The sequence below is a fragment of the Arctopsyche grandis genome, chromosome 11 (genome assembly GCF_051622035.1).
Source record: "Arctopsyche grandis isolate Sample6627 chromosome 11, ASM5162203v2, whole genome shotgun sequence".
Classification (NCBI taxonomy): domain Eukaryota; kingdom Metazoa; phylum Arthropoda; class Insecta; order Trichoptera; family Hydropsychidae; genus Arctopsyche; species Arctopsyche grandis.
The window spans coordinates 19,620,757-19,692,845 of record NC_135365.1 but is presented as its reverse complement, the minus strand read 5'-3'; the positions used below and the strand labels follow the sequence as shown (position 1 = coordinate 19,692,845).

Below are 72,089 nucleotides of genomic sequence, written 5' to 3'. Positions count from 1 at the left end.
TAAAACCATAACTAACAATGTCCGATAATAAATGGCCACGACAAGGCTCACCATGGTCGGACATTCCGCTGTTCGAATATCAAGGGTACAATGCCCAAGCAGACATTTAAAACACAAAAGCCTTTCGAAAATTATGGTAATTCTTTCAGTGCGTAGTACGCAGAGCGGTGCGTGACGCAACCTCTTTCACCATATTCGAGAAATTTTACTCCAAAAATTTATTCATTAAAGTGGGGGCTCGAAATGGGCATCGTTGAATTTATCATCAATTTTTGACTTAGTTTTTTACATAAACCGTCATAATTTTTCAGTAGCTTATAATACATCGAATCTCACGCGTTGCGTACATGCACATACAATATGAGATGATTTCAAAAAATTACGCCATCGCATTCTTTACGTTTAAATATAGTGGGTGCATCGTAAAGTATGCATTATGACGAATAAAAAAACAGTATTTTTGTCAAATTTCAAAACTGAAAATACGCTGAGTGGGAAAATATTTTTACGATCGCGGACTTCGCTTCGCTTATTATAAGCCGATTCGTTTCCACAAATAACAGGGGACGCCTAGGAGAAAATTAGTCGAGCAAAAAATCGAGTCTGGGATCTTAAGTATAATTATTCTTAATTGCACGGTCGTCCTTTTTGCCTTTGGGAGGAGTGAGAAAAAAATTAAAGGGTAATGGACTTAACAAAAAATTAAAAATTCCATGAAAAAAATGTCTATAACTCTTACAAACATAAAGGCAATATTTCTTATTTTTTTCGAATGAAATAAATTATGCAAAGACCTATTATTTGTTGTGTTAGGATTCTTTGAAATTCACAAAAGGATTTCGGCTATTGTTCCGGCAAATAAATAGTTTCTATTGAATACGCATGCTACAAGATCTTCAAATACCGTAAAGTGAATATAAACTGTTTTGTATTAAATAATTAATTGGAATTAAAAAGTCTCTTGATAAAATCGCACTCAAATTGATTTCATTAACATTTTAGATTTTAATTATTTCAAATGTAAATTTTTCTCTTTTTTTAATATTAAAAAGAAGCAGAATATATTATGGCCGAAATGGAAGTTGGACTCTTAATTGTTTTTATAGAGTGCTGACAGATTAAGTGACCGAGCTTGACATTAAAATGGAGCTCAGATTTTATCAATTCCGCCTAAAAAAATATGGTAGGTATGCAAATGTTGTAAATAAAAAAAAACTAGTAGAAAAATCGTGCTTCAATTAATTTACAAAGAAAACAATAAAAATGTTCATACTTTTACGAGTATGCACATAAATCATAAGACGGAATCGAAGTTCTAAAACGCCTAAATATTTTATATTTCTACAGATTTTATATAAAACAATGAACACCATTTACGAGCGAGATTATTTACAAAAAAAAAACAAAACAAATTGCGACACTTTTATGGTGTTTACACAATTATAGTGGGTGCATAAATTAATTTCGGCATTCGTAAAAGAGGGAAGGGGTAGTAAAATTTGACAAGCAAACATTCGAAACCGTCTCCTTGTGTTTACACGTACATATACATGTATGTATACTCCTATAGATTCGTGCATGGATGTATTATGTATAAGAACAGTGAACAGTTTCCTATGGAGGTTCATATATATATATATATACATACTACACATTTTTATGTTCGTTGAAGTTGGTTTTACGAGCGTTTTATGAGTGATGTTATAGTAATTGTAACACCCTGTTTCCTTAAATTGGTCAATCGAGATGAAATAAAACGTCATGATCGGCGCAAGTAAAGTGATACTAAAAAAACACACCGAAAAAAAATGAGACCGCGAATAAATAATAACAATCGCTGAATTTATGCGATATAAAAATATATCATAAATTTTATAATTAAAACAATTCGAAATACAGGTACCTCTTGAACTTACTCCACTGCATATACATATGTACATAAGATTTGTATTTATATTAAATTAATTGGTTCGTTATCGCACGTGCACTCGCCTTATACACAATTGGACTGTTTATAGACCAATTGTTTCTATAGCCGCCATTTTTCACGCATTTAACACCTATACATGTGACGTTTGTTGATGAACGCCCTGGGTACATTTCACCCTCTCTTTATTTGGATCTACCAAAACATGATTATATCCTCCCTCGTTCAAACGCCCCATTAGGTCTGTTCTCGTTGTGTGTAAATGTTCTCATGAATACGTACGATCTTAGATGTTGAATTCTATTTATATATAGGTAGGTATATTTTTTTAACAAATCCCATGGCCGACATCTTACTTACATTGGATACGCTTCCTAAAAACAATTTTAATTATACTCCATGGTAAACAAGCATGAAATTTTGCTTCCTTTCAAGCTGAAATAGTATTAAAACTCGATTTGGTACGATGTCATAAATTTATAATCTACAAAATTAATGATTTAAATTATTTTTATGAATAAAACAGTTTCCTGAATTTTATAATCCACCAAATTAAGTTTAAAACCAATAATTCTGCAGGTCCGTAAAACGATACTATTGATTTCGAAAAAGATAACGAAATTAAAACTTTTTATTCTCATACTATTCAATAGCTAATAAGTGTGAGATCATTAAAATATTAAATGAATATAAAAATCATAAATAATCTTTCAAATGTGACATTTAACAAATTTCACTTTCGTATTCCATTGCAAAATTTAGTATACATATGTATGTTGGTGAATTATTATTAATATTAAAAAATCTAATATGTAAAAAAATTAAATAGAATAATATTTGACTGTGCGTTTTATAGTTGTTTTATTACACAATTCAAAATAGGTGAAGAGCATTGTTAATTGCATAGATACTATAGAAATATCGTGAATTTAGTATATTTATTAGTATAATTTTTACATGAAAGTTAAGTTTTATTATCATAATTGAACTCGTTGAGCCCAGGTTGTGAAAATATGTAAATATTTATTCTAAGAAAACGATTTTTTTACTAAATTAATAAAATTATTTTCAAAACAAATGCTACATATATCAAGCTCATTGAAAATATGAAATTTTAATTCGTTTACACCATGAAACAAAATGCGTGCATCCCGAATATCATGATAACCGTCTTCACCTCCCCCTACAAAGTTTTCGGATTAATTAAGATGATTTTTAATTTATGATCGTGGCCGGTAACGAAATTATTCTTAATTATCCCCGCAATGGCCGCGGGTTTCCCTTCCTAAATAAATATAAATAATGGCGGCCGCCATACTTGATCGTTCCCCATGAAATGTTCAAATTATTCAAATGTTTTGTCGACGTTGTGCAGTGCATATGAAATAAACATAATAATATTATACATACATATGTATATTCAGACGGGTATCTTCAAAAGTTATTTTTAATTAAAATGTATGTACATCGAAATTATGACACCGACTTACGCACACCACATACGTCGAAAATCATAGCAGGATTGTGAAATAATACAAATGACGCATTTTCTCACAATAGTATGAGAAAACTTTAAATAAAAATAACCATTGTGATGGTAAAATGGTTAAAAAATTCATATTTTGGATTTTCTTTGGTCAATATCTACCGTCATTTACTATTTTCCTACTATTTCTTGACTCGGTAAATATCGTGCTGGACTTGGATATTGAGTGCAAATATTTACAGAACATATACAACAATCGAGGGGAAACATTTAAATAGTGCAAATAGATCATAAACAAACTGCATGTCTCAATTTACTACAGTCAATATGATTTATGACAAGTTCGAGACCGTGAACAATGAATTTTACACGAACTGAAAATATCTGGTGTAGTCATAATATTCGAAGCAGTAAATGTCAAAAAAATTCAATTTATCGACGAAATTATTCACGGCTTAATTAAATTTTTTTTATAGAACGCTATACGTACTTTGTAGTCGAATTTTGTCTCGGTGTGTAAATTCGTGAAAGCAGCTCAAAGCTGAAAAAAGGTTTTGCATTTTAAACAAAGGAGCGAAAGAAAGACGCTCTCCTAGATTGCTTCGTTCAAACAAAAACGTCATAGTCTTGTTTTTATAATCCCCCGGAGTCCTACGCCTCGCTTAAACGATCCAGAAATACCGAGAATCTCTTAAAATTTCCTCAAGTGTACTCTCCATCCAGGGAAATGATTTTGACCCGGACGGAAAGGGGACTTTCACCGTTCTGAGCTTTCGATTAAGTAAACGATCCGAAGAAGAAAAGTGTGTGGCCTTTGTCAAGGGAAAACGACCCGAAGTACAAAAGCGACGTTAATGTAAAGTGTTGCCTTTAACATTTTACACGACGCATTATATTGAAATAAAATTAATCACGAAGCCTTTGTAACGAAATTGTTTATGTAACTTCATTCAATTGAACGAAACGTGCTGATATTTATGGCACTCAAAAGTTAAACGAATAGATTGGATACAGAAGCTTGATTGCTACCTATGTTGAATATCATTTTCTTTTTTATAATGAAATGAATATATCAATAAAAAAACTTTACTACAGTATTTTTTCTAATCATAGTGTCTTCAAGATCGTGATAATATTTCTCCATTTTAAATGTTTAAGTGACAAATTTTAAAAATATCTTTTACATACCTAGCCCTGCCATAAGTTGTTACAAAGTAAAAAAGTTAAAATGTACTATTTAAGATAATTATTAAGATTACATACTAACGTATTTATTATTATTAATATATGAGCCGATATATTTGAGACTCGCTGAAGTCCAATTTTCAGTCCTAAAAACAGTATTTCTGTTTGACTTAATTCACAAATTGTTATCACTAGTCACCGGACCTAGAAGGTGCCGCGTATTGTTCAAAGGTTGTAAATTCATTGTTAAAGGTTTACGGAACCTTATTTACAAAGGATTTACAACAATGGAACATCGGATAGCACTGTGACTATCCTACCTCTAGTTATCACTGCTTTTAGTTCAGTATGTCCAAAATCTCGGAAAAGCAGAATCTTATCAGAAGTAAACGTCTTACTGGCCAGTAGTATTTTTAAATATTGTAAAACGAAAAACATTGTATTTAATGTTTTGCGAAATATTTCTCGAAATATAGATAAATGGACTCACGCCACTTTCAAATATAACGGCTCATATAACCAGCAGCATAGATCAGTGGTAAGCGTGAAATTAACAGGTTCAATCCCTGGCCCGGTGATGCTGGCCAGACCGTGAACACGTGACTACAAGTTGAATGCTTTCTATAAGAGTTTGTCAATTTATCTGATTTCATTCAAACGGTTCCAAAAAATTGGTAACCTTGTCTTATATCTCGCAAAATTCGAGTTTTAAGCATTTCGAATTTACTGATTTATAAAATGTTTTTCAAATTTATCTATAAACGTCTCTATGATGCTCTGTTAAATTGCTCTATAATTTGTTTATCAATGTTTATAATTGGACAGGAGAGTGCATTGGGGTTTACCTGTCACCTGGTATGAAAATATGTATAAAATAAAGAAAATAATCAAAAAATTGTCACTCTTAGGTAGTTGCCGTGTATTTCAAAACATACATTAAATTTAGCAATACATTATTTTGAAATTTTTAATACATAGCATATGTTATATTTTTATTCAAAAATACGACCAAAATGAAGAGTTTTCCTTGTGGTTGAGGGAAATCTTTATTTTGTCGTCGAATTGTGTATGTGTCGCTCTTTGTGAATATGACAATGTATGAATCGGGGAAAATTCGTTGAATCGTAGAATGGGAGAGGAGCAGGGGGAGAAAAAGCAATCGCGAAATTGTATGGATCGGTGTAAAAAGTACATATAAGTCTCTCTTTGGCAGTACGAAGTGTGTGCGACGACTCTTGTTTGCCAACAGCGACCGACCGTGTTTGCAAAAAGTCCAATTCTGACGTCAAATGAAAATGTTTACTCGGGTGTGTGTGGTGCAAAGTCATCCGGCTTTACGTTTCACCATAAAAATAGTCATACTACACGGAGAACTTTGATAACTTTGGCTCGGGCCGTTGCCTTGAGAAATTTATTTGGGAGCTTTCGTACTACGTATACCTACAAGTAGAAGCTTTTGACTTGAATACATTTGCCGTGCGAGAAGAGCTTTCGTTCGGTCAGCACTTGCGGACAAAATGGACCGAGGGACCTATCACTTTTCGAGCATAAATACACCGTAAACTCTCATCACAATGTAAAAGCCTACCATCTTCGTCAACTCCCCGTGTTTGAATATTTAAAACGAAAAAAGAGTACATGGGTATGGGAAAACGTGCATGTCGTACATGACGGCCACGTAATTCTATATACAGCATGTTTATTTGATTCGAACAAATCCGTGTAATAATTTTGAACCATTACACTTACTAATGACGGAATAAAACGTACCTTTTTATTATTCCTATTTCTACCACGCATCTTTAAACTTTCTATTAATAATACTTCCCGTCGTTTTTTGAATACGATTTAATTAAAAATAATTGCATTTTATACGACTGAAATTTGTGTAAGAGCTAACCATGAAATTTTCCTTATAATTAGCTTCGTAGATATACATACATTCATACATATTTACAATTTGAGTATTGCTATTTGTAATGAAATTGCCAAACCTGAAAAACTTTATAGGAAGCTGAAAATTTTTCCCATCTACACGCACACGTATACACAGTACGAATTTATGTAGTCATCTTTATTCGTAACTTGTCTCTGACTTTACTCTCTCTCTCTCCACCTTCGTACGTAGAGCGGGTACGTCCGCTCAGCCTGTGACAGTTTTTCTTCGTTCGTACTGCTTTTCTCCAGGTACTTTCTAGTACGATCACATTCTGAGTGTCTCGAGTTAAAATGTATACGGGAGATGCGCCTCCCAGCCGCTCTGGTGAAATTGAGTCCATTTCGTTTTGGGACTCGTAATAAGAATAATATAAGGAGATATGAAAAACAACATGTCGGGATTTTGTATATACAGACACGGTCTAAAAGGTGGATGCTCTCGGCTGAAAATGGCAAAAACTTTTTTCGTTTTCACGAAAGGAAAAATAAACAACGTGAAGTAGCTAGCTCACCGCTGTACCCAACGCGCGAAATATACCTCTTAAAAATAAAAGACACTCGACATTCTGTCTGAATTTTAATAAATTCAAACAAACTCCGTTTATGAAATTGTAATACAAAGTAAATAGTTTCAAATTTAATCACACATACCCTATTACAAATATACATTTAAACTTAACAACTTTGAGTTAAAAAAGACCATGCACATTTGGTAGTCGCTGGTTGTAAACGTCTGCAAATTGGAATTTGTATCCCCGTACATAATTAACACGACATTTAAACACTTTACATACATTTGAATCATGCAATTTCCCCGAATTAAATATAAAGAAGTCAAACGGGATTATGCATATTTATCTTTAAATTGCAACATTGTTGCAATTCGTACGTATTATTGAATATATAAAGTTGGCTCAAAAATATGTATGTAGATATATTGAGACATTTACTATAATTTGTAAAATTACCATAAACTCGTCAATTCTTTTACTTTTTTCGGTGGTTTTAAATGTGATTCGGTAATATGAGAATAAAATATATTATGTATATAATAGAAATATGTAGCATCGGTTACACAACAACATTTCACACGATTTACAGATCTATTACAGGCACCCGTATCTAATTAACATTCCCGTGGCAAATGATGAGCTTTACGTACTGAAATCGTAGCCATGACACGTTGCGCACATATAATACTCATAATTTTCAACTAAGCCCACACGCTCAAAAATGAACTTAAATGTATGCAAACTCTGTAGGAATGAGAGAAGAACGTTGACGCCCATGATGGTGTCACTTTTTTCTACATTTGAATATTTTATCGATAAAAACTGGTTCCTAGAAAACTAAAGCATGCCCATTCATATCACGAAATACATATATATTTTCGATATCGTTCATATTCATATTTTTGGACCGGAAAATAAACACTTTGTTTTGGCGTCTGTAGTTCGCATGAAAAATTTATACGAATATTTTATAGAACGCAAATGTTCAAAAGGACGAACCTAGTTGTGATCAAATAAAAATGCCGAATTTCCGATAAAGCGTGAATAAAAAGTTTACGAATTAAGATAAAGCGAGAAAAACGATTAAGATTACCAGATCCGTCTCGTGCCTAAAATTAAGATAAAGATCTTATACTTTGAGTAAATTTATTGACTTGTGAGATTGATATATTTTGATAATCATATCCAATTATTAGGCTTAGGAAAGAAAACATCTTTATTTACGAATAATCATCATGAATATTTATACTTTGTAGCATATGATTCTATTCAGGTTTTAAAATGGATGCCGGTTAAATTGCGTAACCAATTTTTCAATCTTTTCGTATTTGAAACGCTGTTTAAATAAAAAAAAGTAATTTAATGAAACTACCATCGATACGCTCGAATTGTTAAAAATCTATACTTTCGAACATTTCGTTTAGATTTATTACTTTACGCCCAAAAGGGATTGTAGGGAAAGTTTGTTGTCCTATTTTTTATGAGAAAATCATAAAAACTTAAATAAAAAAATAGTGCATTTCGAATTGAAGCATAACTGTAACTAATTAAAAAAATGGAAGTTTCTTTGCTAAAGAACATATGTATGTATTTTGATAAAGTCGAGTTTGTATTATATTATCGATTGTTCTTTAACAGTTCCGTAAATGCGCTTTGAACTAATTCCATTTTAGGACCGCCATTTAGAATTCAATAGTTTCGTTTAGTACAAATTACTAAAGCTGTATGTAAATTTTATGTAGGAATAAAATTAAACATTTTCCCATTAAGTTTTACTTCCCATCCCATTCAATGCACATGAGCTACATTTATAATGAACATTTTATAGAAAAATAAAAAAATATCCGATCAAAAAATAAACATCAATAACTTGAATATAAAATAATTGTATATTTATAAATGATTCGATGCGTTCACACAATCAAATAGGACCACCCAAATATAAAAGAAATAACTTCAATAAAACTGTTTAAAATTAATACGCAAAGACGATGCGAAGTTAACGCCATTCGGTTGAAGCATTCAATTAAATTTATATATTTTTGTGATAATATATTTTTTTCATTAAAAATATACAAGGTTTCCTTTGAGTTGTATAACGGTGAGGAAAATATTGATACAATCTTAATAGTCTACTTAAAGTCATGATTTTATTCGAGAATTTCCTATAACGCTAACGCTGTCGAAATTCACATGCACACATTGTTCTTTGAATATAAATCATACATTTAAAATCCACTAGCATTTCAAACACAAAAACTATCATTGAAATTAAACAACATATACATATACATAAACACATAAACAAATAATGTATTGTATACGAAATCGATTGACTTGATTAAGCTTATTTGTCGCGTAAGTATATGTGAATATATTTCAATATCATTTTCTTTTTATGATGAAAAATTCGTTGTTTTCAGCGGGGAGTAAAATTGTTTAGTTGTTCCACACCCCGTGGAGAAAACAAGAAAAGCGAATAAGCATCAAGATCATCACAATTTATATGCAAAGTGCGCTACGCTGTCTCTCTCGCTATACATATATTTATACACAGAAGAAGTGAAGAGACTCGTATAACTTTTGGGCTCGGATACAATGTTGCCAAGTAAACAAGATTATGAAGCTTTCTCGTCATCAGATATCTTCGACAGTACCCATAATTATGGGCGGAAATGCGTTATGTCGCTGTTCACTATCCCTAACTAGGTCAGAGAAGAGGATTTTCTCTCACCAGATTAAACCCGCATCCCCCCCCTCGGCTTGGGACGCAGATACGATAATAAATTTTATTCGAAATATTTACGAAAAGTTCCAATGAATAAAAACAACAACAAAACGAAGTATGTAAATGGTCGAACACCAAAGAAAATACAGAATTCAAAAATACATTGAAAAGCTTTTACTTTATTTCGTCAAAAATTAGATCGATAGGTCCACTCTCGATATTGGCAACTCAAATATAAAAAAAATCCCATTTTAAATATATGTAGCGTATATGTATGTAGATATGTAAATAAATCAAATACATAGATATGTATAATATCGGCATTCTATAAAAAAATATTAAATTTTTGGCCAAGTATTTGATCGTCCATTCATTGTATTTTAAAGAAAATTTTGCAGTCCATAAAATAAATAAAAAATGCCGTCAGTTAATTGTTGTATGAATTTTATTTCAAGCAGTATCAATTTTATTTCAAATTTTATATTTTCATTGAATTTTTAACAAAAATTTCAATTAAAATCTAACCTTTGACTGTTGAAATTGGAAACAAAGATTATTCGACGTTGATGGGTGAGGAATTTAAACGACACAGATTGTTTTCATCGATCCGGCGCTTCTCAAACAGAGGCGTGCAAACGCCGACGATTTTTAATTTAATCTGAAACAGTCGTCAATTCAAATACAAGCGCAATATGGACAACAGACAGACGCTTTATACGAAAAGTTTAACGCCCAAGTTCTAATAATTTTGCACCGCACGGTCTTTTGCGAGATTAATGCGGTCGCGTTTATGTTTTAATTTTGTGCAACAAATTAAACAACAAGAACAGTAGCTACAGACGCAATATGAGTGTATATATGTAATATAACAAAGCACAGTACGAAAATGTAACGTTTTCATAAATACAACTTGACAAATTACTTGTGGGCTTATATAAAGCATACGTATAAATGAAGCAGAAAAAAATTACGTTGTATTCGTCGTGTTTTCGGGGATTATTTCTAGATATATTAAACGCCCGACGTGGCTTCAGCCATTCAGAAAAAGACATTCCAAACTTTGGGCCGTTATGGTCGAGACTTTGGCAAGGGCTGTTGCAGATAAGCTCTAGCTAGCTAGCTACGTAGTAGACAGCTCAGAAAACCACATTTGCCCGAAAGCCGAAGAAGAAAACTTGGAACGAAACTAATCCAATCTGTACGAGCGAGCCGAAAAGTTTAACAAGCCGAACGACACGACTGTATTTCTTTTTAAAAAGTTTAAGAGACGACCAAAAGTAAAAGAAACCCGTGCTTGGCTGGTGGGAGTGTATCGCAGACCCCATCAAAACACGGATTAAAATAATAATAATAAAAAAATTCTCGTAGTTATATGCGATTACTTTTATATATATTGCCAAAGTTTAACGAAGCGCACGTGTACTAAAATATTTAATTAAAAATGACTAGATTATAAAAGCGATATACGTGCAGTCAATTAAGGGTTGAAAATTTAATAATAAGTAACTATGTTTGAAAATTGGTCTTTTTCATTTCATAAAAATAAACTTGATTGATGAGACACCGTAAATCAAGTCATGAGATCAATTAAGTTAATCGCCAACATTTCATATACAGAGTGTTTTATGAGGCAATAAAATAATTGACGATAAATTTAAATGCGTTGGTGGCCGCGACTGCGATTTAAAACATTTACACTGTTAAATTCAAAAAAAATATTTTACATATGTTATGTATTTGCTTAAAAATAAAAGAATTACTCGAAAACTCGAAATTAACGAAACGAAATAACATTTCCAAACAAAACCTTTGAGTGCTTTGACACTAAAAGAGAGTAGGTATTTATGTGTACTTTTAAATGTGTAGATATATTTTAAAATGAATATTTTAAAGTACAGTTATATGTATATATTATATTACAAATATATATATATATATATATATATATATATATATATATATATATATATATATATATATATATATATATATATATATATATATATATATATATATATATATATATATATATATATATATATATATATATATATATATATATATATATATATATATATATATATGTAAAAACGACTCATCTCATATTAAGAAATTAATGAAAATTGTAATCATATTATGTAAATATAATTTATCTAAGCGATATGTGTATATATATTTTTACATGCTGTTTTAGAACCAAGTAAGTACTTGAGCGGGCCAACCAATTGTTTCGGTTGAATAAATATTACTTAAGTACATATGTACGTACCTACATAGTCTACAATGCCTAAATTTGGACAATTTATAATATGATTGCGTACAAAATGTAGGAATAGGTATAACGCAACGCAGGTGGAATACGAAAATTGGCCGTAAATTAAATAGGTTTTTATTAGTGAACGAGGGGGCGGACGGTAGGCGGGTTTGAATGGTTCAGATTTTTCATACACGTCGGTGTATAGTACGTATAATACATACATATACGTCGAATACGACGAGCGGTTTCACGTTCACGTATTTCCGTCACGTAGTCCGTCTACGGCCGCCCTGATGGCCGGCGCATGGAATACCCGAGTGCGCCCCTGTACGGCCAAGGTGAAATTTATCGTCGGCAACATGATGAAAGAAATGGTAAATATTTTATCCGAAAGCCTCCGGTTGGCGGCCGCAGACGTAAAGCCCTCTCGAATGACACCCAGACTTGGGATTTTTTTTCGCCACTGAAAAAATCGTATATTCAAAAAAGTAAACTAACCCCGACGAAGCCGGAGATTAAGCGGAAGGATCGAAATGGCCGGGCAATGTTAGAAAAACATTTTGCGCGGAATTTATGAAGATAAAACCCACAGTTGGTAAAATTACACGAGCGTAGCCAACTAAGTTTGTAAGGCAAGAAAAATATTTTTTGAATATATAATGGAGGGTGAGCTCCTCAACCTTTTGCAAAATTAAAGCATTCGTTACGTTCGTTGTAAGATAATTGTTTGATATATGTGATAGTAAGTAATGAAATAATTATAAATATGTATATGAGTATCATCTATTTTGACAATAACATGTAATTTAAATTGTAAATACGTATATATATTTTTGTAATATTAAAATATTGAAAATGTTCATGTGATTATAATTCAAAATCATGGCAAAAAGATTTATAGCCGATTAAATATGATTTTTTAACCTTTTCCAGTCTGATTTTTTCCCCAAAACCAACCAGCAGCCCTGGTTAAAATTTGTGACATATTAAATGAGATAAATATAAGAACTTTGGTTCTTTTATCTCATTTAATAAGTCAAAAATTTAAAAATAAGTGGAAAAGGTTTACACCTTTAAAATAAAATTATCTCTATTATAATAATTACATTTTGATGTCATATACATACATGTTTTAAAAAATGCATTGATAATAATATTTGGTTTATAATGTTAAAAGTTTAAGAACATTCAAAATTATGTACGATTAATTAAATTATGGACATGTATAATATTATGTGAGTGCTTACGCACATATTTAATGCATATAAAAGTCATTAGCTGCGAGACATGATATGGGTTTATTTATCGTAGTGATACCGTATGCAAAAATATGAAGTCATTTAATGATTTAATTTAATCTTGAATAACATGCTTGATAATTTTATTAAAAATAATATATTTTTTAGTGTTCATCTAAGAGAAGTTGATTCTTATACCTTCAGAAACAGTGAATCAATACCATCTTCTGATTAGTTTCTGCTAGGAAATTTTAATTTATTTTGATTGAAACACGAAGCGAGAAAGAAGCGGACGAACAAACGGGGATTCATCCCATTTAGCAACAACCTGAAATTTGCTCGCTCGTGCATATGCATATTGCGCTGTACAGTTTGACTATCCAGGCCCGGGGCGAGGGGGCCCATTTACCGAGCGAGAGGGCGCTTTACGCCTCACAATAAAACGGAAAGAGACGCCTATAAAAAAAACGAAGTAAATTGACTCGCGCACGGGGAAAGGTCTTGAGAGACCATTGAGAAGCGCCCTTTCCCTGCATCCCACCTATTCCACCCCCTGTATAGATACATAAACATATAAATGTGAAATTATTCACTCACCTCTTCCGTTCCGGGTCGTGCGGGCAGAGTCCAGGGGCGGGTCGGTGGGTCGATTCGCCCTCATCTTTCATCCCCCATCCCTTCGCACCGTGGCAGTTCACCAAAGGCCGTTCTGCGCGAACAAGTCGACGCACACTGGCTTCTAGCCGTTCGCCTTTTCGGAAAATGTGTCGCGGGGGTCGATCGTTAGAGATATCTCTTGGAGATTTTCGAAAAGGCAAATGCAATGTTTCGCCGATATAAATAATGGCAAAAGCGACCATACAGCCCCCCTTATTTTACTATCGCGAGCCTTGAGTAAAACTCGCACATAAGGATACAATTCTAGATAACGACATCAAAACGCGACCACGATATTAAAATACTCATTCTAACGTATCGATTTGCATAAAACCCAAGAGGAATTCCAAAAGCGTTCTCACTTTTAGACGATGGCGTGTCGTACTAATCGCAATTTTGGACATAAATATAAATTCGGTGCACTTTAAGTTGAACGTATAAGGATATTTTGATAAGTGTATCGCATACTAGGGATGTATATTTTTTTGGATATGGCATAAAAAATTGCGGAAATTGAACGCATTCCATTTCCGAAATGTACGAGCGAGCTTGTGTGGGAATAAAATTACGTTTGGTGCTGCGGGAAATAGGATGGCGAATATATATGCAAAATATTCGAGCAAATCAGTTTATGCAGATGAGCTCAACCTGTTTCCTTGAGGGATAAACTACATTTGCATACTCCGCAAATTCCATTTTAACGTAACGTTACGTGTAGTTCTTTTTTTTTTGGGTCTCTTCCCCTACATCTTCCACTTTGCCTTCGTCTGCTTCCGAGTTATTTTCCAGCGTTTCGTACTTTTTTACGTTCCTATTTGGTTATGCAAACGTGCAATACGTCCGAAGGTTACTTTGAGTCGGAGCTTAGCGAGCTTTCTTCATTTAGTTTTTAATGGTTGAAAAACACGAAATTTTCAACCCCAAATATTATACTATCGAGCTCATAATTAATGAGAGAAATTTTTAAATTTTATAACAAAAGTTTTACAGTATAATCAAACGTATGCGAATAAAATTGGAATGTCGATCACCCTATGGTTAGGTAAGTAAGTACCCATACACTCGCAAGCTCATCACTTATTCTGAAACTTTTTTCGTGTAACCCAAGTATGTTGATTCGCCTTTTTACGGTGTTTACATTTAAAGATTGGCGAAAGAAATTCAATCTAAGTAATTGAAGAAGCTAGTACGAGAGCGGTCGTCGAATGCACCTAAAATATTGACGATGTCGTTGTAAAAATTTACATAATAACTCTATTTTATTTTTATATTTTCTCATTTCCATCTACATTAATAAAATATATAATGTAATCTCGTCGAAACAAATCCGCGATATTATTTACAACAAGCCATCGCCGTCTCGAAGAGATATCTCATTATGAAACTAATCTTGAATCACTTTGATTTATAATAAAAACATGCTTTCGATATTTTCAACACCTGAAACAAATTAACAAAAACCATATAAAATAATTCAATTACAATAACAGTGTATTAAAGGTGGTGTAAGTACACTAAATTTCACACTCAGAAACTTGGCAACATTTATGTATGCAATAACATCATGTTCATAGGCATTGAAACGACAATTAATTTCAGCGAACTAATTTGTACCAACGTAACACGCTATGTACGCGGCAATTACGACCCGACGTTAATTTAATACGAAAATCAATATATGTATAGTATTTTAAATTGAATTATAGCAGTATATACGTGAGCAGACTTCGTGGTCGTTAGGTGTAAGGTTTAATAGTAAATTGGACGGGAAATTTCCCCTTTTTTTAATTAAGAAAATAGATCGAAGTTGCCGTACTTTCATTTCGTTGTTCTGTTTGGTGGGAAAAGTTTGTGTGTCACTGTCAAATACTATATATTCATTTGATAGCAAACAAAAGAGTAATAAAACACGAGGAATACTCGTATGTGCGTGTGTAAAAACCCTCACCTCCCCGCACGTGTGCACGTCACGAAAAGCGCAAGCTTTCCGTGCGAATTGAATCGAATTCAATTTTCTCGAAATCGACGGGGAACACTGGTTTATTTCTTATTCAAAACGGTCGAAAAAATACACAAAATATTTACTTTTTACAACAATTTCATTTCTTTTAGCAAACATCAAAAACTCCTTTATCGGGAATAATTATATTTTTACAATTTGCAGAAAAGTACAGCAACTAATAAAAAATAAAACCTCTCCGAGCAGCTTTCCTTTTATTACTTATTTTTTTATAACCTTGCCGAATTAAGCAACAATTTTTATACTCACGTTGTTTCGGACTAAAGTTGTCATCGTTTTGTTTTTATCGACTTGAAACACACTGATAAACACATCGATCAAACATTTATTATTTTTATTTAAATTTTTACAAGCGTATTATATTCAAATCAAACGAAAGACGCCCACGAATGTATTATAAAAATTGACATTCAAGAATTTTTATCACCACACACACACACATATGATTTAAATAAAGATTAACATTCACATTGACTGCGCCTTCGGATTAAGTTAAAAATTGATTTCGTTTACAATATAATTTTTCGTTAATATTTTTAAAAGGGCAACGTCACGTTTGAAGTCGAAAACCAGACTGTTCTCAAATAAGCAAAATAGCGTCGATATTTAGAATGGTAATTTATCACCTAACTGTACTCGTAATGTGTATTAGTAATGGTGATTTTATACTTTTGTTCAACGATTGCACAAAAAATTGGAAGGCCTAAGAATTGTATAAGTAGTTTTTGCTGCGACCGAAAACCCCTTTTTGCGGTATAAATAGTATAACAAAACTTCGCTGAACAAACAATACAATACTAAAGGTTTTTTCATGCGGACATGAAATCCCGTTATGTGACGCAAAAAATACAGTCTTACATTTTACTCTGGTAATGCTAGTAAAAAAATATATGTAATGAAAGTAGGTACATAATAACTATGTTTTTCTTCAACAAAATTATACATAATAAACGTAATATATTTATGTTGATTGTAGTATACTGTAGTTTCAAGTCGCAGATACAGATATAATGACGACTCAAAGGAGCCGTCGCGACGGCTGAGTTGAACCAGTTTTTGGCTCTTAATGTTATACATACACTTCGAACTATAATGAGGCTCATTTTAATAGTTCAAAATTAATTATCAGAATACAGTGAGTGAACGCTGTGTGAGATTTGTCCGCGTGTTTTGTCGACTTGGTCGCGTGTTTTGGACCGCGCATGCGTTTCGCAAGTCTCCCGAGGAGAGTATATTTCCTTCAAACATTGCAAAATCAATACAGTGTAGATATATATAAAGGGCGCGATAACAAAACGGAATGCGCAATGCTGCAGCTTTCGTACAAAATTGTTTGTCGGATGAGATTCTATCTGAACACTGTCCATAAAACGCGGTATCTTTAATTTGAATGAAATGTTTCTGCTCTGAAAAGTTTTGTGCAACTTTGGGAAAATTCGTAAAAAAAAAGTAAAATTTATAGCCACCTTGATCCTTTGCAATCTGAGTAAAAACTTATGATAGTAAAGGGTAATTTTTTGAAATTCTCATAAAATTTTTTAAAACCCCAAGTTTAAATTATGACCGAAAAAGTAAAGAGAGCATTTTTTACATGGAGTTTGTATTGGATTTAAAACATTGAAATAATCCTTTTCAATTCATTTTCATATTTATTATGCTATTTTAATTCAATACGTTTATAATTACCATTACTATATAAACCATATGAAAATAACAGTAAGCGCAATTAAATTTGATCACATAACCGGTCTAACTTGTTTTAATTTTGATTTTGGGTACTAAAGTCATAAGGTATAGTTAGGTTAAGATTCTGCATAATACAGGTATATAATTTTATTTTCCATATTATTTATCCTGTATTTGATCATACGTATATACTTTTTATACTCTTAATGAAACTCAGACCAAGTATTGTATTATTTGGAATAATTTCATTAAAGCAAAATATTTAAATAGTAATTGTTTTGATTGAATATCGAAAGGAAATATTTTGAAATATAATAATGTTATCCAATATATTTTATGAGAATGTACGTACATATAAAATGTCACGTTGGTCTATTATTTTATTGATGTACAAATCGATAAATAGCAAGAGAAACTCTAGGCCTAGTTTATGTTACAGTATTATTTCAATGAGTGGTTTTTCATCAGCATTAAGTTGAGTGAACCGTCATTATCGATCATATCAATTGAGCTTTCAGACGAACGATCTAGTTTCGTGAGAGCCACTCACTATTGAAACACATGGAATGCATAAGTATCCATTTAGTGTAGTATGTACATACATATACTTCGAACGAACCGTTTCAATAGAGGTCATAGATAAGAAAATAAGATGATTGGGTACATATTGACAGCCGTTGATGTTTTAAAGTATGTATGCATCTTTTGCGAATAACGCCACTCCACTCTAACCCAGTTTTGCTAATAGGTAGTTAAAATAAAACAAAAATAGCAGTAACCAGCTGCACAATTTATAACGAATTTTCTTCGTGTATAAAAAGATAAAATGTAAAACATTGCGTCTAGATAGCATTGAAATATGTAGATTTATTGAAGCAATAAAACTAAATTGATAAATTATGGTCTCATTAACGTATATGTATCTTGGGGCATTAATTGCGAATTTATGGCGGTTAGTAATTGAAATTCCGACGTTTCAAATTATTATAATTTTGCAACGTACATACATACAATGTATAATATGTATGTAAGCTTACGTTTCAGATATAAATCTTTATTTATTTAATAACATTATAAGGCAAGTTAATTTTTTTTTTATAATTTACGTAGATATGTAAATGTACGAAATATGATATGGGAAAAATATGTAAAAATATATTATATATTGATGCTTATAAGAAACTCATCGAATCGGCATTTTTTTATAATCTTTCGACTCTTATTTGGTATTCGAATAATTAACTGAATTATGACAATCGTTAGTGAAAAATACAAATTTCAATTTAAGTATGTTTAAATTGTATATCGGAACATGCAAGACTGTTTTATTTGTTTACAATGAAGTTCAAAATCAATCAAGTGGAGCTTCAAATTGATTTGTATCTCATTAAATTTACTACTTGAGTATAATCGCGATTGGATCGTATCAGTACGATATTTATACAATTATTAACAGACAAGAAAAACGAAGCACACAGACTAAACAATACTTCGAGTTAACATTTTGATGAATGTACGGGCATAAAAGTCATGTTAATGCCGTCGGTCAATATGTGTCTGTGCCATTATGTTCATTGCTCACGTTCGCCTAAACGAGAAGTTACGAGCGAAGATTGGATTCGTTCTATTTTTTGTCTGTCCCACTTGTTTATGCATATTTCGCAAGAAATACACACCGCATATCCTCAAGCACGTATAATATTTATTATAGAAAATTTTCTTTTGAAAATAGTCGGGTTCTGAACCCGCGAATGAGTGAGGCTTCGACAAGTGCTGCCGTGGAAAAAAGCTGCGGCAAATCGGTGAAGTAAGCATCGCCACTTTCGAAATCGGAGGGTTGTAAAGTCGAAAGTGGTCCGAATTCAATTTTGGCATATAAGGTGAGCGCCATTATGGGCCATAACACGGGACCGTTTAAGGAGGACTTATGACTTTATGCCGCTGGGAGTCGCCATAATGTGTTCTGGGTTGCATTCACATATTTTATGGCGGCCATAAATTGCTTTTCCGCCACGTCTAGTTTCAGGAACAATCCGTTAAAACGAGATTTAGCTGGGTCACAGCCCGACATTAAACACGCCACAAAAATAGTGCAATCAATTGATTTAAAATAAAATAAATAAAATCAATTGACTGTGTACATTTCGGAATGTGCAATCATTTATTCAAAATATTGATTTACATTAGTTTTAATATTTTACACTTTTCAAAATTAACCACTCAAATTCAAGCCTTACTCGCTATTTTTTTGAAAATAAACGACAATGCAAAGGGCAATGCGTGAAATTTTGAACGTGAGTAAACTTAAGAACGTTAGATTAATTGGAATGCTTGTATATTAGAAATTAGTCTTAAAATTTGTTTATAAATTAAATAATAATCTCTTACCTAGGTATTTTAATAATTATATTATAATAAATAGAGATATAAATAATTATAGAACTAGAAATAGGAATAAGTTAATTATAAGTAGGGTTTGGATGGCAAGACCTTCAGGAGGTGTTTTCCACAGGGGTGTACAAATATTCCCTTTCTGAGGATATTAGGGATGCAAAAACCATTATTGCCTTCTTGACGGATGTTAATAGATATAATTTAAGATATAATTAAATTAAGATTAATCTTAAAGTAAATAGTTTATATTTTAGCTATTAATTAAACTTGTATCAGATATTTATTGTTTTTCTTTTTGTGTTTTATAACTAGCGATTTGTTAAAATAAACAAATAACCTGACTTTCATAGACAAACAGCAAAATAAATAATCTTCTGATAAACTAGGCAATTTTCCATTGTCTTGTGTAAAAGACTGAATGGAAAGCGATACTTGAGAATTCTATTTTTGTTATTATTTAAGTTCCTCCCTAAACATACATCGCACTCAAATTTATTCGAACTACCTAAATACAAACAGTTTCCTTGAAACTATCTAAATTAATTTTGAAGCCATACAACCTTGTTATACTATCTATCTGAGAAGTATTATCTATCAATCGATAAAATATTACTTATATTTTTAAAAACATCTAGTATAACTTTTCAAATAAAAAGTTTCCAAGGAAAAATCTTCATACATATTTTTCTTATTTTTATATCGTGCATTTATTTTGATATAACCAATATTTTTATAAATCCTAAAAACTTTATGGTACGTATATACTTGCAAATTCGAGTTTATACATACATAGGTATAGGATCTCAAATTTGCTATCCACTCTGTCTCTATAAACATAATTGATGATTGATGTTTGTAATTGGCTAGGAAAGCGCTTTTGGGCTGACCTGTTAGGCCTTATTAGTATATATGTATAAAATAAAATAATTAGGTTAATTAATAATTTTTTAAACTAAAAGTAATAATGATTTCATTCTTTGATGTATTATATGAACATTAAAAACTATTACAAACATTTCAATTATTGAAATATTGGACATTATGCAATACAAAACTAAAATCTACTATGCTACTAATCGACCTCAGGGTGTGATGGGGCTGCAGTGCACGTACCCTATGTTGTTTGAGTGAAATATTTAAGCGATCGTTAAGCCTCGTTCGTGAATAACGGCGCGTGTTTCCTCGTCTGAGGAGGGTGGCTGCTGTCGTATATAACGAGTTCGAAGCCCGATCAGCTGATGTTCAAAACCTTTTACATGCACACAGACCTCATTCTACAAACCCACTAAATGCAGGTGCTATTTATCGATCGAATGCACTGACCTTCCGCGTTCGCACGCTTTTAACATTAAACCAGAATATAGTGTACTTAATTAAATAGTAGTCAAATGAGCTAGTTGTAAATTATAACTATCTCATTTTATTGATTGATGTTTATTATTATCGACGCGCTTTCATGCACTTGACATGGTTGCACGACGATCATAAACCAACTAACTGATCGATGGGTATTTAAGTGGAGGAAACTTTATGGTGAACCTGCGATACAATTAAAAACTTAGTAGACTTAAAACGCCGTTTGTATCTATTGAAACTGAGAATAAATTAAATTAAAACTTTTTTTTTACAAGGCTCTTCTATGTATGTATATTTCACTTCGCTCATTGATCCTGACAATATATCGTACATTCTTCCGATCGTTTTGAAACTTTGGTCATTTTTTATTTAATATTGTACCCACCTATTATTCAGTACCGCATATTTTTCCTAATAAATAATTACTGGGTAGGTGCAAATAAACATTTTAGAAATAAATATTCCATTAAATATTGTCATGAAAGAAAATGTAACTGTTTAAATTTTTTTATTGACAAAAATTATAAAATATATAGGTACTTAAATATCTTCATTTATATAAATTGAAAATATAATTTAAGTTTGCTTTCATTAATATTTGGTAATTCAAACTACATATTTAACTAATGTTGAGATCTTTATTATCAAAGAATAATTCTAAAATTTGAATTTCATATCGGATTCTTAATACAATGAATATTTTGAATTATTATTCAATTTTAAAATTAAAAATTAAATTATTTCATACAAAAATCGTTTAGGTGAAACTAAATATTATGTTCTAGACCCGAATTTATAAATACAGCTTGTATACCTATGTAAATAATACACATAGGAATTTATGATTTAAAAATATTTTGAATATAGGCTTGAATATTTTGAATATAGGCACATTTACTATAGCAGATATGGCTTCATACAATGTAAAATACAAAATGTCTATACCCTTCAGTTATAAACACAGATTACCTAAACACAATCTGCTTTAGGTCATCGACTTTAGAGAGTCTTTAATTAATATTATGTATTATATGTATTATGAACATTTATAAGGATTGTAAATAGGTTTTTGAGCTCTTTTTCCTATTATGCTTTAGATTAACATTAGAATAATATAATACTGTGATTACTAACCAAATAAAATAAAATTGTAAAATAGAAAATGATCAGTAGATCAGTAGCTATTAAAATAGATATAAGATGTATTGTGAACGTAATTTCGTAATAATAAAAAGCATTTAAAAATCAAAAAAAAAAATACTATGTAAAATGAACTCAAGTGATTGTTTTATGCATTGTATTTACAAGTGAGATTATTTAAAAATATTCCGAAAGATACAATACAATAAATATTACTATATTTAAAAAAAAACTCGAGACATTATAATTTCTTGGAAATATTTAATATTGATCAATTATACTATATATATATATATATATATATATATATATATATATTGTGCCTACAAAAAGAAAGGACCATTGGCATGAGCGACGCATTCTCATTTTCAAATAAAAAGCGCATGATGCATGCATTGTAAATAGGAAATTAAAAAAATAAAAATGCACAATTTAACGATTGATTGTTTTCAAGGAAGTACATATTAAAATGTTCGAATTCCTCGAAGAGATAATATTCATAAAAAAATGAAATGGGCGTAAGGGAAGAGTTTCCTGGTTATTGTGCAACGAACGGTGACTATGAACGGAAATACGTATTTATTTACGCGGAATCCCTGTACGTGTAACGGCGTGTAAGCAGTTAGTGCAGGCCGACTGACACTTGCGGCGAGGTGAGAGGTGAAGGGATATCACGTGACCCCAGACGGACCAATCAGAGGTCTCGGTTCAGAGTCCGCCCATTTTGCTATGGTGGCCTTTGCCATCTCTACATTTTATTGTCCTAGTTATTGAAAGTGATATACAGTGCGACTCAAAGATTCTACCAATTAAAATTAAATTTTAATATATTATATGAGAATGGTTTTATGAGACGTTATTCATATAAATATAAATAAGTTTCAAAATAGACAAACCTTCAATAACTGAAGTGACAATAACTTTTATCACAAATAAAAGGTGACAAACACCTAGAATAGCGTCCCCTGACATTTACATACACAAAACGTTGAGTATGTAATTCAATATCATTTGGGTCCACAAAGTTGTCTTGGTGAAGCACAAACGAATGCATTTATATTCTATCGTGGATTCGAGCGAAACGGAAGCTGAAACGTCCATTCAGCACAAGTCGCAGATTATTTACAACGTACTTGCAAGAATTTGTTTTAAGAATTCATTTCGTTTCAATTCATTTCGCACCAATGTGTTAAAGTATTTCTGACGGTAATTCCAGATAATTAAACATTATATCTAGATACCATGTTGGATCTTACGTAAAATGCCAGGCGATGCTATTCTTGTTGTTTACTCAATAAAAAGTAGACATGGAAGTGTTGATGCTAAATAAAAATTGTAAGAAAATCGAAAATATTATAAAATTTTGTTCATAGTTGTGCAATGAATGATAGATGATTGATTCATTTCTCAGGATGAAATATTTACACATTTGAAATTAATTTTAATATATTAAGTAAGATGTATAAAAAAATGTATAAGTGTATAAAAAAATTCGAAAGAAAAAACTAAAAACTTCTGGAAAAAATTAAATGATTAATTTTTTTCACTGTCTAAATTGCAATTCCTAATTCTGTGTATCTCGACCTTACTCGTGTTGAGCACTAAAACTTCATGCCTCCTATTATAATTTCAAAGCAAAAAAAATAAATAAACAAAACTATTCTTTTTATTTGATTTTTATAAGTAAATTTTATGTTATATGTAGGACTCAAAAAAAAATAGCAAGCAAATTAATGCAGTATGATCTTAATGAAACTGGAATTCAAATAATTATTTGAATAATGCTTTAACAGAATTTAAAAAGGACACCAAATACGGTATAAGAAGAGTTGAACGAAAAATACCATGAATTTATTATGGACACAAATAACTCGAAACTCGAAAGTCCACAAACACGAATCGATGAAAACCTCAACACACGACGTATTTAAATTTGCAGTTTTTTTTTTGGAAAGTCGGGGTTGCAATTTCAAAAAATGTGATTATTGCAAATATTATTTTCTCATTGCCCCCCCCCCCCTCAAAATATTGAAATTGCCTTCTTGGTGGCGGGTCAGTCCTGCATGGTACAAGTTTTTTTTGTTATATAAAATGATTCCAATTCCAAATTGATTGACTTACATATATTGACTTTATCCATTATATGTACAGCTGCTATTCAAATTCTCGGCAGTATAATAAATTGGAAATTGAAAGGAAGTAAGTATTTATATTTAAGACAAATATATACATAATGAAAAAATTGTTTTTTAAACTGAATCACTATTGTAATACATCACCGTAAATAAACATTATTTTTATCAATTGCCATTGAAACACTCAACAATCGGCTTTAATGGTTAATTCTATAAAAAGGAGAATTTACATACAATATAAACTAAGTAACAACTAATTTTCCATGGAAATTTGATTCCAATACGAATATAAAAGTTTGGGTTGAAACAAAATGTTTTTCGCGAAATTTGCAATTAATTATGTTGGAAAAAAAATTCGTAATGATATTTTTAATATCTAAAACATGTTATTAATATATTGCTCGAGGTGCGTTGTATTTTGACCATACAGTTGTTATAAAGGTTGGGAGCCGTGAAAGTGGATTTGTGTGCGTGAAGGAGATAGCAAATACGAAGGTGGTGTGAGAAAAAATGAGACATCTATATGATATTCACGGGGCTTAAGTTGGGTAGACGCAGTAGGGCACTTAAGCTGCTGCCGAGTGAGACATAAAGTGGGAACTCGCGCGAGAGAGAGGGGGAAGGGAGACCATCTCATTGGACATGAAACACTAAACATTTTCAGGAAATTTTATACCCGAGGCTTCGTCACTTCGCTCGTAGATGGTGCTAGGCGTTACGTTTTGAACCGTTGAAAATAATTTCAAGGAAAATATTATTTTACAAAAAATGAAAAATTCTAAAAATATTTTTTACGATTAGCATTAAATCAGATAATTTATGAAATTTATATTTTTGATTATTTTCAATGATTATAAAATTAATTTGGAAATCGAATAATATAAACGGAAAAAGGCATGACTAAGTAAATTACATAAAAATAAATGTATATATTTCGTTGAAAAGTTTTTGAATCACTTAAAAAGCTCAAAACACTTAAGTCGACAGTGCTAAAAAATTCGGATTTGAATACCTACATATATATGTATGTACATATATGCATATGTATGTATATATAGATAAATGTATATAATATACATGTACCCAAATATCTTAACATAACACACCCGAATAATAAAATCTTTCTGTATAGTATTTTTCTTTCGGTCTAAGATTTATAAATCCTATCCACTTTAAATTAAATTATGATTAACTTTATTTTTACTGATTGAAATTGTAGGTGTGCATACACATAATAAAACTGAAAATAATAATTAATTTCCTACATTTAATATCAACCGAATAAGACCTACATATATATTATGATATATTTTCGACTTGTAGATATATTAGACATTCCTGTAATGCCACAATGATCCAAACTAAAATAAATAAATATTTATGTACATTTATTATCACGTGTCAAATTTGCTTTGATAAATAATAAGTTGTGAGTTGTTTTTTTTAATAACGTGATACTTTAGCATCAAGATTGATTCAAACATAAAATTAATGATAAGAAAAATAATGCGTTGACTTTGATAATTCAGAAAGTTAACCTAATTGAAAGAAGATAAGACAACAAAGCATACTAATAATTTATTATCCGTGAAGGAGTAAGCAGACTACCAAAGAAATAATTAATTTTGATTTAACGTGTCAATGAGAAGATCTTTTTCTTTCGCTACAATGTATAAATAGGTTTTAAATGGAAAAGAAAATGTATTATATTTTTATTTATTACTAGTGTTTTATCCTACTTCGCTTGGTATTTGTAATAATTGTAAACATGGCGAAACTATAGTAAATATTAATTTGTTTTTTTATTAAATTTATTTGAATCAAAAAAAATAATATTCAAAAATATATCGATATCGTCGTCATAGTAACTTTTATTTCTTTTCAATGCTCCCAACAAACCTTACATACAAAGTCTCTTTCGAAATTATATATTAAATTAACACGAGCATGTTTTATATATTTAGTAACCAATACATACATATATTAGATATCTACATATAATATATGGTTGATATTTAAAATAATTTAGATTTTCTTTAATATTTTATCCATCCTTGTACGTTCATTTGGATATATAAATATATAATAATTTCCCTCAATTCCCAAGTGAAGATACTACATATGTACATATACATATGTACCATATATGGTCATGCTGCAACTCTGTTCACTATACAATATTGTAAACACGTCCATAAAAATGACTTCCAGCTCCCAATACATAAGTAGTTATTGACGTAAAGTTGTTTGTTCTGTACAAACGAAACACGATATTCTGTCGACGCACAGGTAAATATTAAATACGTCAAAATAGCGGTGGAAAGTCAGAGAACGAATATTTTATTTTAAATTTACGAGAAACTTCTTGATCTATAAACGGTATAGTAAGATATTCTTATTTGCTGGTAGGCTTTAAATATGTACTGTGTTTCATGCTTATTTTACCTGTGTATAAAATATTATTTATTTCATTCAATTACGGTACACAAATATGAATATTATTTATAATATTCATATTTTTGTACATAATTATATATAATAATTATTATTATTATATATAATATAATATACATAATTATATTATAATTGAATAATTTTAATAATTCAATTATATGAAAATACGGTGGTTCCAAATATCTTAGGAATATGTATGTATGTATGTATTAAAAATATTATAGCGATGATGTTTTATAATACCTGTTTGTGTACAATAAAATGTATAATAAAACATTATTATAAATAAAATAAAATCAATTGTGAACGCGTTCAATATTCAAAAATCTAAATTGGCTAAATATACACGACTTTTCTACGTCGGAATAAGACATGGGGGAAAAGCGACCCCAAATGTATTTCTTATGGTAAAAACGAGGGTAGAGGTTACAAAACCCTCATTGCTCTTCGGTTATCTTAAATATTTATACGGAAATATTATGCTTTATTATTTACTGGAATAATATTCAATAGAATCGATTGCGTTTAGATTTAACGGATGGAAAAGAAAATATTCCAGGAGAGTTCAACGCGCACGATTTTACTTTTAAAAACTAGCCAGGTGTAAATTTTTCAGAATAGAAACAAATCACATTACAATATTTACAATATTTAAAAATATAATGTGACTCATAATATAAATTGAGGTTAAATAAACTAAAGACTTCTGAGTTTTCAATTAAATATAATCATAATATGTAGATATAATTTAAAATAGTCGTAAATAAATTTAATATAATCAATCAGATCTTCAGCGAATAAATTTAATCACTCGCTAAATTATAGTGCTGAATGCCCATTGCATTCGTATAAACTTTTAACTGTTCATTACAATAAATATATAACTTATTAATTATCCAAACATCTTCATAAATTAAAAATTTCATTTAATAAATTTTTCAAATACATTGTCCACATACCTTAAATTGTCACTGGCGAGTGGGCTTGCCACAATATCACCTCTCCTACCCCGAAAATTCTTATCACTTCCGGTCAATGATGTGCGATAAGCCACACGCGTGATTTTAAACGTCAAGCTGGCACGTGCGTATTCTCAATTAGCCACCACTCCCATTTACGTATTTGCACGTGGGAAAAAATGATTTGGGAGCGTCGAGCGGGGTAGATGTCTGTCAGAGGCGTCGCGTACAGAGGACTGTAACCAATAAAGCGCGTCACTCGGAAGAGATGCTATACCGGCGTCTAAGTATCTTCTTTTATGTCAGCTGGCTATAGGTATATCGTAACTTATGTTACCTCCTCCGGCACACACATACACACAGATGTATGTACATTCACATAGATATAGACTGGTAGAGGGACACGTGTGCGCGGCTCTCGTCGTGCTACGAACTAACGTGATTACCCAATACACGCTAGACATCCCTTACGGCTATATTATTTTGCCCGGTTGGGATAAGGCGACGCCGCGGATCCTGGTCGAATTTCACCTGTACGTACGGTTTACGATTGCGAGAGTAGGAGACATATTTCCTTTTTTCTCTCCTCTTCCCCCTCTGGAATCGTGTACGCATATAAAATTTGGGGTGTGCGCGTCGCCAGCGGGCGTAGTTCGGGGGTAGTTCCGTTGCCAAGGAGACGGCAGACGTACAGACGGAATAAACAAATTAGGCCCGAAGGGGAGGAGAGGACGGCGACTCTCCGCCGACAAACAAGGCTACCTTTCTTATACAAAGGGTAAAAGAAAGAATATTTTCTAGGAGTCGTATCAAAATGGCGTTTACGCCATTCTTTATAAGGCTTGTAATATAATTGAGATTTAACGAGTTCTTGTGTTCTCTACATTTGATATAGTCACTTTCAGGGTTGGTCATTTTTGAACTAGAAAGTAATTAAACTATATGTAGCTTGTATATTTATTTTTAAATTATTTTTTTATGTAGATAACTTAGTAGTCGTGTGTGTGTGTGTCTTATTCCTGAAGATCGTGATGATGAAACGCTTCGTTCTCAATACTAAAATTGTTTTGGGAAAATACTTCAGTGGTTTTCCAGTTCCTTATTTTAAAATGTGTATTTATGTATGCACATATGTATATTATACAACCCATGCTTTCTTTTAATGTATTATAATTACAGTAAAAGCAATAAATACCTAATGCAAAACGATAAAATACGAATAAACAATTCTCTAACAAGAATTATTTATGTACATATGTACATCTATGAGGGATCCGTATTTTCAAAAAAAAAATTAAATTAAAACGAATCGACAGTGTGGAATTATCAAAACTATATTCTAAATATTTACACAGAAATAATGTGATCTAAATTAATAAAAAGTACAAAAAACAATTTTTAATAAATAGAATTCATTTGATTTGAAAGTTGTCATTTGATTCCTCCATGTCTCTAGACTTAATAAAAATAAAATATTTTGCCATTTTTATTTTATTAATAGTATCCACTTATGCGATGCCTATGCAGTATTTACTCGCAGAAAAATAAAAATATATTAAAGCACACAATAATAAAGATAAAATTAAGTAAAGTATGTACCAGATACATTGTACCGACACATTTGTACTTCAGAGAGATATTTTCTTGTTCTGCGTGCTTTCCTTTTGGGTACGTGTACTTACATATGTACATGCTACATAATCAATAAATCATTCCTTGAAATTAAACTAACAGGAAATTGAATACATGTTAGCATTCATCATTAAATGCTTTTATGATGGCATTCAATTAAAATTTTACACCATGCAAGTTAATTATGCAAATTAAAAATGTATCTACATGTATATACATTTAATTGGTGGACAAAACATCATATAATTTTAAATACATAATTGCAAACTTGAGTTTAAATTATGTCATTAAAATAATATTAAATAAAATATAAATTGCCTAATATTAATATGAAAAAAAAGCGTGGCAATAAACTATTTTGTTAATTCACCCAGCAGGTGCTTCTTTCAATCCAAAAAATTGAAATTAAGCTTATCTTTTTAGTTATAGATATACATATGTAGATGTATAATACATACAACGTCTGATGAAAATTAAGACGGAAAGGCTTAAATTTAGAATATTATTAGGTATTTCGATTTTTTATGGTTTTATCACTCGCTTTAACATATTTAAACCGCATTATAATTAAATTAAATTAAAGAAACAGAGAAAAAATCGTTACAAAACAAATTCCACAGGAAGCGAAATATAGATAATTACATATAATAATTCAGGCAACTTTTCAAAAAATCCAGCACAAATATATTTATCACGAGGTTTCTCTTGTGCTAGCATTTAATGAAATTTAAAATGAAGAGGTAAATTTTATGGTATTTTTAGATTATATTTAAAAACATAAAAGTATAGCATGTGAGATAGTGAAGAAAATGACTGAACTTGAAACATCGAACTACGTATTTGGGTTCTAAATATTATGAATCAACTTAATATGAATTTAATTTTTTTTGCGTGAATCTGATTCTGCCCTTAGTTGTTATTCAGTTGATTAAACCACATTTTGATGTGCTTTTGTGCATGTTTAATTTAAACGCACTTTCTAACCCGTTTTGAACTTGAAAAAACAGTGCTCTTATTTACTTCGTTTCCAAATTTAATTCAATAGCACAACTTAAAGCAAAATTGTTCGAAGCTACACAAGTCAATTTTCAAAAAGTATATTTCATTGGTTTCTTTTACCTCTTAAAATAGCTACGAAAGTGTTATAATTTCGACGTTGATTCCAATCCAAAAACAACAAATAGAATTGAACAAATTTATCCGTCAACGTTCAACATCGTACTACCTGTTAGAATACCTACGAAAATAATCTCCACGTCGACTCCAATCCAAAAATAACAAATAAATAACCGGAATTTCTCATTCGACGTTCAGCACACCCCTGGCAAGCATTCAAATAAACCCACACGTAATACATACGCACGCCTAGCGAGGAAACTTTTATTAAGCTTTCATCGTCGTAGCCATCGGCGACCGTAGTCAGCTACGGCGTAGCTTGCAAAGTTTTACGACTAGATCCTCACAGGGGAGGGCGCATGCTCCGAGCCCTGAATTACACACACACTCACACACACGTGCGAGAGAGGGTCTATCGACGAAAGAGAGACCCACCACCTGGATATACAGAACGTGGAGGGGTCTTGTTACCTGGACACTTATCATTCATCTCACCTTGCCTCGTACATTTCCCGGAGATATGTATATTTCCATATACACAATTATACGTATTCACGAAATTGGTATTTAAATGTAGCCGCTCCCTATATAAGTAAATGGCCGATCGCACGATAGGCATTTTACGTTTTGTCAAAATTGACATAACAAACGTTTTTTTGTAGTCAATTAGAGTTGTAAATGATTGGAATCGATTGGAAATTTTCATTGAATCGCTACCAGTTTCCGATATCGCGCTTTTATTTATTGCCACTTGAAAACCCGTCTCCCTCTCAAATTTCAATAAAAATATTTTTCTTTACCGCTTTACTGACTAATAATTCTATTTAAAAAACGAACTGCATATACATACATGTCAAACCAAATAAAACATTTAAAAAGCTTGTGTTATCAATTCTAAAGGTTGGTTTGGATATACTCAAAGAACGAACTTTAAAAATTTCATCACAAAATATATATAAGACTATGTACATATATCATGAGCTATATTTTTTTCGGTCTCCGTGACAGGCCGGAATGTGAAATGCCGGAAAACGCAAATATCGGAAGGCAAAGATCGAAAATAGAAAGAGCTTAAGTCGAAAGATCCAAAAAAAAGGGTGCATGGTAAATGGTACATACTCACTTAATTTGCGCGAGCAGGATACAACAGGAACAAGAGGAACAGGCTTTTCCTCCCGTATTCTGCGCGCGCACATTAGTACGGGAGGAAAAGCCAATTCCTCTTGTTCCTGTTGTATCCTGCTCGCGCAAATTAAGTGAGTATGTACCGTTTACCATGCACCCTTTTTTATCTTTCGACTTAAGATCTTTCGATTTTCGATCTTTGCCTTCCGATATTTGCGTTTTCCGGCATTTCACATTCCGGCCCGTGAGGTAGACCTATATTTTTTCTATTACATAAATTTAGAGCGTTACATGCACCAAGTCAACATATACATTAATAATGAAAGAAGCTAGATTTTTTAAAATAAAATTTGCTATATATACAAATGTATCTATGTAGTATTGCCAAACTGCCAAAGTGTATTACCAGTTACAATATATTTTATCTGGCGTTTTAAATAATTCATATTCGAATAAAAATGAATTAGTAATTAGATATATGTATCTATGTTTGTTTCTACAGGTGAAATTAGTTTCATCGGTGTAATTATCGGCTTCGACAGTTAATTTATTTACATAATGCTTTAATATTCAGCAATCAGTTACAAATTATAGAAAAAAGTTTCATATTAAGTGAACCCTAAGAATGTGTTCAAAATAAAAATGTGACTTTTACTAGTCAAGTGAAAATCAGTAGGTACTGTGAATAAAATACATCAAAATCAGGTCGCATTGAAAGCCTAGATTCTGTGAATCGTATTCAAAAAGAGGGTAAAAGAAACGGAATAAATAGATATTGATTGATTCTGATAAGTTGGATTGTAAATCAATATTATATAACTACAGATTGTAAGTCATGTGAAATAACTATGTTGGATAGATGGAACATGACTGTAACATATGCATACAAAAATAACACTATACAAACATACAAATTATCAAAACGTATCACAAAATGAACTTAAGTATTTAGTAACTATCTATATCTATGTGTGCATACTTCAACATTGATCATTGATCATTTAAAATTATAATATTGATATTTACATATTCAATACTGACGAAATAAATGGGTACATATGTACATAAAATGATAGATGTTATTACATGATATAATATCTATGTATATTTAAGTAGATGTATCTATAATAATTGATAGTTTACCTGTCGATCCAGAGGTTGTAGTTCATTTTTCGAAGCATCTGTTTAAATAAATGTCGATCAACACATATCACTACTTTTTGATGTTTAACTGTAAAAATAAAAACATTAGAATTTATTACTTTTGTAAGAAATATATAAATAATAATTTTATCAGTGTCATTTTATGATAAAAATAATTTTAATAGCAATACAGATATTGCCTTTCCTATAAAATGATAGTATGTAAAGAATTTATAAGAATCTGAAAAGGGTGTTGAGACTACTAAAGCGCATTCTCTGAATACCTAAAAGAGAAAAATTAATGCCTCCATTTTAGAACGTAGCATTATGTGCGTGCTTAAATGCAATGAATTTAAAACCAAGATTGTAGGCAAACTTCAATATTTTTTTACATAAATCAAGCATTTTTATAGATGAAAAAAAATTCAATTTTGTCGACGTAGTTTTATATGAATTTCACATGAGATTTTACACAGCGGGAAAACGAACGAAATAAAAGTTTCTTTTGTAATTCACTCATGGCGTGATTTATTTTTCGATTTATAATTGGATTGAAATGGAAGTAGCATGTGTGAAACACATTTTTCAGTTCAATTTTCATCGTAAATTTACTGTCTGAGTGTCTTAAAACATAATAATAACTTCTAGATACAAGAATAAGAACCAAACATAAAATCCAAGGATTTATTCAATAACCTTAAAAGCAAACTTGTAAAGAGCCACGTTAAACTACTTAATAATGGCACGAAATCAATAAAGAAATTGTATATTCTTCTTCAACCCTCGTTTATAATCATCTTTGTAGGCATACAATGCTGTATCTTACTTTGTACGATTCATAAAATATATTTCTCAGTTGTTTTATTTAACATATTCAACTGTTCATAATTCAATTTCAGAAACGAGAATAAATGAACATGAAATATGTACGTATGGGAGACTCAAAATATGGTACCGATTGTAAACTAAACGTAAATAGTGTATGAATGCGTCCATAAAATGTAAAGAATTTTCGATTGATTTATGGCGTAGAAACCCGAGAAGGTCCAGTGTAATTTACATAAATTACCCAAACTGCATAATTGGGGTAAGTTTTTTTCTCGAACCCCTTTTAGCGTAACTGGACCACGGAGAAACTTTCTAAAATGCGACAAAAAAAAATCGAACCCACTCGGATATTCAAATATATTCAAAACCACGCATACACAATGAGTGACCCACTTTCTAATGTGGTATTTCTTTGGGTATTGTGTGTGAAAGATTTATAGATGAGTTCGGACTATAGATAGCAAAGCTTGATTTTTTTGCCGAAATTTTACTACTACCGATGGTCAGTCGATCGTTGGTGTCGGTGAAAGAAAGTTCTATTTTTAGTACAGTTTAAGTTGAAAGTGCGATAAATAACGAAGAAATATTTATTCCGCTATGAAGAAAAATAATCAAAAAGGTATTTATGTAGTGAAATATGTAGTGTCTGACTGTATGTACATACATATGTAGTTGTAATCCATTCATTCGAATATATTTAAATTTATTGTGTAATATTTAAATATTCATCATAGCTTTCGTTATCTGATAAAATCGTTTATGATGTGAAGCAGCTTCTTCATTTTTTAGTTGTTCAAAAAAAAAACAACGAGTTTATCCTTAAAAAAGTCTATGTACTTCAATACCCTCCCATAGAAAAAATACGTGATAAAAAGTAGGGAGTTCTGGTAATCCCATCTTATCTACAAGAATGTTAGACAAATCTCTTCCTTGAGCTGCTTTTTGGTCCGTTCAGACTCCTACAACAATATAGATGTCTGAATTATCCGCAGCAAGTATTGTCGTAAGCTACCCCAAATGTGACATTTTTTTCCTTCAAAAAAATTAATATAAAAAGTATATATTTTCAGGATTTAGTGATTTTACAATATTTTCATTTAATATTTATACACAAATTATTTACTTCTTTACCTTATATGGCTTAACATTAATAATATCATCCGTTATTTGAATTTTTTACTACGAATGTAAGTAGTCGGGTTACATTTGTATTTATTTAATAATAAAAATAGTTCTATATAAAGATGACGTGTCAATGATGATGTATTTTTTTAAATATAACTACATAAATACGTACTAGTATGGTTCTTTCTTTTTTTTTATTAAACGTTAATAACGTCAATGTATTTTAAGAATACATAAACTAACTAACGAGTCTAACGAGTCAAAAGAAACAGCCCTGAAAATTTGGAAAGCCTAATCGGTGTCGAGTTGGAGTACGGATTTACTTAATCAAAGGGCGGTGACCTGTGGGCGTCGGCTTTCCCTCTCCCCAAGTTGCCCTTCGACAGTAATGTGAGTAAAGCACTGAGGTTGACATGGACCTGCCATCATATTGAGTATTTTTACACCGCATTACCCAATCTAGATAAAATTATTAAACGGAATGTTCAACGATATGAAAACACGACAGATAGACTCTGTCTAGTCTATACGTTCGAAAAATACATGCACACGTGCCTGTATTGCTTTATTATTTTTAATTAATTCTGTGCTATTTTATTTAGTAATTTCAGTAGTTTTTTAAACAGCTTCTGATGTAATTTTTCATCATATTAATTGCAATATTAAATTTTCATGCATTTACCAGAATAAAATCAGTTACAAAACAAAAATAACACGCATTCAAATAGTATACATGTATCTATTTTAATATACGCTGAATATAATAATAACCATATATATGTAAATAATTTCAAATATTTTTTTGTGATATCTACGATGATGAATATATATACATTTTTATATATGAAAAACCTACATACTCAATTTAAATGATATAGATACATATAATGCCATATTCGATTAAATGGATGCTTAAGCTTATACATGTCATATCATTATGCATCGATATTATAGTATTTTAAACATTTGAAAACAAAGTGGCATCATTATAGTACATATGTATATGTATTTATTTATGTCAAATTCAAATTGATTGTAAGATTGTATTCTCATTGTATTTTCTATTCAATGTCATATTTGGACATCAATCATGTATTATTATTGATTAAATATTCAGTTCCTTGTCGATAGAATAGATATATGTATGTATGTATAAAAAAATACAATCGCCTATTCAAATATTCGTTCAACGAGTGTATAGTAGAAAAATACATACAAATACTAGATAAAATAAATCATTATTTATAACCTATATATTTATTTGATATCTACACTTTTACATATAGATGTTTTTCTATGATACGTGCAATTAAATTATTAATGATTACATTAAACTATAGAAACAATGAAAAATTGTTTACTGTTTAAAACTAGCGCATCATGCAAATAAACAGATTATTATGTAGGTGGGTACAAAAAGGACCAATAAAACACAAAAATAAATTTAATTCATTTATAAAATCAATACACAATTAAAAAATTAAAAGTTGAGATGCATAAATATAAAAAAAATACAATTAGAATATCAATAAGCGACAATGTAACGGGTGACAGCTCCATACAAGATAAGCTCTATCTATGCAAAGCAACTCGCATACACACGCGAATACTTTGCACTTGGCGAAACGTCAATTAATCCAATTGCACTATCGCACACAATACATACACATGCACATAGAGACTATAGTTAATACATGCGAATACATACTAGATTGCGTGCAAGCTTGCGTGTGTGTATGGGGCGCATGCGATACCCGGTCACACACGCACACGGCAATTGTCAAAGTTGAAAGATCGATGCTAAAAACGAAAGTGTATTCATACCTATTTTTTTAACATTGACGTTTTGACACAACCCGCCACACAGTGTCGTCGAGTTTTTGACAAGCACGTTCATTCCCATTCGGCATATAGCTACGACTGAGATGCACTACTGTCTCGGGCGCCGAATACGCGGGATCTACGAAGGTTGGCCCCGAAAGCAATAAAAATCGACTATATAAGTTTAGCGCTCGTTCGAGACATTGTATATGTACCGACACGAGTCCCCCGCATAACGGAGAGTACGTTAATCGAGGGTCGTACGCATGGATGTGTGTGCAAAGTCGGTTGGTTGGTGGCCCGGCGTATTTAACGTATGCAAATTTGATTTATTTTTTGTTGTTTTTCGCCACGCACACGCGCACAATGACTCGCCACGACCTCGTGACTTACCGATGTCAACGTCAACGATGACTTACCCAGCGGTGGGCGGCCGCCGTGGTCGCGCTCGCGGATATAACGCCTGGGCTTTTTTTTCGCGCGCTACTGCTCGCCCGTGCGCCATTTTGGTTCTATGGCCGTCTCGCTCTCGCTGGGTGGAGAGGGCGCGAGTGCGAGAGGGATGGTTGTACGTGTGCGAGGGGACGGTCGCGGGCTCTGGCTCAGGTCTCGCCTTGGTGCACATTTTTATTACATTAATCTTTCGAATTGCGTTCCGTCTTACGTTTCGGTTGGACCCCGGGTAGCGAGAGAGTCGGCTTGTACGTACGTCGGTTTTCGCGTTCTGCGAGGAAGTCCGTCAAAAATAACGGGAAACTTTGCATACCCTTGTCGGCAGTTTTCCTACTATTGGAATGTTGAAAATTGCGTAATTGATATGTTGTATGACTAACAGTCTGTTACACCACCAATATTATCGACGATATCTTATAAAGTCAACCTGTATAGTCACTTTGGTATATGTAGTTAAAAATCTAATATGTAATTTCGAAAGAGACTTTGTATATATGAATAGTATATGTAACATTGTTTGGTTGGAAACAACACATTTTTTTTCGATTCATAGGCGTTGATTTGATTTTTTTTCGATTCAAAGGATTTGAAGTCCCCGGGGGCGAAGGCCCAGGGGGTTAAGGCCCCGGGGGGCACTGGGGCCGAAAGCGCGGAGGGTGAAGGCGCCGAGGGCGATGGCGCAGCCGAATTCTGGTATACATATAATTTCGAAAGAGACAGTATCTTTATATGTTTATTTGTTCACGACAGTCAATTTAATAAAAATAACAAATGAATATTCAAATAAATTTATATAAACTATTGAAATAAATTAAATAAAATTTTTACTATTAGATTAGTCATGTTTAAGCGGTTTATATTACAAATACCGAGTGAAGCCGGGTAAAACCACTAGTAAATAAATGAAGAAATAAACTATTGATCGCGTAAGGTGGAGATAGATATTAATGGTTTTACGTATTAGGGCGAAATCACACAGAAAAGAACGCGGCACATGATTTTTTTTAGATAGATTAGATTTTCATAAACATGCGAAAAAAATGCAGCAAAATCGGCACAAATGTGGCACACCGTCCCAAAATCACCCCCTGGAGGGTTTTCGGTGATATTTTGTCCTTGTATTGATATAAGCTTGACACTGATTGATAACATAATTCCATATTTGAAGAAATGCATAATATCGAGAATCGACAACAGATGAATTATTCATAATACCCTGTTTTGCTAAAGAATTAGAAAACTTTTAGTTGAAAAAAACTAAAAAGTAAACTAGCTTAATAATGGGAAATGAATAACTAGCTCAATAGTCATAAAAAATCTACCGAACATGGATCAAAAATATATGTTATATTTTACAATCATAATTAATTTACACATACATATAAGGTCTACTTGAAACATTTTCAATATTTAAAATTTTACTACTTGCGATTTAAAGAACTCTTTTTAAACACAATGAAATATAATACAAGCGCTTAAAAATCGCTGAAGATTACCTACCCTACATTAAAACCTTAAAAAAATGATTTAAAATTACAGTAATTGCAACTTAAAACTTAAATTTAGAAACAATAAAAATTGAATTTGTTGAAGAATCACTGATGTCAGATCATTTTTATTTGCATTAAATACCTCTCTATCAAATTAACAGATTCAAATTTAAAAATTATACGAAGACTTAAATTTATATTAAAAGCATTCAACGAAAGAACAGGTTCTGCAATAAAAATTTAAAAAACAATCAACTTTATCCGTGTGTTACTTACTTTGATATCGAACATAAAAACAAATACTTACATCTTAATTATAAACCATAAGGATCGCTGATTGGTAGCAGGTTTAGCAAATTGCAGAATCGCGAATATTAAAAATTTAACAACCTAAAGAAAAGTCTCTTTAGGTGCGAATAAATTATGTTGTAATAAAATTGCGGCAAAATAAAATAAATCTTTTGATAATAATTTTCGATGTAAATTTTAATTCGGATTAAATCCAAAGGAACCGTACTTAATTTTTGATTTATTTTGTTTCAGTTGCAATGCATTACATATACTTTATATTTAACCCACTGAAACATGGTTAAATAATACAAAAAAATTGCTGTTTTTATAAACACATTTATTGGAAGAAAAGATTAAGTGAATTTTTGTCTCTTAAAAATGTTAATAAAATAAATTAATAAATTTTTGTAAACAATATACAATTCATTGATTTTGATATACATATGTAGATATTGAATTTGCTGGAGCACTGTAAATTTTACTTTATTTTATATATAATCAGATTTTTTGCCATATTTTTTGATATCGCCACAGATTTTCATTTTTTTTAATTATTTGACCTTAAAAAATAATATAGTTTTACATTTTATTATCAAAACAACCACCAAAATCTAGCAAAATAAATTTCAACATATGAAGAGGCTAGTAAAAAAAAGGCTTTTATTTATCATGTAATATACTGAAATTAATTTTTATTTTTCCAATTTAATATCATACGCTTTCTAACATACTACAGCTGCCATCAGATTTCAATTAAGGATTTAATAAACATTTCTTCAAAATCACAAAATCGTTCTGACATAAATTGAAATATCTATTTAACAAATTACATAGATAAGTTGTAATAATGAAACAATATTTATTTCCGAGCGATTTCATGATGTTTTTAGGGTTTCAACTATTTTAATCTCTCATAGAAACGCTCAACCCTCAAAGCTTTTTTTAAATGCTAAAGGAGGAGTGTGATATTCCAGAAATTCTGGTTGGCTTTGGATGCCCGAGAAACTGAAAGAACATCACTCCAATTTCTGTCACTTCTAATCGAATATAATTTTTACAAGGTTTATATTATGTAGACTTGTCCTCTTACAAAAGCCATCCCACTGCTAAACGTGCTGACTGAGCAACTTGATATTTTCACTGTATCATACAGTTCTGTCAGGCAACTTAGCCACAAACAATTTACATTTTTTTTGTAAATTGACCTGAAGAGTGCATTGCAGTGCAATGAATATTTATGGTAGATGAGTACCTGCTATGCAGGGGCGTCATTTGCCCCCCCCCCCTAGATTTGAACGGAACTACCCATGTAGTTTAATGTATTATTATGAATTAAAATACTAAAATACTAAACCAACCAACCAAATCTCTTAATAGATTTTTTAAAATTATTTTACTATTAATATAATTGATAAAAATATATAAATAAGAAAATAGTTAAAAGAAATAGTTAAAATTCATATACACTCATTTTTTAAATATAATACACCCCCCCCCCTTAGAAAGTCATTCCTTACTGGTCAAAAATTTTGCCCCCCCCCCTGGGAAAAGCTGAAATGACACCTCTGCTGCTATGCCCATTCATTGAAAATATTTTTGTATGAAATTACTTTTAACTAAATTACTGTGAGCAAGAAATTATTTAGCTGCCAGCAAGGATGCTCATTTATTTTAAAATAATACTTTCAAAGGAGCTGAATAGTTTAAAAAAAGAAATAATGTTCTTGCAGACGGACGTGTCGTTCAATGTAAGTGCAAGCCTAAATATGAAAGTAGATATAAACCTCCCCGACAAAGAGAAAAAGGAAACGATGGATCTTATCTACAACATTTAACACGAAAACGTTTACATTGTTATTGATTTATTTTATTACAATACATAGTACTTGTTTGTTTATTTTATTAAAATACATATCATATTTTGTATTGAAAACTCCTGTGCATATTTATAGAAATAAATATAAAAAAAGGCCAATAGAATAATAAGGTAGAATAAACTATGCCTGAAAAAAGCCCGCGTGGCCACCACTAGTACACTGTAAGTAGACCAGTGCAACAAGTTAACAGGCACAGGGGCCAGGATGAAGGGAAACTTTAAATAGAAAATTCCGTTTTAAAAATATCCTGGTTGATAAGTTATTAAAAACAATTTATTTCTTCATTTTTGCAAATTTTAGAAAGCTTTTTAAATTATATAGTTTGTTTCTTTTTAAAAAAATTCACATGTGGCTTATTTTTTTATTTTTGTAATTGTTGAAAAAAGCCCGCGTGGCCACCACTAGTACACTGTAAGTAGACCAGTGCAACAAGTTAACAGGCACAGGGGCCAGGATGAAGGGAAACTTTAAATAGAAAATTCCGTTTTAAAAATATCCTGGTTGATAAGTTATTAAAAACAATTTATTTCTTCATTTTTGCAAATTTTAGAAAGCTTTTTAAATTATATAGTTTGTTTCTTTTTAAAAAAATTCACATGTGGCTTATTTTTTTATTTTTGTAATTGTTGAAAATATAACAAGATTGATTAGGTCTTTTTCTTTTATTTTTGAGAAAAATAATATAATATAAACTCCTGTGCATATTTATAGATATAAATATAAAAAAAGGCCAATAGAATAATAGTGGTAAAATGAACTATGCCTGAAAAAAGCCCGCGTACACTGTGAGTAGACCAGTGCAACAAGTTCACAGGCACAGGGGCCAGGATGAAGGGAAACTTTGAATAGAACATTAAAAATAAATGCATTTTTTGTTACTACATAGAGCATTTGATAGAAATTCCGTTATAAAAAAATCCTGATTGATAAGTTATTAAAAACAATTTTTTTCTTTATTTTTGTAAATTTTAGAAAGCTTTTTATATTGTATAAAGCTTGTTTCTTTTTAAAAAAAATTCACCTGCAGCTCATTTTTTTCATTTTTATAAGTATTAAAAATATAACAAGATTGATTAGGTATTTTTTTTTTTTTTTTGAGAAAAATAATATAATATAAATCCCTGTGCATATTTATAGATATAAATAAAAAAGGCCAATAGAATAATAGTGGTAAAATGTACTATGCCTGAAAAAAGCCCGCGTGGCCACCACTATTACACTGGTTCACAGGCACAGGGGCCAGGATGAAGGGAAGCTTTAAATAGAACATTCAAAATAAATGCATTTTTTGTTACTACATAGAGTATTTGATAGAAATTCCGTTATAAAAAAATCCTGGTTGATAAGTTAAACAAAACAATTTATTTCTTTATTTTTGTAAATTTTATAAAGTTTGTATAAAGTTTGTTTCTTTTTAAAAAAGTGTTAAAAATATATCAAGATTGATTAGGTATATTATTTTTCTCAAAAAGATAAAATAAAATAAGAGACTCAAACTTGAAACCTGGAACAGTGCCCATGAAAGACTAGTTATCGCACTGAGTATATGTACGTAGTGGTTTTTAACCAATATAAATCGCAATAACACTGGAATTTACCCATACAAACCTGCATATAAACACACCTGAACATCATTTCAACCCAAAGTAAACACACGAACATCATCATACAGTAGGATTGAACACATTCGGAAAATGTTTGGAAGCCATTTTGTGATACGCAAGCGTAAGGTCACATGCGTATGGCTGGTAGAGGCGGTGCCTTGTCGCATTGGGCCGGCGGCCATCAAACCTGCGGACGTGCCCCGCGCAACCACCCCTCACACTCACAACCACCTACAGACACCCCTACACCACCGATATATATAATATATCTACTATTTTCGGTTGTAAAACTTTTAGGAGCGACGGGGGCGCAGTACCCCGGCTGCACGCTGAGCTCCCTCTGTCCACCCCCTCTTTCCATCCCCCCAGCGACGCCCCGGCGTCAGTCTCATTACGACCCCCAACACCCCCCTGAACATCCCCTCAGTATCGTGTGCTGACGTGGGCTTGCTCTCAAGGTGGTATAAGAGGGTGAGAGTGAGCGTTGTTTTGGGGGTTAATTTGACACAATTAACACGGCGATAATACGAGTGGAGGTGTCCGATTGCGTTTCGAATTTAATAAACAGGGTGTTTAATTTTCCTGTGTGAGTAAATTTAAATAAATACTAGATCCTGCAGTTGCGTTGAAATAAAAATAAAAAATCTCTTACTTAACCGCCTTTATGCATATCTTTCATCTCTACTGAGTCATTCATTTATATGCATCAAGCATTTTTGCATATTTTTTGATACAGTTCAACTAGGTACCGTTACTTGGGCGATATTTTATTTTATTTCAATTTGAGCCATACATACAGTCCAATTTGTCGTTATCACTAAAAAAATAATACACATTATATTTATACTCTCTACAATCAGTCGGTTTGCTCTAATAATTGAATACGAAAACTGAATGCTTAGAAAAATGTATATAACCAAATTATTTATTATACTGTTGTTTTACTGTGTTATGAAATAAAAACGAAGGTATACATTAAGTCTTATATACATATATAGACATATATACATATGTACATATCTATGTAATTGATTTTGAGAAATTTCTAAGCGAATATTTTTTCTTTGAGTAGTTAAATATTTAGTTTCATTTTCTTTAATTTGTATAATGTTATGCATTTAAATTTTCGTCTTATATTATTTTGAATTTAAAGGGTGTGTGTCTGAATTCAAATATTATTCTAAAATCAAGGAAAATATTATACATATATACGTAGGTACATAAATTGACATGTTAACTAGATGTTTAAAAATATTTATATTATGTACACATACATACATATATCTAGTTGTAATATCTAGATTTTAAATATGCAAATATGAGTATAATCAAAGATTAATAAATTTATAGTATATTATATGTATATCTACACCAAAATGTCAATTAAGAGCACTTAATGTTATGCATTTATGTAGGATTCGATTAAAAGATCTAACCATTTTATATAACGTCTTAGCGAATTTCATGTCCCATATCAATTATAATACAAAATCATAAATTATACCTACTATACGGAAAAGTATAATAAATAAGTTGAATTAGATTCTCACATTTTCACATCTTAATATAATTGTGTTATTGTTCCATTAATCACATAAAATAAAACATAGTAAGTTTCTAAACACAATTAATGTCATTGTGATTTGGATTATGCCAATTTCATTTGAGATAAAACTACTTATACGTTTTTGCGTTTAGCAGACTTGAGTATTATTAAAATATTTAAAGCACAATTATATAAGAAATTTTATTACTGAGAAAAATTTATTCAATTAAATTCACAACATTTATTTGATTACTATTCTTCGATGTCCAAATCAATAACGAATTTAAATTGATTTTATTCAGACACAATTGTTGATCGTACATAGATATACGATAAATCAACAGCCAATGATTAATTTTAAAATCGAAGATAATTTAACGTCGTATATGTTCGAAACCGAGGGCTAATTAGCACACAATAATATAAATTGATATCATAATATAATATAATGTATAATGATAGCTGATATTTGCGTAAAAATAAAATTTAACCCGTTCTCGTTCGGTCACGCAACGAAAGTAGATATACAATTTTATACTTGAATTCATATATATTTTCCTTCTTGAATTGTTAACACTGATTTCGCCGAATATAAATAAAATTAACATGTCAGTATGTACATACAATTTTATACATTTTTTTGTAGTTGGGTTCCAAATGTATCCAAAGCGGTATCCCAGACCTGTTGGCATGCGAGCCGACCTCGCCACGGACTCAGTCTCCAATAAAATGTAATTGACTGCATATTAGCGTCAACGTGGCAACCAATGAGAATATTCGAAAGGTCCGTTTCATTAATAAACATATATTTTTATATATAAAGTCACCGCCACTCGAATAATAGTTGTATAGGCATACAAAGTTGTATAGCGTGCGCTCACTCATACCAAACCAAACAAATACATAGCCCGGAGAACTTGATCGCTAATGAAGAGATTCCAAGAGTCTTAATTACGTCTGGAATTCACTGCGAAAATATTTGAAATGCAATCATCATGAATGGAGCCCAGCAGGTTTTTCACTTACATTAAAATTTACTTTTGAAAGCGGTAGATTTGGCGAATCAATTTATTAGCCGGTTTTAAATTATCAGTAACTAAATATAACTCTGGAACGCGTTGTATATATGTTAGAAAATTTATATTTAATATATAACATAAGAAGTTTAATTCTGTATGTACATATCTATATAATATAATATTTCTATATACATGAATACATATGTCATCAGCATCATCTACAGCCATTCATTATTCACTGCTGGATGAAGGCCTCTCCAACACGCTTCCACTCGTCTCTGTTTTGCGAAAATCTCACCCATCTCACCCCACAAATTTTTCTAATTTCGTCTACCCATATTCCCAGCAGTCTTCCTTTTACACTTTTGCATTCTTTTGGGTACCATTCTAGTACTTCTTTTGTCCACCTTTCGTCTATTCTTCTAGCCACGTGGCCCGCACTTTGTAATTTCAATCTTTTCACTTTATCCCCTATATCCACTACTCTCGTCATACTTATCACCCACGTATTCCGTTTCCGATATTTCCTCGTTATGCCAAGCATACAACGTTCCATACTTCTTTGAGTGCATTGGACTTTTTGTAGTAACTTTGTGTTCAATGTCCAAGTGGCACATCCATACGTCATCACTGGCAAAACGCATTGATCGAAGATCATTTCCAACTTAAATTTATTAAATCCTTACGCTACCTTTTTCCTACCTATATCCATTCTACTATTCCCGATATTTTAAAAATCCTATCTTTTAACAATATTTCTGTCAGGCGACGACTTACTGATGCTACATTCTTCTGTAAGCTCATAAATATTTTCTTTGATTGTTCTGATTTATTGAGTGAGGTTGATTTCAGGATCCCAGTTAGGTATTCTAGACACGTTGCACTCTTTTCATTTAATCCTTTAAATACTAATTCCCAAAAGTTTTCTTATCTGCAGCGTGTTTATCGTATGGTAACGGGGAGCTGAATGAGGTTGATCTGTTCGGTATTTCCCTACATCAATTCAGGACTAACATCAAGAGAATCTTTACCGATTTATCCATTTCTTCTTCTATTCTATTTTATAACCTTTTTCCAATATTTTAACACTTAAGTTTAGTTATGCAATGTGCTATTTAGTCATGTTATAGCTTTTATTCTTTTCTTTTTCATTTGTATCTTGTATTTATCTTTTTCATTTGTTTATCTTTGTAAAAATCTGTAATTGAACCCGGATGTTATATATATTATATATTTACTCTTTGTTTTTATGCATGTCTACATCTTGTTGTCTGTTGATTTTTCAATAAATAAAATAAATAAATAAATCATTTTCTCCGATAAAGTAGCATTTTTGATTTAAAAACATAAATATGGATAGTCACTCAAATGAAATCAAATAGATGTGTAGTTAGTGTATTCAAAATGAGATTTTTCGTGATTTATTTGTATCAACTTCGAGATAAGTGCGTTATTATTATATTTTAGGCAGTGCCGTAACTACTATGTAGCGGGGGTAAGCAATGCACGGAAATAGGGGGCTATAAATCGACAAAATAATCGTTTTGCGGGAATGCAGGTAGTAAAAACCTATTTCAGTTTTTTTGAACCCTGGAAAATTATTAATATGCCGGAAAAAGATATTCAAACCATTGTTTGTATCTCAGAAAAAAATATCCAGAAGTTTTCTCAGATTAGTTCGAATCTTAATTTACACATGTACTTTTATTAATAAAGTAAGATCTTTTTGGAACAATAATCTTAAGGCAATTTTCAGAATTACTTATTACCAATTACAGTTGTTTGGAGAGTGATTTTTCAGAATTATGTAGATATATACCGCATTCATGTTATTTTTTACTCTTCCGGTAACTGTAGCTAGTGTAGAAAGAACATTCAGTAAATTAAAAATAATTAAAGAATACAAAATAAATTCGATCGGTCAAACCAGACTCAATGAACTATCTTTGCTTACAATTGAGCATAGAGAAGCAGCCAAAATGGACCCTAAACAACTAATTCATGATTTCGCAAACAGTAAGGTTTTAAAATAGAAAAGTAAATTTTAAAATATGTGAGTTAAATTAAGAAAATTATATTATGTACCTACATATTAACAATAATTATATTAACGTTAATACTGCGCTGCGAAACCAAAAATTTGGTATTCCGATTTCAAAATTCAAAGGGGGGGGGGGGCCTTGATGATTTTCCGTGCTTACGGGCCCAAAATTCCTAGTTACGCCACTGATTTTAGGGGTTTCCTATCAAAGTATATACATATGTATATTTGTATAGTCCTATATATATAATATATAAAATTCTTATTAAACTTCTTACTCGACTAGATTTATAACGCGTTTAAGTGTCATTACAAGTCATTAGTAAATATATTTATGACTGTTCCGATGCAACTTTGTTTATAATTTTCTAATCAGTGAACCGACATAAGTGTAAAAAGACGAAGGGCAGACATAAATAAGACAGCCATATAGAGACGTTTTCCTTTTGTCGTAAAAATCCACACATGTTCATTATGAAAAACTGTTTTTTTTTTTTAATTTAAAAATATGTGTAAAATATTGCACTAATAAAAAAAAATAATATCCGAGTTCAAAATCCTTCGGAATAAATTTTATTAATCGTTCAAAAAGATCGTGAATACGTTTGTTTCCCTTTATTTTATTTAAAAAAAATACATATGAATATATGTATATGTAAATGCAATACAAACTGGTTGAATTTAGAACAGTGCACGCGAGCGTAAATGAAAATGAACGAAAAACGTGATACGCACGGTTTATTTGCATTTAAACGATTTCTTATGAAGCGGGAAACTTTGATGATAATACAAGATAGCCAGAACGAAAAAGAAGTGATAAAAATAAAAGTTCAAAATTATTATATTTAAAATCATAAAGATATCATTTAATGGAACGAAACTGACACGTTCTTACATACATTGTAAGGCTTAAAGGCACACAATTTATTTTTCACGGTATTCTCTTATATACCTATAAAACATGCATTATGTCCCACCCTATTGTCCTCCGCCTACATTTCATCGCACTGCTCTACAAACTTTGCATTCTCCATCTACTTATGTGATTTTAATATTTCGTATGCATTTTACATATGTTGTATAGAGATTGATCCTTTGTAATCGGATTAAGTTTATTCAACAGGATATTCAACAAATTAATACCTGTCAATTTATATAAAATGTTACTTATGAAAATTTATCTGTTTCGTATAGACACGAAAGACGACTGGAAAATCCATATGAGAATTTTTCCTGAGTCCTATTTTTTGAGTATAGTCACACAAATAGTCCAGCTTTTGGCATTTTCTTTTTCATAGATTTTTAAAATTAAATTTATAATAGGCATAATACCTATTCTACATTTAATTTTAAAAATCTATGAAAAAGAAAATGCCAAAAGCTGGACTATTTATGTGAAATGTTCATGCAAACTTAATCGGTTTAATAGCTAGCTTTCGTTTTAAACGAATAGTAAATTGTTTCGAAATGCAATTAATATATTATTAATATTTTAAAAATACCGTATTCTTAATTTTTATGTTATCATAAAATATATTTTATATGTGTATTTTTTTCCTTAGAAAAATATCTTGTGAGAATCCAACTGATTTTAGAGTATTCTTTTGAAAAATAGATGGCGCAAGTAAAAAATTTTTGTATACGTATATATATATGTGCCTATCACTTTGTATATTTTGTAAGGTTTATTTATATTAGCGTTTCGAGAAATTTCGAACAAAGTTTGATCTGTACATGAAAACATAAATGAATTATCATTTTTCTCGGAGTATTTTACAAAACGACAACAACTACGAATGTTTGAAAACTGAAAGCTTATGGTACCTACTAATTGAAATTTGTTGAATATTAGTTTAATAGCTACAGTATAACAGAAAATTTAATTATTTTGTATTGTTCAACTATTATTGTGTCACAAAAATGAGGAACTATCTACACTTACGTACTAGTGTCAAATTCCTACTCGTCTATTCTTATTAGAATCCGACAAGAATAATGAAACGCTTGTCTACGACTCAATAAGCAATTTCTCGTCTGATATTACGGAATTCGTTACGTTTGAAATCTAGGTTTCGTTTATTGTTCTATAGAAATCAAGCAGTCAGAAAAATTAAGAAACTGAGCAAATCGCAAACATAAATAACGATGTGGAATTTTGATATTAAAATACCTTGAATTCATATGCTCATTCCTTTACTTTTTGCTTTATCATAAAATGCTATCAAGTAATTCTTTCAACTTCAACTTAAACTTACATACATACATACTTACGGAACTCATATTTATACTTACGTATCTTTTATGGTACCTACCCAACTTTTGAGGTCGCCAGATGTTTTACGCGAAGCATCCTAAAGACAAGGTAAATAATTTGTCGCAATGTTATTGGTTTACGTTGCTGTTGACAAAAATGGATAATAAACAATTTTCTTTTTTTTTCAAATACAAACTTAGTTATAAAAAAATGAATAAGTAGGAACACACGTCTGAAAGTAGTTTTATTATGTTTCATACAAATGTTTCTTTTGTAGTTTTGCATTAAGAAGAACATTAATATACTTAAGTCATACCTGTACATTTACTTATACATAAGGATAGTAACTCGATCATATAATAGAGCTAGATAATTCCTTACTTCATATGATTTCTTTCCATCAGGGTGCGATAAATGCGTAACGAAAATTTAATCAAATCAATATATATTATATAAAGTTATAAAATGCAACAAATAATGGCTTAAACAATAAGTATAACAAGTATGTGATGAAAAATAATAATCAACTAGATTGAATGGTCCTGGTATAAAATATATGACTTTTTCACCACCAGTAATTTTGAATGTAATAAGTACAAGTGCTTTTTATGTCAATAACATTATAACATCGTTCACCACTGGGAATTTAATTAAAGGATGTTTCAACTAATTATATATATCACAAAACCTTATATGTAGGTACTATTTAAAAACGATAAAAGGTAATAAAGAATATTTGCAACATTATTGACCGATGTTACATCCATCATAAATTTCACATTTTACAACTTATTACAGTTAAGTTAATATCATCGTATTTCTAGTAATAAGCATCAAAATACAAACATCGAATTAAGTAACTTTATACAAATATCAAATACGAGCTTACTTTTCGACAATTAAATAAACAGAATACATTATTTAAATAAAAAAATATTTGTATATCAAATTAAACAAAACAACGTTTAATATGAAATATACGATTTTAAAATAAAATAAATTTGTACATAAATATTCTTATTACAATAATCAATATAAATAGAATAAATGATATTTTAATCATATACGAAACGAGAACAATTTGAAGTATAATTAAAACATATAAGAATAGGATTTAAATGGAACAATAAACAATTTACAACACAATGAATCGAAATGTAAAAAAAATGTAAATAACAACAAAATCGAGAAATAATACGGTTACGTAAACAATGCTTACACATTAAATTTAAAAATGTCTACCATTTCATTTTAAATTCGGTTTTCTAGAGAAGGTTATTTTAATTACAAACATTTGGTAAATATTACATGAATTCATCTTAACTGACATTGAAGAATTTACAGTTCTAATACACATCTAATATGGAAAATTAGAGAATAGATAATATATTTTTTCCTTATCGAAGTCGCCTAAATTAGTCTATATTTCATTACAGTTGTATGCCATCTAATTTTACATGGAGGGTTTGTTAAGATATTTAGAAAAATCGAGTGGCCTTTTCAAAGAAATACGCAAAGTAAATTTCCATTTTCTCAAATACTCCTTTACACCAAAATAAGTTCATTTAACATTCGTAAGAGCAACGGAAAATACATTTGTTCGATGCGATTATTATTTAATACTGCATTTACATTTTGTCAGATTCTTTCATAACACGTAAAACAAATACAGCATCGTCTAATAAAAATAAAACAAAATATAAAAACACTAATTTGTAACAAATCATGACCTAAAACGAATCTAATGCACCTGCCCTTAATACACAATAAAAATTAGTCAACTGCTCATGAGAGACGAGTAAGTATTCGTCGCAGAGCAATGTTCAAATTCAAAAAACGGACTCCATTTTTTTGTTAGCTAAACATATATAAAAAGGAAATTGTTTTCTTTTAATCATATTTTTACTAACTAAATGGAAATATTTCTATGCTTTTATTTTTTTACTTTTAATTTTATTACAATATTTCTATATAAAACAAAGGATTGCATTTTCGGCATTACAATAAGCAGTCTCACATAATAAAATTTCACATTGAATTATATTCTCTATTTTTAACGACCTATCTATGATATTTTAAACAGTTAAATAGCCTAAATCTCGAGGATATCACCGTTGATACACTTTTTTTGTAAATATTTATTTATATATTATTTTATATTACATACTTGTCATGTATGGAAATTTGAAGTTTATCGAAGAAAATAATTTTACTTAGATCATTCTCTGGGGCCAATGCAGTTAGTCTTCATAGCGCACCATACGAATTTACGGGTGGGATCAGTACAGGGTGTTTCAGTGTCATATGTGCAATTAACGAATAAATCTTAAAATGTTTTAGCGGACTTTGTAATATCAATAGGATCATCCGCATCGATCATGATGGGGTAGGATGGGCGATTTGGATGGCGAGCTGTTTAGCTGACGGTGCCTGGATGGTGGTAATGGTGCGGGAAGGCCCCAGAGAAAGGCGTGGGTCACTGATGGTGTTTGACGGCGGTTCCATTGGCCGCATGGTGATTGAGGCCATGGTGCTGCGTGTGCCCATGGTGGTGAGCCGAATGGTGGTTATGGTTGTTGGCGTTCGAGTTGTTGTTGTTGTTCTGAGCTTGCGCCGCCTGTCTCTGGGAATTCTTCTTGTTCTTCATCCGCCTGTTCTGGAACCATATTTTCACCTGGCGCTCGGTCAGGTTGAGGTTGCGCGCCAACTCCCACCTCTTCTGCTTCGAGACGTAGGCGTTGAAGAGGAACTCCTTCTCCAGCTCTAGAGTTTGGAACTTGGAATATGGCTTGCGCTTCTTTCTGACTGTGACTGAGCCGGCCCACTCCAGGGGGTTGGTGGAAGCGCACCCAACCCCTACGCCGACCGACATCGACGCTAGTGAACCTGCGGGGAAAATAGCAGATGGGGAGGAACCCCACATCACTATTAACAGTTAGTATGCATAATAAGGTACAATTACAATCATGATAACAAAAATCTGACAATTGCGCAAACATCATAAAACCAAATGTATGGAAAATATCAATTCAAATCGAATTACCAGATTGAGCTGACGGGGGATTTTTTATTGCATTCATAAATAATTAAATAAATCTTTAAAGGACTTTTTCTAAATAAATAAATAATCTAGTGTAATATATTTCGAACGAATGTTGAAATAATACGCCTGCTAATTTTGACAATATGCAGGAATAACCGATGTTCTTACGTATAAACATAATTGTATGATAACAAATGCGTCTAGTATTTTTTAAGATATTTTTTTATGGAAATAATAATATGTACATATGTATGTATGTATGTTCAATTTAAATACTCCGGCGAAGACATTCGGTAGATGTGTTAAATAATATTATATTTTCAAGTACAGTATTTATTAATTTCCAACAGTAAAATTATCTAGTGTTAAAATAAATCTAGAATAAAAACTGTTTAATCAATATTTTATTTTATATAATAAAAATAGCTGTTAAAGCTTTACTTTTTTATTTAGGCATAATTAAATAGTACAATTTGATTTCAGAAAGTACATACTATGTATGTATATACATATTTACAATTTTGAGTGCCTAAGAGAAATTTTGTAGTAAATTTTGACTATTATTTGAAAAAAATCCAATTCTCAAGTTAATGATATTATATTATAATTTCATTTTTCTTCTTTTGTGGTGAAGTCGGCATAAAAAGTTGGTTATTGAATTGTGTTGACATCTAAACTTAGAATACGCTTACTTATTGAAATACTAATTTAATATAAAAATTGTCTTATCCAGGGCTATTCCTAATTACATATTTTATTGTATGTATGTATGTATGTAGTAGATAATCAATAGGATTTAACTTATCTGCTTTATATTTAAATGTTGTGAGGGTTCGTACATATATTACTTCTCAAATTGAAATGCAAAGATTTTTTAAAGACAACACAATTTCTTTAAGTATAATCGATAGGCTATTTCAGAAGTCGTATCGTAATTACTTACGTATTGGTTTTTTATCGTGGTTAAGTTTTTATTGGCGTGAAAATTCACACGTCTGGGTACATATGTAGTATGTTGCACAACGTTAAATTGTGGAGGAATTCCAACTAGTACAGTTAGTTATGAATGTTATGATCTCGGGGTCAATATTTCGTGTTAGTGCGACCCATTAATAACAAACGCTATCTGCAACAGTCGACCTCGAACTTTTTTTTTATTTATTTATGAATTTACAACGCATAAATTCAACAACGCCAATAAAGTCGACATGACGAGATAGTAGTAAAAACTGACCTACGTCAAGCTGACTCGGATTGGGGTCTGCAGTGGCGGCGCGTGAGAATATTCAAATGCAAAACAAAGCGAACGCATTGTATTTAGATTAAGTATCGGCCCCGCACGTGCCAAAACCGTATACTAATAATGTTTTTTTTTTTTTGTATGTCGAGCGTCATTAAATCTTTACGATGGTTTTGTTTCGGAATAATTTCACCGGAAAATGTGCCCGTTGAATTTTGTTTCAATTGGATGAGAGTTGACGCGTGTGTTGGGTGCATTGCGTTGCGCATCGATAGCGTCAAGGCTGTTTACGGATATCGAGTGTGTGCGATTCGAAACGCGATGGAAAATCGTAAGAAATACGCGAGCGTGGAAAATCAACAAATTTTACCGTGAAAATAATGTATGAGCGATAAAGAAATTGATGGAGGAAAACAGTGATTATTCGCTTGACTTGCGATTTAATTCCATTATTGATTTTGATTGTGCTGCTACGGTAACACTTTTAAAGAGATTACACTTTCATTTCATGAAAAACCAGTCAGAAAAAAAAAATTGCGTCATAAATCGAATATGTATTTGAATATTTGGGAAATGATGACGCTCGTGTCAAACTCGAGTGCGATGGGAAACTTGCACGATATGTCTACTTCCTTACTTATTCAACAATCTCACTTATACGGTCTAAGGATCGCAACCTTTTTGTTAGACGAATTATTTATTTTGGAAATACACAACCATTGGCGCAACAGTTTTCTAGGAATAGATTTTCAATCAATACTTATTGAATCAATGTTTTACTTTAGGCTTAGAAGTACAGACTTTCTTGATTTTATTGAACTATGGCAGCTAGAATTGTGAATTAAAATTAGCTACTGAAGTACATGTGTACATAATAATCTAGAAAAAATAAATAAAATATTATATTCCTACTGTAATTCTAGATTTATTCATCATGATCGTTTTGTTTCCTTACAATCCAGGAGGGAAATTTATAAGTTATGTTTTTATTTAATTAATATTCCTTATTTATTAGGCAATATCCTATTCCAATGTCCAACCAGACCCTCCTTCATGCATTATTTCACATTAAGCTCTCCACTTAACAATATTCCTCCTCATATTGATCCATTTCGTCGTTCCTTTTCTTACTTTAAATTTCTGTTATTTGGTCACTAATCTTAGTAGATTAATCTTAATCCAATATTCAATACTTAATTAATTAATTTTAATCCAATATCTACCACTGTTCAATTCCATTCTGCTTTGTATTTATTTTATTTCATTTTTAGAAAATTTTTTTGGAATCAATGTTATGTTATGTATGTACATATACGTTGTAATTCTGTTTTTAAAAAATAAATAAATAAATATATAAAATCTGCCCTTAGAAAAATAACGGTATCAAGCTTAGTATACATATCTATGTATGTATCATTAAACGATATGATATGTTTCTTTAAACGATAAAATAAGAATCTTTGTGAGGAAGTTTTTTATAGATACATATATGTATATGTATGTTATATAAAGAAAATTGGTTATCGTTGTCTATATATGAGAAAACCCATGAATGTACTCATGTATTCATCATACATCATATTTTAAATTTTGAATACATAAACATTGTATATGTATGTATTTATGTATATATATTTTGAATTTGAATATACATAATTCAAATGAAAGGGCAATGCTTAAATCGCAAATATTTAAAAATAGTGTTTATATTTTTTATTAGATAAAAACCATTATATACGTATATGTATTTATGTAATTACTTGTCAATATATTTTAGAACCGAAACCATAATTTCAAATTTTAATTTAGCATTTGTAGTAGGTATATATATATATATATATATATATATATATATATATATATATATATATATATATATATATATACATATATATATATATATATATATATATATATATATATATATATATATATATATATATATATATATATATATATATATATATATATATATACCTACACAGATACCCATAGATAAACAGTGGAAAGCGAAAGCTGCTTGTTTTACAGCGGCAATCCGTTCATTTGACCCACAATTCAAAGGTACCTACCTAGAGAGGCCATAAGTGACGACGCTTTATAATCCAATAATACAATAAAAAGAAGAAAAAAAAACCAAAACACAACAGCTTGAAGTACCCGTGACGTCACGCGAATAGTCGATGACGCGTTTCTCTACGTCACGCTCGCACCGCACCTTCGCAGTGTTAAAAGTGTAACGCGCGTTTCCTCTTTTATTGGTAGTTTAGCTACAATTTTATTCGTTTATTACGAGGTAATCAATTAAGGAGTAGTTTGTAGTCTAGACGGATTATACAGTCCATAAAAAAATCACCGCACATTGAGTATGGTGTGTTCGAGCCCCCTGTTGTAAATGTGTTTTAAAGTTTTATGACGCGGTGCTCTTCTGACGACTGAAGGATTGGTTTTGGTGGTAGTAGCACCACTTTTATCACTGGTCGAGACATGAAGCCCCGATATCGATCGTTACGTCATTTTATTTCAACCTCTTTATGTGAGTTTACGACCCGCGTGTTATTGGGAGATGACAAAAAAGAAATGGTGCCAGATCGCCGTGGAATGGGATGCTTAAATTTGCCATGATTCTATTGAATTCGATGTGTATTCTCGTAACACGTAGATTATTTCAAATTCAATAGATAATGTATGAGTGGAATGGACCATGAACTGTCAAAAGAAAGTATACAAATTTTATTCGAACTAGAAAGGAAATCCTTAAGTTTATATCCACATATTACTTATGTTTTAACTAACAAAATCGTGACCCAATTCGTATCTGAATAAACTTCTTAAATTTTATACATCAGTAGTTGAATTTCAATAGTTCTATTAAAATATAGTGTGTTCCAGAAGGGTAGAATTCGTATGCATTTATCGGGCTTAATAAGCTGCCTTTTTATTTGTATTAAAATTTCAAATATGCAAATGACTTGAATCGTTTCGTACATCGCTTGCAAAAAACCTGTTTGTCTCAAAATATAAAGTTCGTGGTATCTTTTGATAGTTTTTCTGTATTTTATATATCCTCAACATGCACGAAAATCTTTGGAATTCCCTTAAATTCCCGTCCAACTTCCATATATTTCGCCTAATTTAAATACACACTTTGTGAGCTGATTTCATTTGAATTGATTAATAATTCATTTTAATTTAACGCCAAATTAGTAAGATACGCCAATTACCATAATTAGCATATATCTATTAAAATATCGTGTGTAAAAAAAATGTTGTCTGTAAAGCGATGTCGCGTGTAAAACTTGGAATGCAATTTTTTTCCGGCTATAAATTAACGTGCTTCGTAAAAATTTAGCCACTTCTAAATAGCATAATAGTCGTAGTGTGTACTGAATTTTATTCATGGAGTTGTGGGATGGTTGTAATTAAAATTTCGATGAAAATCTGAAACAATGCGCGCCGAAGAGCGTATTGCGCAATGCGCCAAGCTAATAAGAATAATTTCATTTAATATATTGCCGATTGTAAATTCGTAATAACGCAACGATTTTATCGTTGATGGTGAGTTTATTTTAATTTTATTCGCGTGACAATTTGTAAACGCACAGTAATAAAGACATTAAACTCTTTTCGACGAGCAGGAATGAATGAACGGTTTTATGGTGGCGGGTTTACAGCCCGACTACTAGAGTGAGAGAAAACGAAACACACGTGGCATAGTATAATAGTAGCCACATAAATGTCCTCTCTTGTGTCGATTAATCAGGTGAAATGATATAATGTTCCAACGGTTAAAAGATGCCAATAAATCCGAAAGCAATAAAGCACCCGACAAAAGCTCGGAATTAGTACTGAGGGAGCGCGCGCGAGTTTGACCCTTACGACCCGAATGCATAAAGCGCACAGTGCCTTGGCATCACTGTGGCCTATAAAAATACCTCAGGTTCATTCATAAAATGCTTAGGTTCGGCGAGCACACGCGACCGGAGTCTATAAAGCGGTAATAAGCGTTGTAAAATCCGGCTACACACACTTCCGGTGTGACATGTGCTAATCCTATCCCCAAGATCACGTGTCCTACTATCGCAGGGTCAAGGTGATCGATTTTCACCTGCATGGCTCAAAAAAGAAATACATACATACCTCGAGCCAATTGGATTTGAAAGGTTTTCGCATTCTCGACCTTATCGAATTGTATGTGCCGAGTTTTTATTGGGACTTGTATGATATCAAGAATGACGTTGGTTCGTCTTCTTTTGCATATTTTGATCATTGGCTTAACTAAAAAATTGGATGCTTAGCGTTCGTTTCAACACTTGTTCTCACTCCCTACTTATACCCACGCGCTCGAACCCAAAAACGGTTATCTATTCGGCGGTAATTTTTTTGTTAACATTTTTTTGTCGCGAAAATAAACATCATTACCATTTTTTTTTAAATATTTTAATCCGAAAAGTGACTCAACGGAAAATGACATTCTAAATGTATTCGAAATCAATATAAAATATAATAATTCGTATGGGTAGATACTTAAGTTCATATAATACTGATTATATGTCAATAATTTTACTTTCTAAATACTCAATTTTAAGGAAATTAATAGAAATTTGTATACCATTAAAATTAAAAAGTTTAAAAAAGAACTTATTTCAACAAGTTATAAGTAATTTATTTATAAAATATTTAAATAGCAATTTCGAATTCCATACTTTCAAATGATGACTCTCATGGCAATGTAAAATATATTTTTCGTGACTCAATCTCTCCATGCAAGTCTTGTACGTATATTGATTTTTTGACTTTCATGGTAAAAAACAAAATATTTTTTTAATTAATTGAGTCTTTCCACTTTGACAAATTTAACGTGTCAGATATTGCCTTTGTAAATAAAATTAAAATTATTAAATTACTAGCTCAATTTTAAAGCTTCTTTATTGTTATGCTACATTTTCACGAAACTTTACACAAGCATATCAGTTTATTTTGAGTGGACAAAGAAATTACAAGGAACAAAACTGAACAGTCATTACGCGATTTTCCGACTAAATAGTAAATTGCTTTCACGCACGCATGCATACTTCTCGAGCTTCAGAGTGGTTAGTTCTTTAAATTACACACATACATGACAAAAATTAAGACCGTGTTCATGTACGAAAGTATAATAGTAATAAGTTCGTTGGATTTTATTTCTATCGCTAAATTGCAAACAATTCGCTACGGAGTGAAGGAGTGACTCGTGCAGAGGCGATAAGAATCAATTTCGCTCGGCGAGTATCGATCCGTCGTCTATGCAAGGCAAGCCAAGCGCAAGGAGCGCACCTGCAAGCGATTTTCGACTCTATCCGCGGGGCAACGAGCCAGACTGTTCGCGTTTCGTAAAAGTACACTGTGGCTGCGTTGAGAAATCGACACTAGAGTCAACATCTAGTGGACTGAATTAGAATTAGACACCGCTTCGTACACTTGGCATAGACAGTGAATATGTATGATAATAAATACTACTAACCACGTGAAACGCGCATGCGTACTCAATATTTTGCTTATTAATTAAAATTAAGTTTTGTAAAAATAAATAAAAAATATTTCAATATGAACAATATGTATATGTATGTAAAATATTTTTAACGTGCTACGAATACATTAACAAGTAAAACTTTTTTTTTTTAATTATACGATTTCGATTCGGATGAGGTATTTGAACTTGCAAGTATTGTATTGTCAATGTATTTTTTCCTTACCTGAGTGTTGAGATTCTCGGAATCTTTTTAAAATACATCGAAATGCGCAAAGCATACGTAATTTGATTGATAAAAAACCTCTAACACGTACGTCTGCTACAAATCAACGCGCTGAAAAATTTATCTGGAACGGCTGTAATCGAAGTTTCGTTATACACTTGTCAAGACAATAGGTAATTAATTGAAACAATGCATAGTAATATATGACAATAATTCATCATTAGGCGATCTGCTATTGCTTCTGAAAGCGTCACCTGCATACAAATCTGAAAAGAAAAATATACGAAAAAATTACAGAGAGATGTGCGTAAACGTCTGCGTCTGAGAAACAGCTGATCACTGTCAAAGACATGCACATTTCACTCGTGGGAAAATCGAAAATTTGACAGTTGTAAATAATTACGTGACGATCGGCGGTCAAGACACGATTTTACGAAATTGTGTGTACGAGAGAAGGAATGAGAGAGGTCGATGCAAATCAGCATCTGTCCTTGTCTGCCGTCCAGAATTAGACGCCGATAAAACGAGACGGTTGACAAGCAGTAAAATGGCACTTGTCTCACTGTGTATGCGCGATCGGAATGGAACGAATGTTTATGACCAACTTTATTGCTAAACGGACGAAAAATTATTTTCAAAAGGACTTTCCTTCTCTAAGGTGCAAATAATAAAACAAGAAGAAGCACAAGAGTCTGCCTGCATATTTATTGCGCAACGATTATGATGCCGTAAAAGTATTATGGACTTGTTAAATGTGTTAAGGACTTGATAATGGCTCAACTAAATTACCACTGAAGTTATTGAATTTTCCATACATTTGGTTTTGGTACATTTTAAAGGGGGAGGGGGGGGGGAGTATATAAAATTTTAAACAGTTACCTGGAGGAGGGTATGGTGCTGATGGTACCGGTTCTGGACCGTAGTTTCTGAGGCCGTAAGTGTCGTGGCCGAAGCCTGCAGCAGCTGACTCAGCAGCAGCCATGGCAGCAGCTGCCATCCCAGCCACACGACCACGCTCCTCTCCAGCCAAGTACGGGACTTGTCCTGGATGATCGTGCCTCCCAGCACCGTACGTGTAGTTCCAGCAGGCCTGGGCTCCAAATCCTTGGTGACAGCCTCCTTCGCTGGCCGTCGTCGTGCTGCCGCTTCCGTACTTGCCGTACTCGCTGCCACCCCCACCTGCCGAGGCAGCTGGAGACCAAAACGATAACGATGACGACTTTCTGTCTCTGGAGGGATCCCCAGCCAGATTGTAGTAAGTGGGTGCATTGGAATACTGGTGATGGTTGAGTGAAGCCGGCTCGAAAGCGGCTCCAGCGTGGTGGGTCTCCGCAGGGGAATAATTCCACGGTTGAGAACCGTGATGAGCGTGTCGTATGACACCCGGTTCTACACAATCCCCGTACGAGCCTAGTCTTTTGGCGGGGATGTGGAGTGGACCAGAGGCACCTGCGGACCCCACCGACGCGGGGGACGTGGATGCTGTGGAGGCGGGAGCTGGAGCCGGAGCTGCAGCAGGACTCGTCCCAGCGGCAGCCCCTTGGCCCCCAGTCGACGGGCTCAAAGCCCCAGTTTGCGGCATCACAGACGGTGGACTCTCTTCGTAAAGACCACCGTTCATCATGGTCCACCAAGCGGGCCCGGAGGAGTTGCCGGATGCGGTCGCTGGGGATCCGGCCATGTTGCATAGCGAGCCGGAACCACCCAAGCCCCCGACATTGTCAGGGTACAGTGCGGGGGTAGCGGTGGAGCACGCCACGGAGTCGCCGATCGTGATGATGGTGATGGTGGGGCGGCCGCCTCCCGAGGAACGGGGAACGGGATCGTGTTTTGTTTACGTTTTACGGAATAGTAGAGGGGAGTAAGATAAGGGGTGGGGTGTGGTGGGTAGTGGGTGGCGAATCTCGTTGTGATTAGTGGGTGGTGGTGGTGGTGGTGGTGGTGGTGTGCGATCACATGGGAGCGGCGTCCAGTTGCAGAGTGGGCGAGAGGGGCGGCGGCGTAGGGCGGGGGGCGGCAGGTGACATGTAAAGAATTAGCAGAGAAACACCACACTTTAGCGAGGGGTGTGTGTACAAAAAAATAATTCACCTGCACTGCATACACTTGAGTTACAAATACAAAAGTTCACCTGACGTGATTAGAGCGCAAAGTTCAAAATCGAAATCGAAATTATCTAAGTGTTTTGATTGTACAACTTGTAAAGTTCGCACCGATCCAACAATTGATAACACGTGCAATAATTCGATGGTGATAGCATGTTGTGTTCGATGGCACTGTCTATTAATATTATATCTACATATATATATGTATATATATTTTGGAGGTAGATAGATAGGAGATGATCGCGAGCGCGTGTCGTGTGTGTGCGGTGTGCGGTAGAGATGCGCTCGTCTGGCGCGTGGTTTCACGAGCACCGTCAGCCGCGGACTGAGGCAGAGGCGAGTGAGTAAAGCTGCCGCCCCACCGCCCACGACACCACCGCCATCTAGCGGACAAAAGAGTTAACTCTGGAGAGTGCACTGCGCTGCCCGGCACGCCGCCCCACCGCCACCACAGACAGACTCCACCGCACCGGGAAATCCTCCCCTCCCTGTCTCCTGTCTCCCGTCTCCTCCGAGCACTGTTCCGCACCTTGCTCGATACCGTACCGACTACATCCCATTGTGCAAGTGTAGCCACATGCGTTCACATTACACCTATCGATGTGTATCATATGTCTGATTGCACTGTTTCACCCCCCTTACCAGTACTTATAGCACATACATACATACATATATATATATTTCCAAAATAAAATTTCCCACAAATAAGAACCGCCAGAGAAATTTACATTTCAAAACAGCACTTTTCAAATTAGCATGATAGTGAATTTCAATTTTATTTCGTACATATTTGACCTGGCTCCAAATTGAATTTTCCTTGTCACCAGTAACGAAGTTTAACGTTGTACTTGGGAAAATTCAATTCAGAACCTAACCCTGACATCTTTTTTAATGAAAGTAAATCTAATCCAAATTTTTATTATGAAAAATGTCATATTTATGTATGTAATAAATAAAAAAAAAATATTATTTTAAATATACATATACTATAATATATTTTTTAATCAAATTGTATACATAAATATGTACATGTGCATTATAGTGGAATTTTCTCATAGTTACCTACAATGTTGATAGCTATGATACATATGTATGTATATATCTATGTATAATTTATTAAAAAAATATTTTTAAGCGTTTGAAAATTGAAAGTTAATGAAAAGAACATTTAATAATTTTGTTTTTATAATTATCTATTAACTATTTTGAAATCGGATTTTATCTGCTGTAGTCACCTACCTATAACACAATAATTTACAAAAAATTAAATTGCATTCATATATTTACTTTTAAAAATGATTTTCCCCATTTGAAATATGCAAATAAATGCGAATAAAATTTTGCAGTACCTAATAGTGATTTTGTTGATTGATTGAGTTAATTTTAATCGTTTGTTTTAAAATAAAATAAAAATGATGTATGTAGTTCAACAAAGCTCCCAAAATAATTTTTATAAATATATATAAGGTTAATTTATAACTGGTAAAGGGTTTAAAAACACAGTGCAAAAATGAAATTGTTAGTAAAATGTTAACGATACTTATGTTTGGTTTTGTGCAATGGCTGTGCAAATTTGTTCGAATCAATTTTTCTTAGAAAAACAAATACTAAATTTAAAATTTAAATTTCCAGATATAAGGGAACTAACCCCTCGAGTGCGTACAACGGTCACGAGTCTATTTTATATGAAATTGTTATTGAAATTCGGCGCTTTAACATCAAAGAAAATTCAACGATTGTAAATTAGCAGTAGCGCTATGGCGACGCTTTTTCGGTTGTATCTAATTTCACGTAGGATGGGTTACATTACACCGTGATAAATTTCACCTCCATTGTACAACTCTCAATATTTTCGCCTTTTGTGGCGCAACAATAAACAAGAGACGCCAAAGCGCAACCGGCGAACTCGACAAATTTTCACACCCTTTGTCGCGAGACGTGCGTGTGTTTACTCAAGTTTTCTATTTAAACGCGACCCTTACAATAAAACTACAAGCTTTTTATACGCGTCGTAAAAATCAACCCATTGTTCACATTATACATGCGCCTCACAATTTTTTTCTCTCCACTGACAAATTACAATATTTTCCCATAGAGCGAAACGTAGTGAACGGAGCGAGAGATGTATTTTTGAGATCGCTCTCGTTATTATCGAGCGCACTTACATGTTGACGCCGTAGTATATACGAAGCCAGCTCGTATATTCGTACCTACGTACTAAAACGTAGATAGTATACGTATATACTATGTATGTATGTGTCTGTGAATTTATGTGAGAGACGTAGAGGGAGGGCTTCCATGCGGAAAAACTGGAATGAGGAGAGCGAGGGAGAGAGAGAGGGTAGTTTCCAACCCCCGCTGCGTGATTTCTAGTTGTGTTCCAGGATAAACTCAAATCCACCTCGGGGTGGATTACGAAAATGGTGAAACGTTTTATTAAATTTAGCCCGTCTCTCGGTGTGTGACAAAATCTCGCAAAACCGACAAGAAACCATTTCCGTTCACCATAAAAAGTGACGGTCCCCGAACAAACTCGACCGATCCGATTCGACGAAATGGACCACTCAAATTAATAGATTTATTAGTTTTCCATAAACACATACATAAATACATACATTGTACGAGTGAGCGCTCAATAAACGTCCTCGTGTTTAATAACTATGCCCTTTCGAAAACAAAATATCACAACATTTACTTATAAACGTCTCTCATTTTGCGTACACGTGACAGGTAGTAGTCCCACAATGTATGTATGATATAAACTCGCTATAGTTAAAATAAAAATTTACAAGTGATTATGTTATTAACTACCTTCCGTCATAAACATTCGAAAACCGTAATCATATTTGTACATATAAATTCTCAGAAATATTATGAATTCAACTACTAATGAATATAGATTGATATTTGAAACCATGTACGTCTCAAAGTTTGCGCTAACCCTGTCAGGGATATGTATATAATTGTTTAAAGATTTTATTTAATATTTACGTTAGATAGTGTTTGCAGTGTAGTGTAAATATATTATATTTTAAGCTATTTTTTTTAATTTAAATAATTCAATTAAATTAGATGAAATATACCTTGACGCAAGCTTGCCAGGGTGCTTTGCGCAAATGGGCAGGGGAGCCTAAAAACATGAAAAACATATACATTTTAATTAAAAACAATATACGAAATTAAACAAACAAGATTAATAGTTTCATATATATTTATATAGGTAGAACTCTGATAATTCGTCTCATGAATAATTTGAGTTTATAATTTTGAAAATTGTAACGGTATTTCTCCTTAGACAATCTGGTAACTGGAGCAAATATGTATATAGTAAAACAAAACATGTCCAAAGAGAACAGGATAAAACAGAACAAGTTAAAAATAAAACATTTATTTTTGTCTTATTTCGATATATCATATATATTTATTAATGAAATATATAATCACTGCATATTGGCTATTAGCGTAAAAACCACAATTTATCATCTTGATTTTGATATTCCCGCACTCGATTACTAAGGGTCTCGTACCATTTTTTACTTCAAGGCGACCTGTATGTGAATTTGGTAATAATAATTGCTGGCAAGCTACGTAAATCGTCCTCATCCATTTAATAGGTCCAAATAAACTCATTGTTTCATTGTAATCATCCAAATGCTTGGATGATTACAATGAAACAATGAGTTTAAGGCGTTGTGGAAACCTTCACAACAATTTGTAATCGTAGGACATCTCTCAGCAGCTGCCTCAATATGATTCCATATTTTGATCGGAAAGAGATGTGATCTTCCTGCAAGTCCTTAGATTTATAAGGCAGGTAACTGGACATAAAAATAAGGCAGCTAACTGGACAAATTGCGGTTAAAATAGATGTTTTATTTTTAACATATTCTGAATTTGTTGTTGTATTCAAAATTTTTCTGTTTTATCCTGTGTTATTTTGTCACTGTTCTGATTGGACAGGGAAAGTTACAATGAATATTTATAGTTGAATTTTTATTTGTACATCTTGAGTGAACAAATTAATTGAGTTCTACCTGTATGTATTATCATAAATTTAAATTATAAAAAAAATTGAAATATCATTGTATTAATATTATCGAGTATATATGTTATATATATATATATATATATATATATATATATATATATATATATATATATATATATATATATATATATATATATATATATATATATATATATATATATATATATATATATATATATATATATATATATGTGTATATGACTACATCATTTTATGGCATGACCTCGGTAATAGTTTTGAGAACGAGAGTTTTAGCAAAGCTTCATTGCAGGAAGAAATATACATAAATAATAGCCGATTTACGATGTATTGTGAGTAGATTTAATCACTGTAATTTCAAGTCGTATTTATTCACGATTACTGTGCTTGAGCAGAACGATTGCCTTGTATGAAAAGTTACTTTGAGTTGTTATTTTCATAAGATGCTTCTTTTTCACCAACAGCATCACGAAGATGTTTAGAAGCGTTTACCACCGCAAACCTACACATACATGTATTATCGTGTCAGACAAACATTTATATTTAGCGCTTGTGTAAATCATACGGAGAGTCACATGCCGAGGCTGGAACTTTACATATGTAAATATATATTAGGCCAGAGCGAAAACTTGAATTTTGGATTTTCCTCGAAGGCCCTAGTAGAAAACTTTCGTAGAATTAAGGAAACGTTAAATAAAAAAAATCTTCATTTTAAACATTGTCCTGTGCCACCAATCAATGGATTTATCTCGAAAAATAATTCGAAAAGGGAGTTTTTTTTACATATATCTCTTTTTTGAGAATAGTTTTGGTTTATTTACTATTTTTTAAGAAAATAAACACTGAATACTTACTTATTAAAGCTCACTTAGGTCGATTATGATAAGTTTGAACTGATTAACGAGAATTCAAAGTCACCTTTCCGCTAGAAAGTCTCCATACAAAGCGCGCCGTGCTCGCAAAGTGTTTTTTGTATGGTGGAAGCATTATTTTCAGAAAATATTTCCTGTTCCTGTGATTATTTTGACAATAAAAGTCGACGTCTTTGGATATATACCTTAAATTTTAACACAAACATACCTAAATAACGATATTTATGAAATATAAGGAGGCCAAAATGACCTAATACTTTTTCGAGAAAAATACCTAATAATTTTTTTTGAGATAAATCGATTGATTGGTGGCACAGGATATTGTTTAAAATCTATGAAATTTTTTTATTTCATGTTGCTATGATACGATGACAAACCTAATGTATATAAGCACAAGTGTGCCAGTGCTGAAATAAACGTTTGACGTTAACGTTCGGCTCATCTATTGCAAATGTCATATAATGTTTATGCAGCACCCGACAAGAAAATTGACGGTAAATCAACGTTTTGTTTGTTCAAAGTTCCATAAGGGTCCCCATCGTATTATTTACGACAGTTTGTGCTCACTCAAAGTCGAGAGAGTGGTTGCTCCCCGCCGAGATTGTGCACTTATGCGAGTACCGAAATGTACTCATATCTATATAGTACAAATAAATAACATCCATATTGACTGAGCCGGAGAGAGTGGGAGAGGGTGGCTGATGGGAATAGCTTTATTTTGCCCACCAATCGCGAAACACTTCAGAAATATTCATTATTTGGAGTGAGACGAGTTGTGACGCAATTCATTCGGAAAATGGAAAAGCCCTGTCGCTTAGATTTTATCTGCTGTATACATTTAGCAGATGACTATAATGAAAACGAACTTTCTATACCTACATACACACAAGTCGTTATTATTATTGTAAAAGAAATTTGCGCACAATTGAAAAGTTTATCGTGCGTGTAACTTATTTATTGAACGAGCGTTCACTTTGCGGTTAATTGAGTACGTAATAAATTTAATGTACACATAACTTTCATCGATTCACAGTTTGTACGTAATTAATATACAATAAAACATTGGCTTTTGGTAACAAGATTACTCAAAATAAAATAATTTAATATTATATTATAAACATTATAAACATTAAAAAAAAATGCAGTATGTATCTATATGTACATTAACTATTTAAAAAAGCTTAAAAATTTCAACTTACACACGTATTTTGATAAAAATTGATAGGCCTGAATGTTGTTTGTATAAATATATTAGGCCCCGTAAAGTTTGTATGGAAGTCGATGCCTAAAAAAATGGGTTAGAAAATTTATCGATGAGTTCGGCATATGTGGGCTGAGTGTATCCAATATAGAGTTCGCCCGTTGTTTAATTCAACTGATTCACTTCTAAAATCAAAGAAAACATTCTATTCCAATTGTGGGCGTCTCGAATTAGTACGGTCCAAGGTTTCGGTTGAGAAACCTCAACGTACGTCAATAATTCTTCGTAAGCCATAGTTTACAGCTCGAAGTCACGCATCCGAACATAGCTAGCACATGTTACCGCCTATTTTTACAAGCGAAATCTTTACCATTGGCTTCTCTGTGTGTATTCGTGAGTCGAAACATACGCAGGGCTTAAATTCGTACGTGCGTTTTAAGGGATGGAATAATACCGCAAAAGTTACGATAAATCATAATGATCCACAGATTTACTGGCTCGATTCTACTACCACTACTACTACTACTACGAGACGGAAGACGACTAATCGTATGTTGACATTCGAACGATTTTACGATCGTTAAAAAAAATAAACGAAAACAATTCCACACACTACAAAAATCGATTCTCTCTATGGACGTAGTGTACGTGTATAAAATTTTGATGACAGTTTTTTTTAAATAATGGCTCTCATAAACCGATATTTCTTACTCACGCTGACGTAAGATTTATTCCTCGACTGAATTATGTATATATAAGCCCTTGAATTTTCAATCAACGAATACGAAAATATTCATGTATTTATGTATTCTATCTATTATTTGATTTTCTATTTGTATTTATAATATTAAAGAAGAAAAATATACGTGATCACTTACAACGTAGTTAAAAATATTATACTTCCGAAACATTTTACTGAAAATAATATTTTTAGCATTTTCAATTGTAATAATTGTCCAAAAATTAATTAATTAAAAAATAATGAATTATTAATTAATGAAAATACTGTTACTGCATTTAAATTCCAAGGTTTTTAAATGAATATAACATTGTTTAATTTAGTTAACCCTATCACGTATTTTATCATTTTATATGCAGCTACTGTGTATCTCGTTGAATACAGGTTTCGTTCGATAGTTCGTTGGCTTTTCAAAGGAAATCCTCATTTTTTAACGCTTTTCTTTTATTTTTTTCAGTTTGATTTCAAGCACGAATCTTAGCACACATGTCGGATTCACACGTCGAGAAGATGGGGGTAAAAAACGAGAAAAACCGTAATTGTTTATTCGGAGAACGTACAAACAGCGAACGGAGTCGGCATTATCTCGAAACGGAGCTGTCAACATCCTGCGCGGCCGAGAATGCCTTCGAATAAACAATCTTATTTATGTTTCGGGCGAAACAAATTCGATTGTTTATGTTTTTCTAGTGCCCCTTTATTATGATTGGTTAATCTTCACGGCTCCAGTGCACCATACACGTATTGAATTTTAAGTGTTTTTCTTTTGATTTTTTATCTTATTCCGTTTCACGTGAGTTCAAGCTTTGGAATTTGTGGTAGCAGCGCGGTCGACGAACTCGTCGATTTCAAAAAGAAGTGCTTCACTCGTATCAATTCCAACTCAAATATATTGTCCCTCTAGCGTTAGTGATTCGTGCTCTTGTTTAGCCCCAACCTAAAGTTCTCGGCAATTAAAAATGCTACGACAAACTCCAATACAAAACTTTGCTACTCAGTCTGACTGTAATTACATTCATAGTAAATTTATGATACGTCGATTGTGCGCATTAAACAGAATTTAAGGGACATTATAATACAAGAGATGTGTCAACGCTTTTAGTGTGTGTTTTGATTTGGAAGTTTTCTGTGAAATTTATATGGAATTTTTCTTTGAGACTCAAACATATTGCTTTTATCAACGTTCATCGGCGATCATAAAAGAAACGATTCTGCAAAAACGGACAAACAACGCACATCTACGCCCAAAAGCATACGAATGTTGAAATTACGCTTCACGAAAGCGATTCGTGAATCGGAAAAATAAAAAATAAAATGCGCATGTAAAGATTTGTGAACGTTCTTTGCACGCACGTAGGTATCTTTAGATACCTACATATCAAACATGTGTTTGACCGACAGTCTCGTGTGAATTACCAGTTTCTGACATTAATGACTCAATTTGTTACCATAATACATTGTCGGGCATTAAAGGTAAAAGTCACACATTGGCCGTTTTGATTTTCTACCCGTCCCGATGCATTGTCCGGGGTAGTAGCGTTCACGCTTGTCGCGATAAAAAACCTCGTAACAATTCAAAACAGTGTTTACCTGTCGCTTTACAGCTTACATATATTTATGCATTATCCCTACGTGTCGTTGGTGAAATTAAGACTTTCAAAGAATGCGTTTGTTTGTTCGTTTTGCATATATAAAGATAGGTGATGTTCCCGGGCGCCTGCAAGGGGCTCAATGACACTTTTCCTCGCATGTTGCGATTAATAAATGAAATATAATAATTACACAACGGCAATTTTGAACATATTCCAATAAATATTCAAATTTTAATAACTTTAATAAAATTTAATAAAAGACGCCGCGTAAATTACGCCGCGAGCGGTGCGTATAAAACGGCATTAATTAAATGATATAAAAACGAGACAACAAAAGTGGAAAATTTCAACGAAGCGAATACAAGGATACCATTAGTTAGTCATATTTATGAATCTTTGTACCCACGGGCTCTCTCAATGGAAAGAAACATCTGTGGGCGGCTCTAGCTCAAAAAGGGGAAAATGGTAGCAACGAGGTCTAAAATACATGGTTTTATATGTTTCATCTGAATAAAACATAGATAAATAAACGCTTACCGAGTGCTTGTGTATGTGTGTGTAACATTTTAACATTTCTAGGTATTTATTACCTGGTGGACAGCTCAATCGAACGGAGCGGGAGTTCCAGAGGGCCGAACAGCTTGGAGCATTACTTTTTACTCTTGGGGTGAAGACACAGCCTGCAAAAAACGAGAAATATATATTTAAATACTACATTGTAATAAACTCGAATTTATTTAAAATGACGTGCGCTGAAAATATTGGATTCGGCTTAATAAAAATATGAATAAGGCATACTTAAGTAGACACTCATTTTTTGCGTGTTTTTTACATTCTTATTTTTATTTTCAGTATGAAGAAAATTGATTGAAAAAATTGTTGAAAAAACTCATATTTTCCTACCGAGGGTAATAAAATTTTCCCTCAAGACTATTTAAACAGAGGGGGAGTACTTAAGTAGGTACGTTCATTGTTCATCATATGCAATGCTTATTACGTCCAAATAATATATGTATGTATAATACAAGTATCTATAAGTAATATGATAACTATATTAATTGTAATATAATATACCGATAACATTTTGTTTTTTCAATTTAAATTTTTTTAAATTATTCTAAATAAAATAGATTTTTTTTCGAAATGCGAAAATTTAGAACTTCTGAAGCTCTGAATTGAAATTCTCTAAGTTGAAAACGCGTTTATATCAATGGTGTCGTAAAACCTACGACCTAAGTTCAACGTCATTATTTCGTCTTTTGTACGAACCGACTGAACAACAAAAGTTCAGATTCGTTCACTCAAAACGTAAAAATAAAGCCAGAAAACGTTGTTTTCCAAGAAAAACGGATTATTTTGACGAAACTGGCTTAGGCATACTTACATATAGGTACACATCTAAGTATACTTTTATATGTGTAGAGTATTTTTACACAAATGATATAAATGGAAAATATAATAATATGTACTTATACAGATGTGGTCTCTATTATGAGTACAATATTATACATATGAAGTGCTTTATACACAATTTGTCAGACGGGCAACAATAAAACGGCATGAAAAACGATACGATACGTGACCTTTTGGTGGTCTTGTCGCGCTGTAAAATCTATTGCGGGGGTTGAAATTTAACGGGCGCTTTTTGAAAACATATTCCATTCAATTTCCTTTCATTAAACACTCCCTGGTTGTCAAAAGCTTTCCCATGTAAGGGGCGGTTGGGCGGGAGCGGTTAAGCCCTCTCTCGCCGGCCCAACTTTATGTGCGCATAGAAGAAAATGAGGGAATTTGGGTGTTTCGGGACTATATATACTGCCGGGGGTTTCATTTTCTGTAATAGATATACGGAGAAAACACCCGATGAAATTATTTCGTCCGCTTTCATCAATACTCCATTTTGCCGACTACCCGTAGTCGGCGGTAAATTACTGGGAAAATTTTCGCTTTGTATGTATGACTCGCTTATATTTACTTCGTCCACATGTACTCAGAACGCGCATCCACGTATCTATCTCCATATATATTTATTTTAACCCCTTGGAAAGAAATTGAATTACTCCGGTCCGGAAGGGGACGGATCGTTGCAATTTCTGGT

At 32.1% G+C, this 72,089-nt stretch overlaps 1 protein-coding gene and 1 long non-coding RNA gene across 2 annotated transcripts; both read right to left on the bottom strand.

Annotated features, from left to right (window-relative positions):
- Positions 1–14,415: 14,415 nt before the first annotated feature.
- Positions 14,416–37,327, bottom strand: LOC143919056 (uncharacterized). Its single transcript, XR_013261181.1, has 3 exons — positions 36,866–37,327; positions 33,089–33,176; positions 14,416–15,368 (listed from the first exon to the last, which is right to left on the bottom strand). It is a non-coding gene; the product is annotated as an uncharacterized LOC143919056 (long non-coding RNA).
- Positions 37,328–51,674: 14,347 nt separating this feature from the next.
- Positions 51,675–61,079, bottom strand: Abd-B (Homeobox protein abdominal B). The gene is made up of 2 exons (XM_077440971.1): positions 60,335–61,079; positions 51,675–52,362 (listed from the first exon to the last, which is right to left on the bottom strand). Exons 1-2 carry the CDS (start codon positions 61,077–61,079, stop codon positions 51,914–51,916), a joined length of 1,194 nt encoding a protein of 397 aa, XP_077297097.1. The 3' UTR covers positions 51,675–51,913.
- Positions 61,080–72,089: the final 11,010 nt, after the last annotated feature.

What these genes read in the sequence shown, in the direction of transcription:
- Abd-B (XM_077440971.1), bottom strand. Translation starts at nt 61,079, where the DNA reads ATGATGAACGGTGGTCTTTACGAAGAGAGTCCACCGTCTGTGATGCCG. An exon ending in AGCACCATACCCTCCTCCAG is followed by an intron (nt 52,363 to 60,334) that starts GTAACTGTTTAA and finishes AACTGTTAATAG; the next exon opens with TGATGTGGGGTTCCTCCCCA.